Raw genomic sequence first — 72,089 nt, 5'->3', positions numbered from 1 at the left:
TCGTCATAGGGCGTAGCCGCGGGGGCGGCGGCCATTTTGTGCGTTTCACGCACGAAACAGGAAGTGGGTGTAACTTCGAGTGTACGTTGTCCGATTACCTACCGCAAATTTTTCAGGATTCATAAGAGTCCAACCCTGAGGACAAATAAAGGCCGATATTTACTTAAAGTCATACCGCCCCCTAGTGGCAACAGGAAGTAGACCTAAAAGTCAAGGTGCTATACTTTTACGAACTCCTCCTAGAGATTTCATCCGATGGACTTCAAACTTGGTCTGTACCATCCCAACACCTTAACGATGAAAAGTTATTAAAAGAAAAACTTTTCGTCAGACGGTGTGGGCGTGGCGTGGCGGCCATTTTGAGTGTTTAGCGATGACCAAAGAAGTTGTTGTAACTTGAGTGTACGTTGTCGAATCTGCCCGAAATTAGTCACGATGGACAAGGGTCCAGGACTGAGGACACCTACAGGCCAAAATTGACTTTTGGTCATAGCGCCCCCCCCTGTCCACAGGAAATCTGCCTTATATGACAAACATCATCCGATTTACATGAAACTTAGAATGTGTGGTCTACATGTGATACTGAGCCGCCCCCTATAATATGAACACGCCCACTTACTCAGGCCACGCCCCCTTTCATAACATTTGAACCGTTTAAGGTAGAGACTCGTGTGAGGTGTCATTGAACTCAGCAGAGACTTCCTTTTTAATTGGTTATGGTTTGACCCACCCCCTATGCTTAAGCCCCGCCTCCTTTCATAAAATTTGAACTTTTTAAGATAGACCCATGTGTGAGGTATCAATGAACTCAGCAGAGACTTCGTTTTTAATTGGTGATGGTTTGACCCGCCCCCTATGCTTTAGCCACGCCCCTTTTCACAGCTAATGAACCGTATGACGTAGAGTCTTGTGTGAGGTATCGTTGAACTCGGCGGGGAGTTCCCTTTTAATTGGTGCCGATTTGCGGTGTCCGAGTGCCGCGCGAATGCACGGTCGCAAGGAGCGGCGTCCGCCGGTAACCCCGACGCGCGCAGAGGCGCGAGGGCCCGTCCATCGCTGCTCGCAGCTTTAATTATTATTCTTTCTTCTTTCTTCTATTATTATTTTCCCGTCAAATGAATTGGCTTTTTGAGGGGCTTAATATATTCAAAATCTCACCAAATTTGGCGGGCGCATCAAGTCTGGTGAAAATTTACGTATTTTAAGGGTTTCGGGAATAGGCGCACAAAAATGGCTCGCTAGCGCCCCCTACAAAGTTAAGAAAATTGAGCCCCTCCAGTGCGTTTAACGTAGACTCACAAAACTTGGTACACCTATGTAACATGTCAAGATGTACAAAAGACTTCATGAGAGCCATACCCTAAACCCAACCGGAAGTCCGCCATTTTGATTTCAAAGTTCGAAATTAGTGCGATTTTGGCTATTTCCACATGTCGTACTTTAACGAACTCCTCCTAGAGATTTCTTCCGATCAACTTCAAACTCGGTCTTTGCCATCTTAAGATGTTAAAGATGAAAAGTTGTTAAAAGAAAAACTTTTCGTCATAGGGCGTGACCGTGGCGGGGCGGCCATTTTGTCGCGTCCGCGAAACAGGAAGTGGGTGTAACTCGAGTATGCGTTGTCCGATTACTACCGAAACTTTTCAGGATTCATAAGAGTCCAACCATGAGGACAAATAAAGGCCGATATTTACTTAAAGTCATAGCGCCCCTAGTGGCAACAGGAAGTAGGCCTAAAAGTCAAGGTGCTATACTTTAACGAACTCCTCCTAGAGATTTCATTCGATGGACTTCAAACTTGGTCTGTACCATCCCAACACCTTATCGATGAAAAGTTATTAAAAGAAAAACTTTTCGTCAGACGGTGTGGGCGTGGCGTGGCAGCCATTTTGAGTGTTTAGCGATGAACAAAGAAGTTGTTGTAACATGAGTGTACGTTGTCGTATCTGCCCGTAATTTCTCACTATGGACAAGGGTCCAGGCCTGAGGACACCTACAGGCCAAAATTGACTTTTGGTCATAGCGCCCTCCCCCTGGCCACAGGAAATGCGCCTTATATGACAAACATCATCCGATTTACATGAAACTTAGAATGTGTGGTGTACATGTGATACTGAGCCGCCTCCTATAATATGACCACGCCAACTTACTCAGGCCACGCCCCCTTTCATAACATTTGAACCATTTAAGGTAGAGTCTTGTGTGAGGTGTCATTGAACTCAGCAGAGACTTCTTTCTTCATTGGTGACGGTTTGACCCGCCACTTATGCTTAAGCCCCGCCCCCTTTCTTAAAATTTGAACCATTTAAGATAGACCCTTGTGTGAGGTATCAATGAACTCAGCAGAGACTTCCTTATTCATTGGTGATGGTTTGGCCCGTCCCCTATGCATTAGCCACGCCCCTTTTCACAGCTAATGAACCATATGATGTAGAGTCTTGTGTGAGGTATCGTTGAACTCGGCGGGGAGTTCCCTTTTCATTGGTGACGATTTGCGTGCCGCGCGAATGCACGGTCGCAAGGAGCGGAGTCCGCCGGTAACCCCGAGGCGCGCCGAGGCGCGAGGGCCCGTCCATCGCTGCTCGCAGCTTTAATGTATCTTGTTGTTCTTTTTCGTTTTATATGTTTATCTCTGTGAAGCACTTTGGTAACATTGTTGTTTGTTTAAATTGTGCTATTTAAATAAAGTGGATTGGATTGGATTAGGAATTGTTTTTCTGCGCATTTCCGCACTAACTCAAAACGTGCGTACATGTACACCACCTCCGGAGCTGGCGTAGGACTCGTGTGTGCCGTACGCCAACGTCCATATTGATAAATCTCAAAGTCACCGGGGTTTTGGGTGTACGCCAGGTGTACGCTGGAAATTTGGTGTATGCACTTTTGATAAATGAGGGCCATTGTGAGCTAAAGCTGGTATCCCTGTCACTGTGTTACGAGCCAAAGCATTAAGAAATTGTTGTAGCAACCAACGTAATAATAACTTAGATTAATATGGGGAATTGAAAACCACCTGCTTCCTTTTACCTGGCTCAAAATGCTGGATACGCTAACACAGGCTTTTCAGCTGTTATGATGAAATCTGTGACACGTCAGAATGTGTTACTGTAGTGCTGGGTAACGGCAAATCATTCTGTGACTTCGCAGGAAAAATCAAACCCGTCCAGAGGCCTATTTATAAAATGGCGATCTTTTCAGTATTAGTTTCGTTTGCTGTTACAGGTCCTGGAAGACCATTGTTTGAAAAATGACAGCACCAGAATCTTTAAAAGGTTACATATAGCCATCCACACATTCTTCACCCATCTATTTAGCACACTCAAAACTGATTCCATTAGTCACCACACCTCATGATTCTGTAAATAGTTGTCTTCTTTGTTTCAGCAATAAAACCTTCATTGGTACTTTAAGCTGAATAGTCCCTCCTCATTGTTACATTCTTTGGGCCGGTTTGTGACAATCCCGGATGAGCCCCCACTTGTCACAATCAAAATCAAAAAAAACTTTTGTAATACCCTCCTTAAGTTTTTTGATTACATCATACAAAGCTGGTCTGTGTTCTCTAGTGTGCCCTTAATGCTATGTTTACACGTGGCCGGCTATTTTCATTAACAGACCTTTCAACCAATCCATTTTCAAAAATAACATTGTGCACAGCTGTCAGTTTTCAGAAAAGTGTTTGTTTACATGTACCTGTGTATATATGCCATCAATGCAGTCAAGAGCATGCAACAACAGCAACGAATCACTTCCTCTTTCTCTCTCTCAGCTGCTTAAACCTCTGTTTGTCTCAGTTTACATGCAAACGTGCAAACGAAGATTTCAAAAATCTCCACTCTGGCCGGAGTTTTTAGAAAGACTCGGTTTCAGAGGAGAATAATGTAAACGAAGGGTACAAACGAAAGGAAATGTCTCCGTTTGTAAAAATAACCATGTACATGTAAACAGGGTCTAAGTGAAATCCTCCAGTAACGACCGTAGTAAATGTGCAAGTATGTGAACAATTCCTTTCATGATGCATGATGATCCTTGAAAGTCTGGGCTTGGGTATACTGATGCATCACAACATAGAAATATTTTATCAGTGTGTGACACGCCGTACCTCATTTTGGACCCTATGTGTACAGGCGGCAGCTCTCAGTGTGACAGCAAAACAAGATAAAAGTTCAGCAGTTGCCTTAGTCTGCTGTACATCAGGGGAGGGTGCTGTGTATTTTTCTGAGACCTATATTTACATGCACTAATGTAACGACTGTTTTCTGAATGTCTTTATCCACAACTTATATAAATACTAAATACTAAATATTGCGTTGACTGATATACAGTATTTTCTGATTATCTCAGCTCAATATAGGATATCAAAGTGGACAACTTCCATGACCTGTAAAAATGTATTTGCAATTGCAAAGTTTTCACTCGTGGAAACCTTTTGAAACTCTATCATCTGTGAGCCTTGTTAATCTGGACATAACTCTTCATTCATTCATTAAACTGAAATATTGTTCAATGACAAATGAGAGGTTGCTACCAAAACATGGCTGTGCCATGATGAATATGTTAGTCTAAATGCATCCTCTCCTTCCTGTCATATTAATACAAATTTTCCTCTAGGCTTCTTTGACTCAAGCCTGTTAGTTAGTCCTAAACCTACACTAAATTATAACTCATTTGAAATCCTTGTTCTTAATCTTTCACATCCAACTTCAAAAACATTACAGCTAATTATATGTGTTGTTGTTGTTCACCGTGCTCCAAATCCGTATTCTAAATTTGTATCTGAATTCTCTGAAATATTACATCAAATTAATTATTGTAGGTGGCTTAAATATCCATGTGCACGTTGATAATGGCAGCCTTAGCATTGCTTTTATCTCACTACTAGATTCAATTGGTTTCAGTTAGTGTGCATGAGGCCACTCACTGTTCTAACCACACCCTCGACCTTGTGCTGGCATATGTTATTAAAATTGAAGATTTGATTCTGTGGGATTTAGTATCCCACAGAATACAATGTTTCGAATTGTTTGGCTACAGATCTTCTGCAGATTGTAAACACGTCTCTTCTTTCAGGTATCTTCCAACAGGCCCTAAAAACTGCTGTCATCAAGCCACTCTTAAAAAAGAACAATCTAGACACGTCACTAATGAGCAACTATAGGCCGATATCAAACCTTCCATTTTTAAGTAAAATCATTGAAAAAACGGTTTCTCTACAACTCAACCTTTTCTTGTCACTAAACAAAAGTTTTGATGCCTTCCAGTCAGGTTTTCGACCACATCACAGCACTGAGACAGCTCTTGTTAAAGTCTTTAATGACATCCACTTAAAGACAGATAGTGGCAAAATTTCAGTCTTAGTATTACTTCTTCCCAGTGCTGCATTTGATACGGTCGACCATGACATATTACTAGACCGATTGGAAAACTGGGTTGGCATTTCTGTCTCTGTACTAAAGTGGTTTGAGTCTTATTTAAAGAATAGGGACTACTTTGTGTCTATAGGGAATTATACATCTGAGCATACAAATATGACGTGCGGAGTTCCCCAAGGCTCAGTTCTGGGGCCTATCCTGTTTAATATCTACATGCTTCCACTGGCTCAAATTATGGAAAACAATAAAATAAGCTACCATAGTTATGCGGATGACACACAAATTTATATAACCTTATTGCCAGGGGACTATAGTCCAATACAACAACTGACTAAGTGCATTGAACAAATTAACAACAGGATGTGCCAGAATTTTCTTAAATTAAATGACGAAAAAACTGAGGTGGTTGTTTTTGGAGCAAAAGCGGAACGATTAAAAGTCAGCAATCAGCTTCAAACGACAATGTTAAAAACAACATACAAAGCCATAAATCATAGTGTAGTCATGGACTCAGACCTGAATTTTAACAGCCACAGTAAGACAATTACAAAGTCAGCCTATTACCACCTTAAAATATATCAAGGGTTAAAGGACTTATGTTTCAGCAGGATTTGGAAAAACTTGTCCATGCTTTTATCTTCAGAAGACTTGACTACTGCAAAGGTGTCTTTACAGGTCTCCCTAAAAAATCAATCAGACAGCTGCAGCTGATTCAGAACGCTTCTGCCCGAGTTCTCACTAAGACCAAGAAAGTGGATCACATCACTCCTGTACTGAAGTCTCTACACTGGCTTCCAGTGCCTCAAATAATTGATTTCAAAATACTTTTGCTGGTTTATGAATCACTAAATGGTTTAGGGCCAAAATACATTTCTGATCTGCTCCTACACTATGACCCACCCAGACCTCTCAGGTCGTCTGGGACAGGTCTACTTGTTGTCCCCAGAGTCAGAAGTAAACAGGGGGAAGCAACATTCAGTTTTTATGCTCCACATATCTGGAACAAACTCCCAGAAAACTGCAGGTCCGCAGCAACTCTGTTCTTTCAAATCAAAGCGGAAGACCTTTCTTTTTGATGTTGCCTTTCTTTAAATATCTGTTCATTTGTTATACTGAAGTGGCATTGATGACACTGTATGACATTCTATAACTGCTCTTTAATGTTTAATTTGTTACACTGTAACTTTTATTCATGTATTTTATCTCTCAGTTCTTATACTGCACTGTCAATTTTATTCTTGTCTTTTATCTAGTGGTATTTAAGAGACGGTCTGCGAGTCCTATATTAAGAGGCGGTCTGCGAGTCTGCTATTAAGAGACGGTCTGCGAGTCCGTTATTAAGAGATGGTCTGCGAGTCTGTTCCGGGTTTTTGACAAGGTTTGCCGAAGAAAATAACTTAGCCTTGTGGTGACGATCACATTGAAAAATAAATAACAGTAATCTCTTATACTGTACTGTAACTTTTATTCGCGTATTTTATCTCTGTTCTTTAAATTATTATACTGCAATGTAATTTTTATTCTTGTTTTTAATGTTTTTAAATTGTTTTAAATTGTTTTCTAACTGCTCTTTAATTTTTTATGTAAATCAATTTCAATTGCCCTGTTGCTGAAATGTGCTATACAAATAAAGCTGCATTGCCTTGTCTTGCCTATATTATCAGACCATTCTTTATAACTTTTGAATTCTTAATTCCCGAATATACACCATTAGGTAAAAGTTTCTACACTAGTTGTCTATCTGATAGTGCTTTAGCTAAATGTATGGAAGTAATTCTAACGGCATTTAATTCAGTGCCATGCCTTAATATAACAGAGGATTCCATTGTTAATATCAATGTTTTAGTACAGGTTGATAGCATCTTTTCATATACCCTTAAAAAGAATGTGATAGCAAACAAAACCTATGGACAGCTACATTTTCAGAAGCATATTTTGTGACTAAAAGCTTCACTCAGTCGTGCTGAGTCTTAAACTTTCACAGCAGGAGTCTTCTTCAAAAATATAAGTATCACTCCTTTGATTTGAGGCAGATTCATATATATGAATATATATATGTATATGTTAATGTGCTGGAGTAGTTTCCTTTCCCTCCAGCAGGAGGTGTTGTAATATGAGTAGTTTCCTTTCCCTCCAGCATGAGGCGTTGTAGTTGTTACTAGTGTTATGTTTAACCTTTATTAGCATGAGAGTTAGAAACAAAGCAAATGTTGAAATATGGCTGACAGCAGAATCCACTTCTGACGCTATCTACATCCAACCCTTCTTTGTTGTCTTACAGAAAGCATTGCTTGTGAGTATTTTATGTTTAATATGAGTCTTGAAGACAATATTCGTGAACATTTATGTTAAACAAGATTATATTTGATAGTTTTAGTTTTGATGAATGTTAGCCAGAGTTTGCATAGATACATGTGAACATACATTAAAATACGTTCTACATGCTGTATATTTGTTTCTTTTTGTAGTTTCACTCTGTCGGTAATTCAAGGATATGTCAATAAAAGGACATCACACCTGTCAATTGTCGAGGAGTTTATCTATCTGCATAGCTGTGTCTGAGCCTAGTATAGTGACATTTCACTGTCACTGTGGACATTTGGTCTGATCGAAAGATGAGGGGATTCCTTGGTGTCACTGTGCACTGGATGGAGAGAGATGCAGAGAGGGTACAGCTAAAGACTAATCTCTTGGCCTGCAACCACTTCAAAGGCTCTCACACAGCGGAGCGCATCTGTGACCAATTTGAGGCAATATGTAATGAATACAACATCAAATCTAAATTGGACTATATCATTAGTGACAATGCTGCTAACATGCGCAAGGCACTGCTTCCCCAGCGAACAGGAGGAAAATGAAGATGCTGGAGATAATCTTGATGATCCTGAGCTATGGCATGACTTAACCCTAGAAGAACAGCAAACCATTGATGCTCTTATGGCAAAGAAACAGCGCCTGCAGTGTTTTGCACACACATTGCAGCTGGTTGTGGGAGACGGTTTGAAAGAAACAAAAGCGGCATGTCCTTCTCTCTCCAAGTTATCAAAACTTAACTCCCTGCTCCACACAAGCACAACGTTTAAAGACATCTTCGATGGTGAATTTGGGGAGCACAGAGGCATCCCTGCTGCAGTGAGCACGAGGTGGAATTCCACAATGCGGCAGGTGAAAGCAGTCCTTCATTGTGATCAGCAAAAGCTCTGCACAGTTCTTGAGAAGGCCGGGCATAAAGAACTGTCATTCACACCATGGGAGTGGAATCTGCTGAAGGAGTTGGTGGACATCTTGAAACTGTTTGGAGAAGCAACTGATTTGACACAGGGGGAGAAAGTCATTACAATCAGTGCAGTTGTTCCATCCGTCTTGTCCCTCAATCACCATCTTGAAAAGCTGAAGCCTCAAGTTTGTTTCCTGAGCGGCCTGGTCAGAGGTCTGCAGGCATCCCTGAAAAACAGATTTCTTGGGATCTTCATTAATGTGAAAATGGCCCAGTCTGAAGAAGGGATCACTGCCCCATTTTCAGACACAGTCTACCTGAAAGCAGCTGCCTTGGATCCAGCCTTTTGTCTGCTGTGGATTGAGCCCCATGTGCTGGTCAACCGTGACATCAAGGCAGAGGTGGCACAACGAGTTAAAGGTAAATATTATTGACTTGCAATGCAACTTAAATGCAACGTAAAATAATTTGATCTTAATCTGATCTAGGATCTAATGTGATATTAATCTGACTTTAACAATAATAACAATTTTCAGTCTTGCACAGTATCATCAACATCAGTAATGGTAATGAGGGCTCTTTTGTTTCTGCTGTTGTGACACGTTTTTTTTAGAATTGATCCTGCAAGATGCTGCAGAGACAGAGCAACCTGTGCCTGTGCCAGTGCCTGCTGAAGAAGAACTAGAGGACATGGAAGGAGAAGGGCTGTTTGCTGCATACCTTAAGAGGCAGAAAAGGGATGTTGGGACCCCACTAGCAGTACAGCTAAGTCACTACATTGACATGGCAGAAGGACAGAATGCCCTTTTGTTCTGGGCACTGAACAGTAAGACTCTTCCTTCACTCTTTTAAGTAGCCATCCGAGTCTTAGCAGTGCCTGCTTCTAGTGCTCCAGTGGAGCGAGTTTTCAGCCATGGTGGCATCATTCTGCGTCCCCATCGTGCACAAATGACTGACAGACTTTTGGCCAATTTGATCTTTTGCAAATGCAATTCAGTATAGGGGCCTCCCTCCACCTGTCCACAGCACACATGCGCACACACACTCACTCTCTGCTCATCACCTGTCCACACAGCACTCTCTCTCTCACTCACTCACTCACTCACTCACTCATTCATACACACCAGTCTCTATGGAGTCATTCCAATTATATTATCAGGTTGATCCGTTTTTCAGAAGTGATAATTTTGAGGAGTGAGGATTTTAATGATGACATGTTTAAAAAAGTTTAGGCTAAAAGGACCCATGTCTATTTGAAAGTTAAACTGTTTTGCAATATGGGGTCAATACAATACAGGACTGAAGCTGCTGTGCATTGTTCTAGTGCAATATGCTGTTGAAATACAAGCATTTTTTGTGACAATTACATTTTCTGTTTTTTACTGTATTTGGTTAATGTCATTGTATAAAAAGAGGTTTAAATAAATACAAATCTTACAGACATACATGATTTGTATACATTTTATTTCTGTGGTAAGAGGACTTGAAATGACTCGAAACTAAAATGGTAAGACTTTGGACTCGACTTGAGACTTGTTGGCTTTGACTTTTGACTCGACTCGGGACTTCCCTCATCTTTGACTCGACTTGACTTGGGACTCGAGGGCAAAGACTTGAGACTTACTTGTGACTTGCATAACAATGACTTTGTCCCACCTCTGCAAGTCACGCCTAAAGCTCCAAACACTTATTGAATGTGACATGCTGCCGGACAACCACAATGAGATTCCTAGACCTGAAGCTGCTCCTAACCATTCCCACCTCCAAGACATTGCATCCGACATTCCAGATGTTGATCCTGACACTAAGTTCCTGCTTCTCATTGGTAGGGACGTTATTCAAGCACAAAAAGTTCTTAACCAACGCAATGGACCTCCAAATGCACCCTTTGCTCAGAAGCTAGCTCTAGGATGGTTGATTATTGGAAACATTTGCTTGGGTGGAGCTCACAAACCCGTACAGGCAAGCGTTTTCAAGACGAACATTTTGGACAATGGTCACCCGAGTCACTTCCTTCCATCCAAGAACTTCGTCCAAGTAAAGGAACGCATCATCCCACAAAGCCACAACAAGGTCAGTCTCCCAAACCATACCAAGAACACGTCCATCGGAGAAACCTGGTTACTCTCAAGAAGAAACGGCTTTCCTGTAGATAATGATTAAGGAAGTCTATCAGGACAATACAAATAGTTGTGTTGCTCCTCTGACCTTTTGTTCACCTAGGCCACGCCTTTCCAACAACAAGCAGCAAGCCGTCCAGCGCCTAGCTTCAGTTTGTCACATGTTGAACAAACATCCTCTCATGAAAAGTCACTTACAGGAATTCATGCAAACCCTTCTTGACAACGGCCATGCGGAAATAGCGCCACCCCTCACTGGACAAGAAGAGTGTTGGTACCTCCCCTTCTTCGCAGTGTATCACCCCCACAAGCTGGACCAAATAAGGGTTGTTTTTGACTCGCACGCGATATGAAGGAGTGTCCCACAATGACGTCCTTCTTCCCGGTTCGAATCTCAACAACAGCATGCTGGGAGTGCTCATACGGCTCCGTGAAGAGAAGGTAGCTGTAACAGTTGATATTAAGCAAATGTTCTAAATTGCTTTGAGGTCAGGGAGGACCATCGGAACTTTTTGCATTTTCTCTGGTACCAGAACAACGTTATGGAACAACCAATCGTGGAGTACCGAATGACGGTACACGTCTTCGGCAACAGCCCATTGCCTGCAGTAGCAACTTATGGACTCAGGAGGACATCGGAAGATCAAGAGAAAGGAGACAGTACAACAAAACATCTTGTGGACGGGCTTGTCTCCCTGCCATCAAGTACCGAGGCCATCTCTGTCATTCAAAAGGCTCAAGAAACCTTGGCTTCCTCTAACTTGAGGCTGCATAAGATCACCTCTAATGACATCATAGTAATGAAAGCATTCCCCAAGGAGGATCTTGGAAAGGGTCTGAAAGATCTCGACTTAGGAGCAGACAGTCCACCAATGCAAAGGAGTCTTGGAATAAGCTGGGACATTGCAACAAACGAGTTCACCTTTCAGGTGTTGTGGCATCACAAGGGGACGTGTGGTAGAGGGACGCTATTTTCCTCTACAGGAGTGGCTACCCAGTGACAAAATGGCCGCCACCCACACTACAAGTCCCAGAATGCACTGCACAGGGAGGTGCAAATACCTCAGCCTGTTGATTACTGCTGGTGCTCATGCACTGGAAGAAGACAAAGAGAGCAGAGGCAAAGAGAAGAAAGGAAGAGGTCATGGGGAAAGAACCTAAGCTACCAGGACTTTGCTAAACCAAGTAGTTGTACTCCCAGTACGTTTTTGAGTTTGAGTTACTGTTTTTCGTTGGACTATTTTCTGAGAAGACTGCTTAAAATAAAACCTCTGTTTGCCTGCAACCAATTTTTGGCTTGTCTCTGCCCTACACCCCACCTGCTACAAAGAAAAACTTCTCATGACATCACAGTGTCTACCGCTGAGAAGCCCTATACTCGTGGAGGGGTACTTTCCATCATTAACAGTTTGTATGACCCTCTAGGTTTTGCAGCTCCGGTTAGGATCAAAGGCAGGGCCCTTTTGAGAGAGCTTTCAACGGATGCAGGTGAATGGGACGACCCACTTCCAGAACAAATGCGAGAAGAATGGAGTACATGGAAGGAATCCCTGAAGCATCTTGAACAAGTGTGAATACCAAGAATGTACACATCCATATCCTTCTGTGGTGCAGCCAAAAGGGAGCTCTGTATATTCTGTGACGCGTCCACCAAAGCTATTGCTGGTGTAGCATATGTGAAGGTCACAGATACAGAAGGCAAGAGCGAACTTGGATTTGTGTTTGGCAAAGCTAAACTTGCCCCACAAAAAGAGATAACAATCCCGAGGCTGGAACTATTTGCAGCTGTTGTTGCCATCGAGATTGCAGACTTGATTTCAGAGGAGATCGATGTTCAATTCCATTGTACAAGGTTCTTCACAGACAGCAAGGTAGTACTTGGATACATACAAAATGAATCCAGAAGATTCTATGTCTACGTGTGTAACCGAGTTCAAAGGATCAGAAAATCATCCAGCCCAGAACAATGGAACTATGTGCAGACAGATTTAAACCCAAACGATGTAGCTTCCAGGCCCATCCCAGCAAATACTCTGATGTCCAGCACGTGGCTTAAAGGACCAGATTTCCTGCTATGAGCGCACGCAAAAGAGACCAAGTGCTGTTTTGAGTTACTCAGTCCCGACTCTGACCCCGAGATTCGCCCTTCAGTGACGACCTTTGGTACTCGTCTCACAGACTCTTTCCTAGATCCAAGTCGCTTCGAGTCCTTCTCGACCTGGACCTCACTGCTTAGAGCAATAGCAAGACTCGTTCATATCACCAGATGCTACAAGGGAAATGCTTATGGAAGCAAGTGTCAAGGTTGGCATATTTGCAAAGGTATCACCCCAGAGGACTACGGGAAAGCAAAAGGTGTTATTCTGAGCTGTCTTCAACACAAGACTTATCCTGAAGTCTTTGCATGCAACGGAGCTCAGAAAGAGATACCAAAGCAAAATCCACTCAGGAACCTGTCGCCCTTCAAAGATTATGCTGACTGCCTTAGAGTTGGAGGTCGCCTTTCACACGCCGACCTGCAAAATGATGAAGCACATCCTTTCATCATCCCAGGAAAGCACTACGTGAGTACACTATTGGTGCAGCATTATCACCAACGAGTACAGCATCAGGGACGCCATTTCACAGAGGGTGCTGTAAGAACAGCCGAATTATGGATTGTTGGCGGAAAACATTGCATCAGCTCCATCACTCACCACTGTGTCAAATGTCTCAAACTGAGATGGAACACAGAAACCCAAAAGATGTCAGACCTACCTGTTGATCGCGTAACTGTCTGCCCACCATTTACTTATGTTAGCGTCAATGTCTTTGGCCCTGGACTATCAGTTTTCGTCGAACACGTGGTAAGTGCTGGGCCGTCACTTTTACCTGCTTAGGTACCAGGGCCATCCATATCGAGGTAATCGAGTCAATGGAATCATCCAGTTTCATCAACGCCTTACGACGGTTCATTTCCATTCGTGGACCAGTAAAGCAACTCAGGTCGGATTGCGGAACCAACTTCATGGGTGAATGCAAGGAGCTTGGTATAATCTCAAAGCAGTGTGGTAACTAGGAGATACAAGATTTCTTGGACAAGAATGAATGCACATGGGTCTTTAACCCACCTCATGCCCCTTACATGGGACGAAGTTGGGAGCGCATGATTGGGATTGTGAAGCGTATTCTCGACTCAATGTTGACTACCAACTCAGTTCAGCTGCTGACCCACGAAGGTCTCATTACCCTTCTTGCAGAAATAACCGCCATCTCGACCTCTCATTCCCGTCTCATCTGATCCCGACTGTCCCTTCATTCTTATGCCTGTTACACTCCTCACCCAGAAGACCGGATCGCCACCTATTCCTCCTGGAAGCTTTGGCAAGTCAGACTTGTACGGACGCCAGTGGAGACAGGTGCAGCATCTTTCTAATATCTTTTGGCACCGCTGGAGAACTCAATACTTGCCAACATTGCAAGATCGAAGAAAATGGCAGACGAACAGGCCAAATCTGCAAGTAGGAGATCTTGTACTTCTAAAAGACAACCAAGCCAGAAGATGCCAATGGCCCATGGGAGTTGTGATCAATAACTTCCCCAGTCAAGATGGAAAAGTCAGGAAGGTAGAGACAAAAGTTGCCTCTGGGGATACGTGCAAAACTTTCTTGAGACCAATTACGGAGACTGTACTTCTGCTGCGCAACTCCAATGAATGTAGCCAATGGTCCTAAGAATTAAGGGTGACATCCTATGGACGTCAGGTGGGGAGTGTGCTGGAGTGGTTTCCTTTCCCTCCAGCAGGAGGCGTTGTAATATGCTGGAGTAGTTTCCTTTCCCTCCAGCAGGAGGCGTTGCATTTGTAACTATTGTTATGTTTAACCTTTATTAGCATGAGAGTTAGAAACACAGCACATGTTGAAATATGGCTGACAGCAGAATCCACTTCTGACGCTATCTACATCCATCCTTATTTGTTGTCTTACAGAAAGCATTGCTTGTGAGTATTTTATGTTTAATATGAGTCTTGAAGACAATATTCGTGAACATTTATGTTAAACAAGATTATATTTGATAGTTTTAGTTTTGATGAATGTTAGCTAGACTTTGCATAGATACATGTGAACATACATTAAAATACGGTCTACATGCTGTTTCTTTTTGTAGTTTCACTCTGTCGGTAATTGAAGGATACGTCAATAAAAGGACATCACACCTGTCAATTGTCGAGGAGTTTATCTATCTGCATAGCTGTGTCTGAGCCTAACAGTGAGGGCAGAATAGTTAAGGTTTGGGAAAAGTTGTGGAAAGGTTGTGGTTGTGGGTTGACAGACACAACCTTCAGTTAGGCCGGTTACACACTGCCTGCATGGCGTGAGCGTGGCGTTTCTGTTGCATGTCAGCTGCATGTCTTTACACACTAGAAATGTGTCTGACGCGGTGCTGCTGCTGCTAGACTTGTCTGGACACATGTATGTTTCCCATTGATAAAATGAAATACCATGTTAAACATAAATATATACTGACTGGATTACAGCAAAGACAACGTCGGCACTATTGACAAAATAGGCTACAGAATATTTAGTTTATATTTTCTTTTTAAAATTACATTTATATCTGCATTTATGTCAAAACCTAGAGACTTTCAAACATCAACATGTCATTTATTAATATGTATTCGTTTCTAAAAGACATATAAACATCTTTTCCTATTCTATTTTGCCTGGAAACGCTTCCAACATGCTTGCGTGTCGTGTGAAAAATAGGCGTTGATTCTATTTCTAGCATGCACATGTTTTCGGAGTGGCTCGAGCCGCACGTGTCACGCAGGCAGTGTGTAAGCGCTAACCTGTTAACATGGCAACCGAAATATAAACTGACACGCCATGCAGCTGACACGCTCACGAGATGCATCCAGTGTGTAACCGGCCTTAGTGCCTGTAGCAATTTGATTTAAGCCAGAGCAATCCCCAGCTCTGTACTTTCCCTTGACTTTTGAGATACAATTGTTTTGCTTGAGTTTGTCTTATTAAAGTTTTATTTATGTTTGATACTTAAGATGTTTTCTTTGATCATATTGACACAAATATGATGCCATACTCATGGCTGTAGACTGTCTTGTTTATTCAATATGCTGTCATTATAATATTGTGTTATAACAAAAGGCAAATGATTCACAACAAATCACAAAATATTAAAACAATAAACACAGTTTAACATACAATGTTAAAATATTGAGACCAAATTCTCACCAAACACATATGTAATCCTATCAATTCTAGTTTGTTCTAGATCAGTGTTTCCCTAAGTGGGGGTTCCATGGGTCCCCAGCAAAAGGGAGAATAATTATTGTCAGTATAATTACATCCATAAGTAAAACAAAAACAAATGTCGGACTATCTAGATCATGGATTTCATACACTTTCTATAATAAAACATCCAAAAGGAAACAACCTGTCAGGTGGACGGCCCTGGAACAAAATATTTTCAAATGGGGGTCTTTGGCCCAATTTGTGTCAGATTAGAGGTCCTTTAAGTAAAAAAAATCAGGAACCACTTTTCAAGGTTATAATATTAAAGGCACAATATTTATTGACAGTTCAATCTGTGTGAAAAAGCAGCACATATTATATTTCCTAACATGTGCTTTAACAGTTATTTGTGAGAAATAGACAAAAGAATATTCTATTAATATTGTAGAAACCCACAATGTGGGTTTCAAACATATAATTTAACCTGTGAGTTGAACCATGCATATAGAACTTGTGCAATGTTAATATCAATGTTGTAGTTCAGGTTGATGACATTGTTTTATTGATTCCCTTAAAAAAAATTTGGATAGCAAACAAAATCGATGGACAGATACATTAAACATTTTCAGAAGCATATGTTTTGACTTAGAGCTTCATCATTGCCAATCGTTCAATGCTTAGTCTTAAACTTTCACAGCACGACCCTTCTTCAAAAATCTAAAAATAACTATTTTGATTTGAGGCAGACTCAGGCCGTAAACTAGAGGGTTATTAATGGGGGGGATCATCAAATACTCTAAAGATAAAACAACTGTGATGATCGGATTCATTTTATCAGCCTCAAATCGAGTCAATGACAGCTCACAGAAGACGGAGAAAGAATAGGTCATGAAGGTCACGATGTGAGGCAGGCAGGTCTGTAACGCCTTTCCTCTGAATTCAGACGAGCTTCTCCTGCAGACAAGCAGAATACGTAGATAGGTGTACAGGACAAAGAACAGGGGGATGAAGACGGTTGTTATCGTGACAAACTGACCTGCTATGTTGTTCAGAGTTGTGTCCACACAGGAGAGCAGAACCACAGGCCAGTTGGAACAGAAAAGCCTATTCAGTTTATTGCCACACAACGGTAATCGGACAGAAAGATACAGCATGAAACCCATAGCAAATGCAGGATAGAGCACGGCAAAAGTCACAAGATGTGTTACCATCTTAAAAGTCATTTTACTGTGATAGTGTAAAGGCTGGCAAATAGCAACAAACCTATCATAGGCCATTATGCTCAGAATAGTCACCTCACATGATGCATAGGTGTAAATAACATACATCTGAATGAAACATAATAGACGTGAGATCAAATGAGTGTCAGACAGAATGTCTATCAGAAACCTGGGGAAGAAGCCGGCTGAGCCATACAGAGAGTTAAAAGACAGACAGCAGATAAAAATATACATGGGCTGATGCAGAGACTTCTCCAGGCAGACTGTCAGAATAATGACAATGTTAGCAGAGACAACAGTCATGTAAAACAACAGACACAGACTAAAGAACAGATATCTGAGGGGCCCAAAGTCTGCAAACAGAGTGAACTGAAAATACAAAGGATTCAGGCTGTTGTTGCTCTTCATGTCTGCACAACAGCAGAGCCGGAAGAAGAGAAGTGAGTGATGAAAGGAAAGGAGGGTTAAACAGATCAATGTACAGTAAATTAGATTAAAATGTTCTCAGCAAAGTGTCCTATTTTAACAGTTTAGCGAGACACAAAATGTACAATAAACCTGCATGCATGTAAGTTGCATAAACTGCACGTCTCTAACAATTCTGCTTGAAAATATTCAGCACACCTAACACATTTCATTTAGTTAAAAAGATTTGTCTAAAAAATAGACATGGGCGGAAAAAGGTCAGTGTCACATGAACTAAATCAACAACCAACTTAACATTTGTCATTGAAAAAAATATCAGTTGAATGAAGAAGAGATGTATCCATGTTAACAAGGCTCACAGAGGATAGAGAATCAAATGTCCTTTTCCAGAAGTATACAAATGCAATGAACCTGTCTCAAAAGCTTTCACAATTTATGGAAGTTGTTGTGACCTATAATAGCTATGAATATCAGTACACATATGAGCCAACAGAATAAACAGTGCTATATAATGTGACTGTAAGTCTTGTTGTCTGTCTAGTTAATACAGTCATAAAAATATTCACAAAAGAGTCTTAGCATTAGTGTATGTAAATTTAGGAGTTAGAATAATACACAGCACCCTCCCCCCCCCTGACCTACAGCAGACTGAGGCAGCAGCTGAACTTTTATCCTGTTTTGCTGTCACACTGAGAGCAGCAACCTGTACACACAGGGTCCAAAGGGAGCTACGCTGTGTCACAAACTGACTACTCAGTGTGTGACACTAACACTGTGTGTTTTCTATAACCGAGCCCAGACTGCTAAGGCTGAGGAGATATTCTTTTTTTTTTTTAAGATTATTTTTGGGCATTTCCACCTTTAATCACCAGGACAGCATGAAAGGGGAGAGAGCCGGAAGACATGCAGGAAACCAGATTTGAACTCTGGGCCTCTGCGTCAAGGAATAAAGCTCTTCATATGGGCGCACGCTCTACCAAGTGAGCTACCTGGGCGCCCCCAAGGAGATATACTTGCTTTTTAACCACACATTCGCGCCACACATAGTCAACCTGCTGCATTGTGAAAGGAATTGTTCACATACTTGCCCATGTACTACGCTTGTGACTAAAGGATTCCACTAGAGGGCACATCTGTGAACTTAGACCAGAGTTGCACGATGTAAACAAAAAACAGGGTGGCAAATTGAAGGAGGTGGGGGCTTGTCTGGGATTATCATAAACCAGCCCAAGCCATGTGACAAAGAGAAGAAACCAGTCAAATATATATATATATATATATATGTGTGTGTATATGTATGTATATATATATATATATATATATATATATATATGGTGTATATGTATGTGTATATATATATATATATATATATATATATATATATATATATATATATATATATATATATATATACATACAGTACTGTGCAATAAGTTTTAGGTAGGTATGAAAAAATGCTGTAAACTAAGAATGCTTTCAAAAATGGAAGTGTTAATAGTTTATTTTCATGAATTAACAAAATGCAGTGAATGAACAGAAGAGAAATCTAAATCAAATTGGAGGATACCAGTAGGGTACAGATTTGATCATTGGCAAATTATCAAATATGTTTTATCAATATTAATAAAGTTATGAATATGGTTATTAATAACTTTATCAAATCGACAAACAATCAAAACGGGGCACGACCCTGCAAGTCAGGGACCAATAATCAAACTGTGGAACAGTCTCATTTCTGTAAAAATCCTTTAAAAGGAATTAAAGGAAGGGGTGATTTCGAGCGCGACCCGTTCGACCAGCATTTATCACAACAAATACACAAATAATCACCAGCAACTGCTAATTAAGTATAATCGAATTTATTAACGTCACAATTATCAGTAGCCAATCAATAATCCTTCAATAATAAAACGTATATACCTTTTACAATATCACAACTAAACAAAGCAAAAACAAAAGCAGCTTGTCTTGTGGACACGTGTGTGTGTGTGTGTGTGTGTGTGTGTGTGTGTGTGTGTGTGTGTGTGTGTGTGTGTGTGTGTGTGTGTGTGAGAGAGTGTGTGTGAGAGAGAGTGAGTGAAAGAGGAGGGGCGGTGTCGAAGTGTAGTTCTAATACAAAAACAACTCCAAAAATGGCTACTCTTGTGAGCTGCACAAAACCATTTAGCCTCAAGAGGGCGGTAGTGGTGCTGGGTGCACGGAGAGGGGCTGAAGAAGACGAGGTGGGGGTTGCTAGGCAACGCGCACGTTTATACCATATGCTAGATCACCTATTAGCTCTATACAAACTCCACGTGGTTAAGTTAGCAGCGTTAGCTCGGGAGCTACATGGCTAGCTTATATGCCCTTGTGTGTGTTAGTAAAAGGAACAGAATAAAGGAGGAAAAGAAACACTCTGATCTTAGATATTGATAACGGCCAGCTCAGTGGCTAACAGCTGATTTCCGCGATTGTCTCGCAGACAGTAACTAAACTCCTTCAAACGAGTGGTTTAGCAGGTAGCGCTTACGGTTTTAACCCAGCTACTTAACACAACAAAATCAAACAGTATAGTGATCAATTTATACATTCACAGAAACAGATTAATAACCAGATATGGCCATAACTGGATTACAATCACAGATCACCTTAATGGCACAAGCGGTAGCGAACCCTTTGCTCATTAATAACAAACCAAAACGCACTAGTTGTAACATCTGCCCAGAACTGTGTAAAGTCTTACTGTGCGTCGTTTGTCAGTTAATCTCCTGCCAGAGTTTAACGATCCGTTTCGTCCAGAGCAGTGGACGAGCCGTAATCCAGGTCGACAAGGGAGAAACAGAACGCTGTCCTTTTCTTGAATCCAGGCTGATTAAACCCGCTGCAGATAGAGGGAATACTCGGACAGTATTTCCTTGGATCCCCTTTGTATATCAGACAGATATAAAATTGTCCCAGCTCAACTCGACCAGCGAGGTGATGCTGGCTAGCTAGTCCATACTAGTGTGCCTCCTGTAGTAACCTGGGTCACCGTGGAAAAGCGACGATCTTGGGGTTAACAGGCTATTTATAGTTTGAGACCCCATGCTGTGTTTATGGTCCCGCTGAACCAATAGGAAGACTCAAAACTCTTGAAAGTTTGAAGACTACAATCTTGTAGTTCTTTGACTTCCTGCCAGCTGTGAGGCTTGTCCCTTCTGGCTGGGACTTTTGCATAGAGGTGTGAATTAACCAGGCTTTGGGTTTTACATACAGGCCACGATTCCTTTGTCTCTCTGGTCAGCTCAATCTGAGGCCTTTTGGTTAAATCAGGTTTAACCAGCTACTTGGTCCCCAACAAAATCAATATTTGGTGTGACCACCCTTTGCTTTCAAGACAGCATCAATTCTTCTAGGTACACTTACACAAAGTTTTTGAAGGAACTCGGCTGGTAGGTTGTTCCAAACATCTTGGAGAACTAACCACAGATCTTCTGTGGATGTAGGCTTCCTAAAATCCTTCTGTCTCTTCATGTAATCCCAGACAGACTGGATGATGCTGAGATCAGGGCTCTGTGGGGGCCATGCCTTCACTTCCAGGATTTCTTGTGCTTCTTCACGCTGAAGATAGTTCTTAATGACCTTGGCTGTATGTTTGGGGTCGTTGTCCTGCTACCGAATAAATTTATTCGGCTGATGGATAAGTATCTGTTCTCTGACCTTTTGCAAGTGTAACTATAAGAATTGATGCTGGTTTGAAGGCAGAGGGTAGTAACACCAAATATTGATGTGATTTAGATGGTTTTTTGGTTGCTCACTTTGCATTTTGTAAACAGATAAAAATAAACAATCATTTATATTTTTGAAAGCATTCTTAGTTTACAGCATTCTTTCCACACCTGCCTAAGACTTTTGCACAGTACTGTATATACTACCGGTCAAAAGTTTTAGAACACTCCAATTGTTTTAGTTTTTTATCGACATTTTAGCAGTTCAAGTCCAATGAATAGCTTGAAATGTTACAAAGGTAAGTGGTGAAAGAAGAAAGAGGTTAAAAAAAAGTAAAGTTACCCAAAACTGAAAAATAATTTTACAAAAAGGCCTTTATCAGGGAACAAGAAATGAGTTAACAACATAAAGCTGTTCTGCGGCAATGGAGGTTGATCAAGATTTGAAGGTTGGTGCTACCAATTCCCACAGGTGTTCCAACTTCTCTGGATTACTTACAACCCCCTCTGTTTGTATAAAAGTATTGTTGGAACACACTGTGGTACCATCCCCTCGTGAGCATTATTTGTACTTGTAAAAGTATTGTATTGCAGAATGTAGTGTGTTGCCATAAAAATGGCAGGAAAAAGGCAATTAACAATGGAAGAGAGACAGACCATCATAACACTTAAGAATGTTGGTCTTTCCTACAGAGAAATTGCGAAGAAAGTCAAGGTGTCAGTGAGTACAGTATTCTTCACCATCAAAAGGCACTTAGAAACTGGGGGAAACTCTGACAGGAAGAGGTCTGGCAGACCCAAAGCCACAACAGAATCAAGACAAGTTTCTGAGAGTCAACAGCTTGTGTGATAGGCGACTCACAGGACAACAGCTTCAAGCACAGCTTAATTGTGGTCGTAATAAGCAAGTCTCAGTTTCAACTGCAAAGAGAAGACTTCAAGCTGCAGGTTGGATAGGTCGAGTTGCAGCAAGAAAGCCATTGCTAAGATGTCAGAATGAGAAAAAAAGGCTTGCCTGGGCCAAGAAACACTGCCAATGGACTACTGAAGACTGGAAGAAGGTGTTATGGACAGATGAATCAAAATGAAATCTTCGGTTCATTACGCAGGATTTTTATACGCCGTCAAGTAGGCGAAAGGATGGTTCCTCAGTGTGTGACATCAACTGTCAAACATGGAGGAGGAAGCATGATGGTCTGGGGCTGTTTTGCTGGATCCAGGGTCGGTGATTTGTACAGAGTGAAAGGCACCCTGAACCAAAACGGCTACCACAGCATTTTGCAGCGCCATGCAGTACCCTCTGGTATGCTCCTAGTTGGTCAGGGGTTCATCCTACAGCAAGATAATGACCCAAAACATAAGTCCAAGCTATGCCAGAACTACCTTAGAAAAAAGAACAAGATGGTAAGCTTAAAAACATGGAGTGACCAGCACAGTCACCAGACTTAAACCCCATTGAGCTGGTTTGGGATGAACTGGACAGAAAAGTGAAAGCAAAGCAATCTACAAGTGCCACACATTTATGGGAACTTCTGCAACAGAGTTGGGAAGAACTTTCTGAAGAATATTTGATTTCCATTGTAGAAAGAATGCCAGGAGTGTGTTCAGCTGTTATATCTGCCAAAGGGGGCTACTTTGATGAATCAAAAATTAAGAATACATTTTGGTTTATAAATTGATTCCATGATTTCTTTTTTAACTTAAATTGTTCATTTGTTCTGTTCTTTCATTTCAGAGTACAATAGGACATTTAACTGCATGAATTTCAATAAATATCTGGAAAAATTGGGGTGTTCTAAAACTTTTGACCGGTAGTGTATCTTAGTCAAGTTCTGGTCAAAACATTTTAGTCTTTTTTTAAATAACATTATTTCTGAGATTATTTCTGATAACCATTTCAGTCAAGTAGTTATATAAAAATAAATTATATAATGTTATATCAATATCGAGCCTCTTCCTTATTTCACCAGTAAATTCCTGTTAAACGACAAAAACAACCATTGAATAGGAAAATGGTATTTTACAATAACATTGAACACAGCATGAGGCTGGCGAGGCGAGTTTGAAGTGAACGTACACAGACTCTTTGGGCCCTATTTTAACGATCTGAAACGCAAGTATGAAACGCAAAACGCAAGTAGCTTTGTGGGCGGATCTCGGGCGCTGTTGCTATTATACCGGCGGGATAAATGACTCTTGCGCCCGACGCAAATCTAAAATGGGTTGGTCTGAAGTAGCTAGGTGTGGTTTGGGCGTAACGTGCAATAAACCAATCAGAGGTCATCTCACATTCCCTTTAAGAGCAGGGCGCTTGTTCCATGGCGGATTGCTATTATGACGGCGGATTTGCCTGGCGCATGCCAGCGGGAGCTGCTGATGCAAGATGCGACAAAGTAATAAATGCCCGTCTTGGCCGGGTGGCGATGTTGCTGCGGCCACTCGGGCGCATCTCCTCAAGTCTGGAGAGGATTGCTGCAGCAATGGAGCGTGGGCCTCCAAACGCACCACCTGCACCTGTTGTGCCCCTTCCTCTTCCCCCCACTCCATCTCCGTCCACCTGCTCCACCAGGAGCGCATCGCGCATTACTCCCGGACCAGATTCCGCCGGAGTGTCCAATCCCACCGTAGTTCAACATCACGTCTCCTTAAGTCCTCTAATATTTCCTCATTTATGTCATCAACACATCCATGATTCATGGAAATGTGTAAAACACAACAAGCCACAAAGAATGCTGAGACTTTTTGAGGACTGTAAGTGCCTCCTGATCTATCCAAACACAAAGCGCATTTTCAGTAATATTTTCCTTTGTAATTATGTATGGTTTTCAAAAATGGGAACTGCTGTAGATGAGAGAAGTGTATGCGCGTTGTGCACACGCTACATTATGGCCAAGCATGCGCCCCTAAAATAGCATCTGAATAACGCGCTACTGACTTTAGACCAGGTTTTTTTCTGGTCAGTGGCGGAATTGTTTTCTGAAACTGCAGAATAGCACAAAGTAACGTTTGCGCCGGAACACGCCTCCTCTTTTTGCTGAACCGCCCCCAGGAGCGCAAATACATTCCCTAATTTACCGACGTGCGTCTGTGGAGGAAAAAGTCCGCTGTGCGTCGGGTGCAAAATAGGAATGATACATGCGTCGGTGTACAAAGGCAATTGCGCTGAGTGCAAGATAGGGCCCTTTTAGTCAAAGACAAATCGAGCACAGCTAAATGATTTGCTAAAAAGCTGAATTCATAATGCACAGAGTGAGGCAAAATTACAATTTTAATGGTTGTAAACCAAGCAAATTGCTAGCTCTGAAATTAAAACAAAGCGAGTCCAGAGCTACTATCAACAGCATCCTTACGGACCGAGGTATCTCAACGAATCCTAAAGATATCATCACCACTTTCCAATCCTTTTATTCAAAATTGTATGAATCCTCCTGCAATCAGGATCCGACACAGTGCCAAAAGTTCCTGAAAGAGCTAAACCTGGCTCTTCTCGACCCAGAGGAGGCAGAAGAACTGGGTCAACCTATTACGTTAGAGGAACTTAAATCAGCATTTAAAATAGCTAAGAAAGGAAAAACACTGGGGTTGGATGGAATTCCATCAGAACTTTTACTACAGTACTTTGGCACACTAGGACCTAGCATTTTACTCCCAATGATCTTTACAATGATTCCCTTACCCACACCAATGCATTTCTGGAAGAAACTTGATACCGTAATTCAGCAGTATATTTGGAATAATAAACAACCCAGGCTAAAATACTCTACCCTGCAATGTACCGCAAACACGCGAGGCCCTCCCTAACCTTAAAGTGTACCACAGAGCCTTTCATCTACGGGCCCTCAGAGTGTGGATGGACCCCATATCTACAGTCCCATGGAGAGAAATTGAGAAAAACCTCAGTGGAAGTCTAAGACTGCAAGACCTTGCCTTCACAGGTGTGTGTCAAAAAAAATTCATGCTAGCCTATGGCCCTATTATCACCAACACATTGACCAACTTTAAACAGGTGGAGGAGCAACTACGCTACACCAATAAGTGGCATTTGAACACCCCAATTTGACAAAACATACACTTAATGTCTGGTAACAAACCTTTTGTTTATAATAAGTGAAGTGACAGAGGTATTTATACTCTAGACCAGTTATTCAATGATGAAGGTATGTTAAGTTTTGAAGACCTGAGAGCTAGCTTTGAGGTCCCTAGGACATCCTTCTTCTTCTTGGCATGGTTTTATTTCAGTTAGCCTAATAGCTGGTTTAATTGGCATTGAGAGATGATTTTATGGACAGTACCCCAAGCAAATCTCTAGGTATGGTGAAGGGTATGTGATGATGTGGGGCTATTTTAATTCCAAGGGCCAAGGGAAGTTTATCAGGATGCATAGTATCCTGGATCCATGAAATAACTGGCCTTTAAAAATAAAAATCTACCTGCCTCTATGGGAATTTAACATAGGGGTGTACTGACTTATGCCCCCTGTATTTTAAGGAAGAACATTTATTTACGATACATTATTCATTCACAAAGAAAATTGGTGAAAGGTTGCATTTTTCCTCATTTTTAAATTAAGGCATTAAGATCAATTTCCAAAAGATGATTTTTTTATTCCTCTTTTTAGTCAACTTTAGCACTGGTTCATAAACGTATGAGTACCACTGTATATAACAAACAAGATAATAATTTACAAAAACATGAAGTGTGGTAAGTAATGGAATCAGTAACTGGGGTATAGTCTTACCCGGGTTATTACACAGACTGGCCACTAAATTAGTAAAATGTACTAACTTAATGTTTCATTCACACTCTTGTCACTGCGTAGGAAAGCACAGTGCTCTCGCCAGATGACTGACAACTTGTTCGGCTCCTTATATCTGTAACCAGTGTCGGATAGAATTAGCAAGCTAACTTCGTTTACGTTAACGTTCGTTAACGTTTACAGCCCCGGAGATGGACAATCTGTTTAGCCATCTCCCGGTGTCTGCTGTCTGACATGTAATTTTAGCACAGAGGCTAGCTAGAAAGTGCATTATGCCGCTATTTTAAAATGTTAGCACTTGAAAAGGTACAACAATCCACTTGTAACTCTTATTATTAATATGGTCATAAATCACAGTGAACATATATGGATATAAATACACAATATTTGTACTCTGTGCTGCACTCGGCAACTCACCTTAGGCACATCTCTGATAACGGGCAATGAATACACAACAGCCAGTGGCATTTAACTAGTGAAGAGAGAGGGCGCCCTTGAGCCAATAAATCTACATTGATAGTAAAAAACAATAATGGCAAGTGGAAAGGCATAATATATAAACCCTGTTACATTCCCCTCGGCTAAATTCCACTTGCTCCACAAAAAAGAAAGAAACCAGAGAAACCGTAAGAGCAAAAAAAAAATTGCTTGACCAGTACAACAGATCAGGCACAACATCTCAACCATTAACAAATTGTCAAAACATGTAGAAAGAACCCACACATCGATACACATCGGCCAGCTTAGCATTTCGTTTAAGTGTGACAGACTTGGCAGAGGGTTATACCACTTCTAGCGGCAGCCACCCATCATCTCTCAGCAATGCCACAGTTCTTCCGACTAGGACTGATCTAGGCCTTGTTCTTGCGCTTGTAGGCTCCAAGATAACTGTGCTGCCTGCTGCCTTGCCACTGACTTGCTGCACCTTGCCCCAGACAAATTGCTTAGTCAGAGGCTCCAGAGTGACAGCTCTCTTTATTTTTATTCGCTACTGGGTGTGGTGGGCCGGTAGTCCAGTAAACCCCTTTCCAGCTTCAGGTGATGGACCAGATATCTCAACAGCTTGCTCCCAATGATAATGTTGTCACTCTGACCATCAACCACTAGTGTTGGCACCATGACCTTACAACCACAGACCTCCACTTCCAGGTCACACAGACCTAATGATATCGTCTTTCAGTCACCACATTCTATGAAAATGACATCAGTGGGTTTCAAGGTGGGATTCCTTAACACTAATTGATGTAACAACTGTGGCATGACACTCAAACTCAGCGTGCAGGCCATTGACCCGCTGTCAAGCATAGCTTTGACTGACACTTTCACTGCCAAGAGCAAATTTTCATAGAACAGTTCATCATGTGGTTTTAATCTATGGAGGTTGGGTCTATGTCCCAGTTGTCTCTCCTCACACACACTCTGGTAGATAGACTCCAAGTCATCGTTATCATCAGTTGCACGGGGCTCACACACAGGCCTTGCATTTGCCCCCACAACATGCACGCCATCTAGTAATGCGTAGTGTGTCCGACATCCCCACAAATGCCAAAGGGTACAGAAGGCTTGACTTTGCCCATCTGATTCTGGCGAGCACGCACATCACCCCTGCTGAGAAACCCTGTCTGTTGCGGCCGCTGTTTCAGAACACGCTCCAGCATAGCTATTATGTGTTTGAGGTAGATCAGCGTAGCGCTTAGCCTGATGCCATGGAGATGGTGTGGAAACTGGAGCTGGTGATGCTACGACAAACTGCCCGTCAGGTGTCACATTATGCACAGGGGAATCCACACCTTGTTGCTGTGAAGTTACGGCAGTGGTCAATCTCAACCTTGATGCATGTTTTTTTTTTATCTCTGCTGTGTTCAATAAGTTTCTCATGCACATCAGTGACTGTCCATTGTTGTTGTGGCTTGCACTTGAATATGAGGGACAACTCTGAGTCGGGGCAGTGACATATGAACATGGCAGTCAGGTCATGTGACAGATTATCAAATGCCTTATTTTGCCTCCTAAGACAGTCCTCAGTCACCTCTGTAGTTCTGTCTAACCTCAGCCAGTAGTCAAATGGGTGTTCACCTGAGCTGGACATTGTGGCATAGAAGTCAACTGGTGGCATAGCAGAAGAGACTAAAAGTGTTGCTTTAATATTTCAAAGATGGGTATACTAGATGCTAGGTATGCCCACCCTAACTACCTCACGTGCCCTCCCCCCAAGCTTACTTAGCAGCTCATCAGCTTGTTCTTCTACAGGAATTCCCCTCTTTCTCATACATGACGCCATTACAGACTCCCACTCCTGAAGTGTATGTGTGTCGTGACCATCCCCTTTTAATCTAATTTACTGTATCTCAATCTGTTTTCACTTTTCTTCTTCCAGCTCTGCTGTTGTTCAGGCATGAAGAGCAACAACAGCCTGAATTCTTTGTATTTTCAGTTCACTCTGTTTGCAGACTATGGGCCCCTCAGATATCTATTCTTCAGTCTGTGTCTGTTGATCTATATGATTATTGTCTCTGCTAACATCTACCTGGAGAAGTCGCTGCATAAAATATTAAATGAAATTAACTGTTTGCACAATACAGTAATGTGAGCTATTTAAATTAGCTGGATAAATGGTAACCATCATTGGCTCCTACCAGTGTATCTCTGTGTGTACTTAGTCCACAGCAATCCCACCAGTCGGTCCCAAAATGTCCCAGTTAGAGAGGAAATGTTGTAAGCATAATCTTTGTAGAGCTTTACAATCGTTCACCAAAAGACCCAAGCAGGCCTGCCTTATTTCACAATCCAAATCTTTTTTTAAACTCACCAATTTCAGCATGTAGCTTTCTAGCTTAAAGGTTGTTGTTGTTTTCTGTAGCAATTGGATTTTAAGAACACTAACCGTTTCCACCCCTCCCTTTCTGCCTGCTGTGGCTTAGCGTTAACGTGTTCCAAGTTATCCCAGTTTCCAGAGATTTAATACTGGGAACATATTCTTTAAAAATGTTGAGAATCATTCACCAAAACAACCAAGCAGGCCTAATTATTTCTTCGTTCAAATGTTCTTCAAAACCTGCCATTTTCAGCGTGTAGCTTGTCAGCTTGAAGGTTTATTGTTTCCCATAGAGATTTTGAAACCACAACTGTTTCTGCCTGCTGTGGCTTCATTGGCCTCTTCCTGCAGGAGCTTGTAGTCTGGCAGGGTCAATCAGGTAATAGGCTGACACCTGTGCAGGCCTCAATCTAAGCCTCAACCTATAGTCAATATCTACCAGACCTGTCTCATTTTTGCCATTTTTGTTGCAGTCAACATTAATCCACACGTTTGTTACTAATCCATACACTCCACTCACCACTCAGTGGATTATATTTGGGTTAAGGCAATACCCTGATATCTCCGACGTCATGTTATAACCTTACCGTGGTTAAAATTGGAGTTCTCATAAGCTGGATAACAGACCTAGAAAACCCCTTCAGTAAATGGGGTATCCCTGCATGTATACACCTTAACCGGAGTATAGACTTGTTAATGCTCCAACTGCCCCTCCCCTCTCACACATATCTTCCCTCTCTCTCCCCTTTCATGATGGCATGGTGATTAAAGGCAGAAATGCCCAAATAAATCTTACAAAAAAAAAAAGTATATCTCCTTGGCATTTGCAGTCTGGGCGCGGTTATAGCAACACACAACACACACCATTCCTCCCTTTGGACCCTGTGTTTACAGGTTGCTGCTCTCAATGTGACAGCAAAACAGGATAAAAGTTCAGCTGCTGCCTCAGTCTACTGTAGGTCAGGGGAGGGTGCTGTGTATTACTCTATAAATTTACATACACTGATGCAAAGACTGTTTTTTCTAAATATCTTCATGAATGTATTAACTGAAAAGACCACATGAATAACATAAGCACTATATACAGTATATTGTATTGGCTGATAACTACTGATTTCTCAGCTATTAGAGGACACAAAACTTCCATTAACTGTGAAAGTTTTTTAGATTGCAATTCACTTGTGGAAAAGGACTATATTGTTAAGTTGTTTGTGCATTTAGTTAATGTAACACTGACCTTTTTTCACCCATGTGTAATTTTGAACATATTTTTGAACTATTTGAAATGGGTTAATTATGCTGAATATTATCAGGCACAATTGTTAGAAATGTGCAAATTAAGCAACTTAGATGAATGCAGGTTTATTGTATGTTTTGTGTCTAGTGTTAAAATAGGACATTTTGATGCACACATTTTAATCTCATTTACTGTAACTCAATCTGTTTTCATGTCTCTTCTTCCAGCTCTGCTGTTGTGCAGACATGAACAGCAACAACAGCCTGAATCCTTTGTATTTTCAGTTCACTCTGTTTGCAGACTTTGGGCCCCTCAGATATCTGTTCTTCAGTCTGTGTCTGTTGCTCTACATGACTGTTGTCTCTGCTAACATTGTCATTATTCTGACAGTCTGTCTGGAGAAGTCTCTGCATCAGCCCATGTATATTTTTATCTGCTGTCTGTCTTTTAACTCTCTGTACGGCTCAGCCGGCTTCTTCCCCAGGTTTCTGATGGACATTCTGTCTGACACTCATGTGATCTCACGTCCATTATGTTTCATTCAGATGTATCTTATTTACACCTATGCATCATGTGAACAGACTATTCTGAGCATCATGGCCTATGATAGATTTGTTGCTATTTGCCAGCCTTTACACTATCACAGTAAAATGACATTTACGATGGTAACACATCTTGTGATTTTTGCCGTGCTCTACCCTGCATTTGCTATGGGTTTCTGTCTCTATCTTACTGTTCGATTACCACTGTGTGGCAATAAACTGAACAGGGTTTTCTGTTCCAACTGGCCTGTGGTTCAGCTCTCCTGTGTGGACACAACTCTGAACAACATAGTAGGTCGGTTTGTCACAATAACAACCGTCTTCATCCCCCTGTTCTTTGTCCTGTACACCTATCTACGTATTCTGCTTGTTTGCAGGAGAAGCTCGTCTGAATTCAGAGGAAAGGCGTTACAGACCTGCCTGCCTCACATTGTGACATTCATGACCTATTCTTTCTCTGTCTTCTGTGAGCTGTTATTGACTCGATTTGAGGCTGATCAAATTAATCCTATCATCACAGTTGTTTTATCTTTAGAATATTTGATCATTCCACCCATTAATAACCCTCTAGTTTACGGCCTGAGTCTGCCTCAAATAAAAGAAGTTATTTTTAGATTTTTTAAGAAGATTCCTGTTGCAAAAATGTAAAACTTAAAATGCACATTTAGCAAACCATTATATTGCTAAGCTACAAAATGTGCTTCTAGAATACATTAAATGTAAATGTACATAGATCTCTTTTGCTATACATTAATTTTAAGGGGGGCTTTGAAACTCACATTGTGGTTTTGAATTAGTCACAACTGTTCAATAAAAAATCTGTTTCTCACACAAAAAATTTTAAAGCACACGTTAGAAAGAATATTATACGTTGCTTTTTTTAGGCCGATTGAAGGCCAATAAAACTTGGGCCGTTGATATAATAACCTAGAACAGTGGTTTCCAAACTTTTTCACATACAGTAAAGGACACCTAAACTGACACAAATTAGGCCAGGGGACCCCATTTGAAAAGATTTTTGCTTTTGGATATTTTAATACAATAAGTGTATTAAATCAATGATTAATTAATTGTCATGGTGTAACTAATGGAGATACATATAGTGAAAATAATCATTCTCCCTTTTGCTGGGGAACCCATGGAACCCCCTCATGGACCCCTGTGGATCCCCAGACCCTACGTTGGGAACCACTGACCTAGATCAAACTAGAATTGATAGGATTTTGGGTGTGTTTGATGGAAATTCTGTCTCACTTTTTTACACTGTTCATTCCCTTTTAACATTATTTTGTGGTTTGTTGTGAATGATTGCCTTTTTTTTAATCATGATAACATTGTAATGATGTAGGATATTGACTAAACAAGATGACCTATGAGTATGGAATCAGATTTGTGTCAATAAAATCAAACAGAAATTAGTAAATATCAAACAAAAGTAAGAAATTTTAGAAAGAGTAAAACAAACTCAAGCATAAAATGTCATCTGAAAATAAAGCAAAACTAAATAACTGGGGTTTGTCCTGGCTGAAATCAATTTGCATCAGCTGCTAACTGAAGGTCCTAGATTCAATTGGTTTCAGTCTGTTTGGTTGGACTGTTTTAACCACTCCCTCGACCTTGTGCTGGCATATGGCATTGCAATTGAAGATTTAATAGTATTTCCACAGAATCCTATATTATCAGACCAGTCTTTATAACTTTTGAATTCTTAATACCCGACTATACGCCATTAGGTAAAACTTTCTACACTAGATGTCTATCTGATAGTGCTATAGCTACATTTATGGAAGTAATTCCAACGGCATTTAATTCAGTGCCATGCCTTAATATAACAGATAATTCCATTGTTAATATCAATGTTGTAGTACAGGTTGATAACATCTTTTCACATCCCCTTAAAAAGAATGTGATAACAAACAATCTATTGACAGATACATTTTCAGAAGCACATTTTGTGACTAAGAGCTTCATTGTTGCCAGTCGTGCTGAGTCTTACATTTTCACAGCATGACTCAAAAATCTTAAAGGAATATTTCACCGCTGGAAAGCTGAATATATCTTTAAATTGGGTCACTTTTGTAGTAGAAATGTGAAATAAAAATTGAAATTGGTGCCTTCTAGGCCGAGAAAAGCCAGAAAATGTGTTTTGGTCTTATATGGATGAAAAACACAAAATCCCAGAATGCACCTGCTTCGTTGCTTTGAGTCCACTCCCAAGCCACGCCTACCGCTTGACAGACCGACAGAGGCATTCAACTCAACTCAAGCATGTTTTATTGTCATTTCAACCATATACACGAAACAACGTTTCATCGTGATTCAAGTGGTGTTACACATTTAATATAAAAACGACATTATATAAAAACGACATACGAAACGGGCTACATTTAGTACACACACTTTATAGGCTCCGTGAAGTTCAGCTAACACATACTAGCATTAGCGCTTGGTGGGCTGTAAACACCGAGCATAAACACAGCAGTGAATTAGCGTGCAATGTAGAATGGTCGGCATTTAACAGTCACAAACTCCACCAGCAGTTAGCAGTTAAATGGATACAAATCACCACATTTCTGCGCCACTCGGTGTTAACACAGCCCACCTCTTTTACCTGGCGACAGAGCATCTCTAGCTCAGAGGGCTAGCAGGCCTGGCAGCTGGACAGTCCGGTACACTATTCAGGCACGTTTTCACAACAACAAAAACACAGCAGTCTCTGAACTCAAGTTGGGAGTTTCGTTGAAGTAGGATGTAGTCCAGTTTGTGGTCTAAATGAGCGGACACTTGCAAGCAGGATCCGTAAAGTTCAGCTAACGCATAGCATTGGTGTAGCTAAACACAGAGTATAAACACAGCCGTGAATTAGTGTGGAATGTCGAATGGTCGGCATTTAACAGTCACAAGCTCCACCAGCAGCTAGCAGTAGCTAGTTGGATTTTATTTCTACACCAGTCCGTTTAACACAGCCCACCTCCACGGGCCGGCGAGAGCAGCCTGGTAGCTGGATAGTCCCGGTTCCGGTACACTGTTGTTCAGGCATGTTTCCACAACAACAAAAACACAGCAGTCACTGAACTCACGTTGGGATTTTCGTTGAAGGAGGATGTAGTCCAGCTTGTTGTTTAATGAGCAGACACTTGCAAGCAGGATGGCTGGGACAGGTGGACAGCTAGCGTTAGCTTTCCACCTAGCCGACGAGGATGTCCCCTAGCCGGCTAGCGGCATTGAGCGACACCGCTGGTCTCCGTGCAGGCGAAGCTCACGTAGTGTGCCGAGTATTGCGTCTGTAATAACCAGAATACCCCAGAATCACGTTTCCTACATATTCTCCAATCTGTACCGATGTATCCCGGTGGTACACACGTCCGGTAGTTTGAATGCAGATAATTGTTGTAAAAGTTTTCTGCTGAAAACTGAAAGCCTTCCGATGACGCAAAAATCGTCATTTTACGTCATCGGAAGATTTTTTCCAGGCCCCAAATGCAGAGATCTCTCGTCTCAGGGGGACATGAGGGAGGGAAGCACGGTCATTCAGAAATAATATCGGGTTTCTACTGATACAAAGCTGAATGCTAAATCGGTGAAGTATCCCTTTAAATACAAGAAAAAAATTATAAATTATGGACGGTTATGGAAGAGCTTTGGTCACATCTAACTATTCAGTTCTATATCCTCGGGTGATCTCTCTTCAAAATAAACAATCTTTGCTTGGTCTCTCGGATGACGTATTGCCAGCCTTATATGGGCCTAATGTGTTGACGGACCAGCCTTCCATTGGTTGACAAGTCTTCAACAAGCGTCTCCCAGAGCATCATGGGAAACAAAATGGTGGCGATAAACAAGCAAAAAGTCAAATTGAAAAAGTCTTCTTGGATGTAACAGTTTGGAATTATTGTTCAAAGACCCCAAAAAACTCTGGACTTCCAGGCTCGATACAATATGATCAATAAGATGCCGTTTTTTGTAATATACGACAACTCGGCCACAGATGGTTAACATTGCATACACATGGTTCAACTAACAGGTTAAAATATGTTTGAAACTCACATTGTGGATTTTTCTAATGTTTGTTTTGTATGATTTATTTGTGGGATTTTGAGCATAACAGATACATATTACACCTCAACAATGAAGTGAAACTAATAAAAAGAGTCATTCTGTGAAACAAGGTACTAACAGGGACAGCAGATGTAAACTAGCTATTAGCTAACTCTGGTGCAATTACTCTTAATTGTGCATTGTGCCTGTAAGAATAAAACAATGAAATGAAATGAAACAAGGAGACGGTTTATTTAATTTTCTCCAATTGTCACAAACCTGCCCAAAGAATGTGACAATGAGGAGAGACTATTCAGCTTAAAGTACTAAAGAAGGTTTTATTGCGGAAATAAAGAAGATAACTATTTACAGAATCATGAGGTGTAATAGCTGAGAAAATAAATACATATATCAGCCCACAGAAAATACGGTGTTCTATAAGTCCTGTGGGCTGTCCAGCTAATACAGTCAGAAAGATATTCAGAAGTCTTTGCATCAGTGTATGTAAACTTGTATGTTAACTTAACAGCCGCCCCTGACCTACAGCCGACTAAGGCTGAATCCCATTTCTCTGTCTTACCCCTAGCCCTTGTCCCTCAAAACTGAGTGGTAAGGGCTGGGGGTGAAAACATACCCCTCTGAAATTAGACACCACTTGGTTACCGTTACGTCACCATACGGTATTGATCATAAACTTCCAAGATGGCGTCTGCAAGTGTGTGTATGTTGATTGCGTGGGTTTTGACAAAAGCGTCGTATGCATGTATATAATTTATAGTTCTTTTATTTTCACTTTGGTGGTGGTGGTGCAGATGTTCTTAACTGTGTACTACTTAGGTCTGTTTGCAATACATAGTTTTATACACACTGCATGGTGTGTTGTATATCTGTTTCAGTTATCACTGTTTTGAATGTCATTGATGTTCAGAAACACTTTCTTTGTTAACAAAAATCTGTCTTTATTGCTCAAAAAAGTACATAACAGGCAAAAACATTATATAAAATACATTATATTACAAAACCATTATCAACTAACCATAGCTTCCATGTCATACACATAAAAAGGCACTCAATTGTATAAAACAAAAAAAAGACACAAACAAACAAAAAACTACAGCTATTCTGAAATTCCAGACCCCAGTCTGATGCCTGTTGGCCAGAAGGCTTTCCCTTCAACCCCATTTATTTCATTAGTGTCCTGTATCATAACCAACAACAATGTACAGCTGCATGAACAGGGATGAATTACAAATGATTACAATAATACAGTACCAAAACAATAATGAATGGCTACATGGCTAACATGAACGCAGAAACTTCTGCTCGTTTTCAGCCCGAAAGTGGATCAGCTGCTGGGTTTCGTCCTGCATCCCTCTGTGATACAGGACGGTATATGTCAAGCATGTAGCGATATATTCAAAGCAAGCAAGTAGTGTTATGCACTGATATCAAACGAAATTCACTACTAATGGAGTTTAGTTAAAACTGTAGACATGCATGGAGTCCATTCAAGGCAGAGAAATGCCCACACATAGACTATTGTGTGGCTATAGTCTGTGTCACTATCAACACCAGCCGCTGCACATTGCGTTTCGTTATAATAATTTTTTTTTAAAGGCTATTTAAAATTCGTTATGCATTTCCTTTCCCTGCTCTTCTCCGTCTCTCTGTCACTTGTGTCTCGCCAACACACACACACACAGCTCCTCCCACCGTGCGGTATTGGGATTTTTTAAGCCCCCAAACGTAACCTTCCAGGCACCGCGGCAATAGTTACGGTATGTTTAAGGTTACGGTGAGGGTTAGTGCCTGTAAGGCAAAGTTGGAGGCTTAAAACACCATCGATCCCACTGTGCACACAGCGTCTGTCTTCATCAAGGAGAGAAGACGGCTGGCGAAATTCACAAGTTCACGAAAGGTTGGTATCTATCTCGTGAAAACCTTTACACAATCGCACACAGGGCTCGAGAGTGCGACCAATTTGTAAGGGTGCGACTAAGATTTTTCCTAGGTCGCACCGGTGCACCTAACGTCCCCGCATCCGCTGCCTCTCCACTAACAAAGCAATGTCGTTTATATCGATATGGTTTAATGTTGAGTTACATGACCCATTCCTTCTGGAAAGCCGTGCCTGTGTTTGGATCTCTCGTCCGCGCAGCCCCGCCCCCATTCACTCACACACCGGCCGGCTCACCTGCAACATGGAGAGACACAGCGCCGCTGGTCCAAACTCCCGACATTTGTCTACAGATTTAATTGTTATTAACACAGCTGTATATTGTTAAGTATGAGAGGGAAACCTGTATTGGTACCAGTGTTTCCGCTGGTAACTCTCTGTTATTGCGGCCGCCACGGCGAAAAACACATCAGAAGTTATTAAATGCAACTAACTTCAGTTGGTTGAGTAATAGCATGTAAGATGGAGCCTGCTGGATCATAGTTCATAAAAATAAAGCGCAAGTGACGAACAACATTTAATAGACATTATACACAAAGACAGGTTTAAAAACAGACTAAACCGTACTCCCCCTTTTGATACCGTTTCGAAAACTGATATATTGGGGGTGATAAGAGAGGGATGACATGTAGGAAAGGTATGGGCTGAAATATGTGCCACCAGAAACTGAATTTGAATCATTTATATTTGAATTTGAATTGCTAAACTTGAATAATTGCATTGAAAAACTGAATTTGAATCACATAATTTGAAATTGTATTGTTTAATTTGAATCATTGCATTGAAAAACTGAATCTGAATAGTATAATTTGAAGTTGAATTTATTCGTTTGTAGCTGAATTCCAATAAAATTTGATCTTCACTGAAACTTCAACTCTCTATATATCCTCACATTCAGTTCTCACTATTCAGATTCAGATCAGCAAATTCAATTTCAAGTTACTGAGACAGACATCCGGGTACTTGGAGGATGAAGGAAGAGCAATCGAGCGCAGATCGATAGGTAGAGTTCAGTGGCGCAGATACACAGGACTCCTCTTCGGCCAGCACATACGTTTTGGAGCACAGCCTCGCCTTGACCCAGAGACTCCTAGATAATATAATCTACCTGTTCACAATGTTCAAAATGTAATGCCTGGTGTTAGTAGGCCTAGGTTTATTAGTCACATTCTTCCACTTAAGTAAACTTAAAATGAACTATCGCTACTTAGGCTACCTTAGCCTAGCCTACTGCATGCAAAGTAGTGTGACTATCCATATTTGAAAATACATGTTAATTAATTTAAACATTTGAATTGCATTGGTTTACTTTGTACATAAGCAAGCCTGCAATACAATGTGATGTAAGAGTCAGTCCCCTGAGTTTATACAAGATGTTTCCACATTAAAACGCAAAATAGTAAATTATTATTTGAGTCTATTTTTAATCAACTCTAATATCTGATCGTTTGTCTCCTTCCTTAGGAGCCGTTTATATACATATTAAAGTTAGTTTTGTTTGTGATTTAAAAGTGTAGCTTTATCATCATGTGCAGTAACAAACAAAACAAAGAGACTAATTCATGTGTTTATAAAAGAATATTTATTATAATCAGTTCACAGATCTGAGTCCAAACAGAAACTTCACCCTTCTGAACTAAGAGGTTCTGCTTCAAAGTGAAGTTTAAACAGACTGAAATGTCCAGGCTCACTGCTCCACTATTCATTCATTTAGTTCTGCATGTAGTTATTTATTTAACGAGACTTAAAGTCATGTTTCGTCGTCCACAGTCCGAGTCCCGCCAGACTCCCTTTAGGAAACCTGTGATTTAAACTTCAGCAGGCTGTGACAGTCCGCTCCGCTGAGTCCTGGTTCTAGTTCTCCGGGCTTCCCTTCCATCCAGCCGTCCCAGCAGTACGGCCCGGGGCCTCAGCAGCGTGGTGTCGGTTTTGGCTTCCAGGAAGCGGGCAGTGAGCTCCAGATCCTGCAGCGCACACGGACTCTGCTGCCCCGCTTTAGCTTCTCTCCGTCTGCCGGCCGCCGCACACGCAAGTGGAACTTCCAGCCGAAATCTACATACAGGTCGTCCTGGACTACGTGATAGATCCTGCCGTTCACCACTCTGTCTTTGGCCGGTCCGATCTGGATCAGCGGGGACCCGCGCAGCAGCGAGACGGCGGTGTTCCTGCCGGGGAAAGAGGCGCACGCCCGTCGCCGGAACTCTCTACCTCCCGCTGCCGCGAAGCTCAGATTGCAGGTCCAAGGCGGCATATATATCATAAAACACATTCTCACCTGTGAACTGTTATCCCTTGCTGTTTTTTTGGTCATTTCTTTCGTTCCAACATCCAAAAACAGTTTGGTATCTTTAGTGCTAATCCTGCGCCACTGAACTCTACCTATCGATCTGCGCTCGATTGCTCTTCCTTCATCCTCCAAGTACCCGGATGTCTGTCTCAGTAACTTGAAATTGAATTTTCTGATCTGAATCTGAATAGTGAGAACTGAATGTGAGGATATATAGAGAGTTGAATTTTCAGTGAAGATCAAATTGTATTAGACTTCAGTTACAAATGAATAAATTCAATTTCAAATTATACTATTCAGATTCAGTTTTTCAATGGAATGATTCAAATTTAACAATACAATTTCAAATTATGTGATTCAAATTCAGTTTTTCAATGCAATTATTCAAGTTTAGCAATTCAAATTCAAATATAAATGATTCAAATTCAGTTTCTGGTGGCACATATTTCAGCCCATAAAAGGGCCCCAAGTCAGTCAATGGCTCAAAAAAAAATATATATCTATACTCATATATTTTATATATATATATATATATATATATATATATATATATATCTCCTAGGCTATTTATTTTAGATAACTTTCATTTACATTGAATATTTTCAAACTGGTAAAGGAAACCCTGTCTTTGCATTTTATTTTAATCACAATCTGTTTTAATAAGAGCTTGTGAAAAGTGGCTTTGACTTAAAACTGACATTTAGCCCACTTTGTAAAGAAATACAGAGCTACATATCGTGTATAGCCATTCAGCGTTACGGCGATGCGAGGAAAAATTTGGGTGCACCTAAATTTTGTGCTGGTGCACCTAAATAAAAAAAGTTAGGCGCACCAGTGCAACCAAGGCAAAAAGTTAGTGTGGAGCCCTGGCATATGCACCATCACCGACCCGACTCTTAGCTAACAAGCCATTGCGGCCGCTTTAGAAAGTTAACTAGTCGCAAGTTTGCGGTAAAATGCAGTTGGGTTGTCGAGGTCAAAACACTATATAGGAGCTGTGAATCAAATAAACTTATTATAAATAATGTTATGTAATTTTTTACTCTTACACTGAATGTTTGCTACTTCAATCCAGATGAGTATTGAAAAGTATTTTCCACGACTGAAAAAGACCCGCGTTGAGGATGACGACCAGCCTGAACCAGAGGTATCAGTCTGAAACAGAGCTGAACAGCCCGACTAGTGGAATTAGTTATGTTATTAATTTGTTTTACAGTATTTTCAGGTTTCAACCAGTGAAAGACAGGGGAGACAAAGAGATAGATTCGTTAGGCATTGAAGTAGGAGATGAGGACAGCATCCAACTGCGTGCGACTCTCTCTCTTGCTCTCTCTCTCTCGCGCTCCCCCCCACCCCCCACAGGGCGACACCCACCCACCGCCACAAGTTGCGTCCTAATCTGTGGGAAACACTGGTTGTGCAAATAAGCAATGTAACGTTAGCGTTTTAGCATTAGTGTTAGCATAGCAAGCTAGCGATATTTAAAAACTTCAGTTTAGAACATGGTTGCAAATATATATGTATAGGACTGTGTAGAGCACAAAACAAGACCATTGTAATTTTTAAATCAATTCTTTAAGCCGAAAATACTTACATTTATGGGTCTCTCTGGTTGATCTGGCAGCCAGTGTTGCTGGTTGTGCAATGTATCTGGATACCTCTTGCTTTCAAGTAAGCTTGCGTCCTTGCTTGGTTTTAAGGGGTATCTAGTCCTTCCCCTTAGCCCTACCTCTCGATCAAAATGAGTATTGGGACAGCCCTTACTCTCACATGAACGCGCAAAACTAAGGGGAAGGGGTAAGGGGTAAGACAGAAATGAGACGCAGCCTAAGGCAGCAGCTGAACTTTTATCCTGTTTTGTTGTCTCACTGAGAGCAGCTACCTGTACGCACAGGGTCCAAAGGGAGCTACGCTGTGTCAAACACTGACTGCGTGTGTGTATGTGCGTGTGTGTTGTGTTGCATTTCTATACCCGAGCCCAGACTGCCAAGGCAGAGGAGATATACTTGCTTTTTAACCACACATTTGCATAGACAACCTGCTGCACCGTGAATGAAATTGTTCTTGCCCTATGTACTAAGCTTGTTACTGCAGGATTCCGCAGACCAGATTTGCATGATTTAAATAAAAAAAACGCTGACAACTTTAATGAGGGTATTATATTTGTGACAAGTGGGGGCTCGCCCGGGACTGTCACAAACAAGCTTTGTATCAGTAGAAACCCGGTAGTATTTTTGAATGAATTTGAATTCCCTCTCTCATGTCCCCCTGATACGAGATATAGCTGTATTGTGCTAATTACGCATGTTTTCAACCTGCCCATAGGGGGTGGGACTGTCACTACCCGATGTGAGTTGAGTGTCAGCCATCTTGAAGCTAAGCTAACAGGCTCTCTTTTCAGCAGCAACCTTGCAATCATGTGCATTCAAACTGCCACACAAGTGTACCAGCGTGATACATTGGTACGGATCGGAGAATATGCAGGAAACTTTATTTCAGACAGAATTCTCGACACTCTGCACCTCAGCCTGCGGTGTCGCTTGATGCCGCTAGCTGGGGAAGGGGACATCAAATGCAATGTCCACTCATTAGACAACAAACTGGACTACATCCAACTTCAACGAAACTCCGAACGCAAGTTCAGAGACTGCTGTGTTTTTGTTTTTGTGGAAACATGGCTGAACAACAGTACCGGACTCCGCTATCCAGCTACCTGAGGGGTATTGCACAAAACCAGGATAAGGGATTAAGCCGGGATATTCAGGTTATCCTGGATGAATTTAGCTTTGACTTGGTTGCACAAAAGCAGGCTGAATTAAACCCAGCCAAGTAACCATGGCGATTTATTCTTTGCAGCTAGCCTGGTCCAGAGCAGGCTAACAGGCAGGCTAAGATTAATCCTGGAGTCTGATGTGTTAAATCAGCTGCTGCTCTGATCCGAAATAAACGTGTTTAACAGTCATTGCATTGTCTTCTGAATGTGTTCTGCTTCATTTTATTAACATGCATTACTTGTCACTATTGCTGTCATGAGTTTGATTTAAATCCTACTACTGCAGTTGTTGAGATGGTAATGGTAAAAAGTGGGACGATACGGAGGAAATGGGCTTTTCCTCCGCTGCTGTCCCCATGAAGTGTGCCCCGCCCGTTACGCGGGAGGTGGGGGAGGCAGCGGGATCCTCCCACACCGTGCAGCGGACTCTAAAAGCGGACTTTTGCATCAATAACCACGCGATAGGCACCTGATCAAACGTCCTTTTTTACCAAATGGGAGTAAAAATGTGTTGGAATGCCACAAAGCTTCTTAATCATTTTATTTTGGTGCTGTCACTTGTCATCTTGGCGCTTGGGAGTGAGAATAAAAAAACATGAATAATAACAGGCTATATGCTTACAGTGTGTATTGAAGTCACTTTTTTCTAGTTTTTGTCCAGTCATGCATTTTTTTATTTTTATAGTGCTTTACAGGCTAGGCTACTCAAAGACACTTTACACTAAAACCAGCACATTTAGCGCATACAAACATATACAGCAATAAAACCAACACATAAAACATGCATATTAAAACAATTAAAACGTGGAGTGACTAAGTCGATTTTTTTTAAATCCATACGTAGCCTATTCAGTCGGTCCGCTATAGTCTGTCGGGCTTTTTTTCCGTTTGATAACAGCCGTATTACCCTTTTTGCATATTATATGTTTCACCTCCTCATAAATTTCCATTAGAAGCGGCTGTTCAGCGGGTGAAACATATGCTGCTCACCTCTTTTCCATTTCTGCATCAGTAAATCTGTGATCGATACCGTGGTCTATTTAAGAAAGCCGTGAACGTGCACTTATCCCAGCTATGTACACCTGGTTTGACATAGCTTCACCTACTTATCCTGGTTTGGCAAACGTGCAACCGATTAAGCCGCGATGAGTGGATCACACTAAGTCAAGCTGCGCTTTTTCAGTTATCCTGGATTTCTTTATTCTACTTTTGTGCAATAGGCCCCTGGCCTGCTAGCCCTCCGAGCAGATAGAGATGCTGCTCTGTCAGGTAAGACTGGTGGAAGTGGGCTGTGCATATATGTTAACACGGACTGGTGCAGAAATGCGGTGCTTGTATCAAACTACTGCTCGCCGCTGGTGGAGTTTGTGATTGTTAAATGCAGACGATTCTACATTCCATGCAAATTCACGGCTGTGTTTATACTCTGTGTTTACATCCCACCAGGCTATGCGTTAGCTGAATTTTACGAAGCTCCAAAGTGCACATCCGGATGGACTATTTATTGTTGTTGTTGATTTCAACCACGCAAATCTCAAGAAAGTTCTTATATTCTACCTTCACCTAAAGGGGAACCTAACTTATAACAATCAGTGCTCTGTTACAAGTCTACTTATGCCCTGTTTTTTGTTGTTTGTCCTGTCCCTTGTCTGTCTTAAATGCTCTACGTTAAGTAGTAATTGCACTTTATGTATAGTCTATAATGTGTGTGCACTAAATGTAGCCGGTTTCGTATGTTGTTTTTATATAATGTCATTTTTATATGTTTTTATGAATTGTAATTTTTATATATTTTAAATGTGTAACACCACTTGAGCCACGGTGAAACATTTCGTTTCACTATATACAGTGTATATGGTTGAAATGACAATAAAACACACTTGACTGCCCTCTGTAACTGGTAGGCGTGGCTTGGGAGTGGCCTGTAGGGAAGCGAAGCAAGTGCATTCTGGGAGTTGCTGTCTTTCATCCACATGAGCCAAAAATACATTTTCTGGCTTTTCTAGAAGGCACCAACTTCTAAAATTATTTCACATTTCTACTACATAAATGACCCAATTTAAATACATATTCATCTTTCCAGCGGTGAAATATCCCTTTAAGTACCAAAGAAGGTTTTATTGCATAACAAAGAAGATTACTATTTACCGAATCACATGTTTGGATTAATGTTGACTGCAACAAAAAGAACAAAACAATCCCAAATCAGAGAGACAGACAATGTGACAGGTCTGGCAGATATAGATTAGGTTGAGGCCTAATTTGAGGCTTACCACAGGTGTTAGCCTATTACCTGATTGACCCTCCCAGACTGACAGCTGCTGCGGGAGGAGGCAAATGAAGCCACAGCAGGGAAGGGGTTGTAATAGTTGCTGTTCTGAAAATCCTGTTGCTACGGGAAACGAACAACAATTCTTTGAGCTAGCAAGCTACCCGCTGAAAATTGCAGGTTATTAAGAAAATTTGGTTGGTGCAATAAAGCAGGCCTGCCTGGTTATTTCCGGGAATGATTGTCAGGATTTACAAAGAATATGTAAACGATATTTTCTATCTGCCTGGTTATTTTCTGGTTATTTTTAAGAAGATTTGGTTGGTGCAATAAAGCAGGCCTGCCTGGTTATTTCCGGGAATGATTGTCAGGATTTACAAAGAATATGTAAACGATATTTTCTATCTAACTGGGACGTTATGGGACCGATTGGTGGGGATTGCTTTGGACGAAATACACACGGTGATACAAATGTTCTTACAATTTGCAGATCAATATAATAAGAATTTAAAAGGTTTCCATAAGAGACCAAATGTGTTTTGGTTAAGATTAGGGAAAGATTGTGGTTGTGGGTTGGCAGACACAACCTTCAGTTAGTGGCTGTAGCAACTAGATTTAAGCCAGAGCAATCCCCAGCTCTGTATGTAGGAGCCACATACTGTATGTTGTTTATGGCCTCATTTATATTATTTATTGATTATTATATTGTAGGTGGTTCATTGTGGCTTGAGCGGAAGTGATAACATTATATATGTTTGCTTCACCTGTTCACCTGTTCTTTTTGGGCTTTGACAGAGAGGGGTGAGCCTAGGAGCGAACACTTTCTGTTGACCGCCGTACTAACGCACTTATTTTGACTCACAAAGTAACTTTAAATTTGGTCACTGCAGTACTAGTTGTATTTTACGTGTGGAGGAATAAAGCATTGCAATACAATCTTGAGCACGTCACAGTGTGTTTATGCATCTCTGTGTTTAGTTCCTCACTGCAGCATTTTGTTGGACTGCTTACAGCCGCAACACTGTACTTTCCCTTCTTTTTTTGAGTTTGTTTTATAATTCTTGAACTGTCTTGTTTATTCCAAATTCTACATCATTATAATATTGTGTAAATATAGTGTAAATATAATTACAAAGGGTAACTGGTTCACCACAAATCACAAAGTAATATTAAAACAGAAAAAACACAGTGGAACATACAGAGCTAAAACACTGTGAGACCAAATTCCCACCAAACACACCTGACCACTTATCAATTCTAATTTGTTCTACATCAGTGTTCATTATTTCCACTAACACAATAACAGAATGTATGACTATTGTTTATCATGGGTTTTATACACTTTCTCTAGTAAAACATCCAAAAGGAAACATCCAGTCAGGTGGGTGGCCCTGGGACAAATCTTGTCAACTGGGGGTCCCTGGCCTAATTTGTGTCAGTTTAGGTGTCCTTGACGTGAAACATTTGGGAACATGATATCAAAGGCCTCAATCTGCCTGGAAAAACAGCACATGATATATATTTCTAATATGTGATTTTACATTTATTGTGTGAGAAATGGACAAAAAAATCTATTAACATTTGAGACTAATTCAAACCCACAACATGAGTGTAAAAGATTTATTTTAGCCTGTGGAGCTGTTAGTTGAACCATGCATCTGCAATGTTAATATCATTCTTTTGGTTCAGGTTGAACACATCTTGCTTTTCATAGTCCACCTTACAATGAATGTAATAACAAACAAGATCTATGGAAAAAACATTTAACATATTCTAGAAGCATATTTTATGGCTTAGAGATATATGGTTTGCTAAATGTGCACGTTAAGTTTCACATTTTCACAGCAGGAATCTTCTTCAAAAATCTAAATATCACTCCTTTGATTTGAGGCAGACTCAGGCCGTAAACTAGAGGGTTATTAATGGGGGGGATCATCAGATACTCTAAAGATAAAACAACTGTGATGATAGGATTAATTTTATCAGCCTCAAATCGAGTCAATGTCAGCTCACAGAAGATGGAGAAAGAATAGGTCATGAATGTCACAATGTGAGGCAGGCAGGTCTGTAACGCCTTTCCTCTGAATTCAGACGAGCTTCTCCTGCAAACAAGCAGAATACGTAGATAGGTGTACAGGACGAAGAACAGGGGGATTAAGATGGTTGTCATCGTGACAAACTGAGTTATTATGTTGTTCAGAGTTGTGTCCACACAGGAGAGCAGAACCACAGGCCAGTTGGAACAGAAAAGCCGGTGAAGTTTATTGCCACACAACGGTAATCGAACAGTAAGGAGGAGACCGAAACCAATAGCAAATGCAGGGTAGATCACGGCAAAAATCACAAGATGTGTTACCATCTTAAATGTCATTTTACTGTGATAGTGTAAAGGCTGGCAAATAGCAACAAATCTATCGTAGGCCATGATGCTAAGGATAGTCATCTCACATGATGCATAGGTGTAAATAACATATATCTGAATGAAACATAATGGATGTGAGATTAAATGAGTGTCAGACAGAATGTCCATCAGAAACCTGGGGAAGAAGCCGGCTGAGCCGTACAGAGAGTTAAAAGACAGACAGCAGATAAAAATATACATGGGCTGATGCAGAGACTTCTCCAGACAGACTGTCAGAATAATGACAATGTTAGCAGAGACAACAGTCATGTAGAGCAACAGACACAGACTGAAGAACAGATATCTGAGGGGCCCAAAGTCTGCAAACAGAGTGAACTGAAAATACAAAGGATTCAGGCTATTGTTGCTATTCATGTCTGCACAACAGCAGAGCTGGAAGAAGAAAAGTGAAAACAGACTGAGGTACAGTAAATGAGATTAAAATGTGTGCATCAAAATGTCCTATTTTAACAGTAGACACAAAACATACAATAAACCTGCATTCATGTAAGTTGCATAAACTGCACATTTCTAACAATTGTCCCTGATAATATTCTGCATAAGTAACACATTTCAGATAGTTCAGAAAGACATCCTAAAAAAATAGACATGGAAGGAAAAAGGTCAGTGTCACATGAACTAAATGCACAAGCAACCTCACATTTTTCATTGAACAATATTACAGTTGAACGATTGAATGAAAAAGAGATGTATCCAGGTTAACAAGGCTCATATATGACAGATATTCAAAAGGTTCTTTTCCACAAGTGAAATATTTGCAATTACATTCAACCTTTCTGAAAAGCTTTTAGCGTAGTGAAGTTGTCCACTTTTGTGTCTTATAACAGCTGATATAATCAGCTGAAACAATATACTGTATATAGTGTTCATATGTGTCCTTTGGTCTGTCCAGCAGTCAAATAGATATTCAGAAAACAGTCTTTGCATCAGTGTATGTAAACATAAGTTTTAGAATAATACACAGCACCCTCCCCTACAGCACCCCCCCCTGACCTACAGCAGACTGAGGCAGCAGCTGAACTTTTATCCTGTTTTGCTGTCACACTGAGAGCAGCAACCTGTACACACAGGGTCCAAAGGGAGCTACGCTGTGTCACACACTGACTACGCTTGTTACTGGAGGATTCCACTAGAGGGCTCACCAGAGAACTCAGACCAGATTTGGGAACCACTTTTCTAGGTCATGATATAAAAGGCACAATATTAATTGACCTTCAATCTGTGTGAATAAGCATCACATAGTATATTTTCTAACATGTGCTTTAACATTTATTTCTGAGAAATAGACAAAAGAATATTCTATTAACATTGGAGAAACCCACAATGTGAGTTTCAATCATATATTTTAACCTGTTAGTTGAACCATGTGCATGCAATGTTAACCGTCTGCGCCTGAGTTGTCGTATGCGAGAAAAAACTGCATCTTCTTGATCATATTGTATCCAGCCTTTAAGTCCAAACTTTTTCGGGGTCTTTGAACAATAAATCCAAACTGTTACATCCAAGATTGATACACTTTATGTCCATAATTTGACTTTTTTCTTGGTTATCGCCACCAATCGCCGCTAGCTCTGATGCTAACCACCCATTTTGTTTCCCATGATGCTCTGGGAGACGCTTGTTGATGTCTTGTCAACCAATGGAAGGCTGGTCCGTCAACACATTAGGCCCATATAAGGCCGGCAATATGTCATCCCAGAGACCAAGCAAAGATTGTTTATTTTGAAGAGAGATCACCCAAGGATATAGAACAGAATATAGAACAGAATATAGAACAGAATAGTTAGATGTTATATAGACCCCCAAAGATCATCTATAATTGTTCTAAACCGTTCTACAGAGAAGAATAGCATTCCTGTTTTGAGTTTTGGCATACATTGGGCCTTATTTGAAGAAATGTAAATAGTTTGTCCTTTATATGAGTTATAATGTTGATTATGTTTATTTTTGTCTCCAAATACATAGATCTGTTTTAGACAACACATATGCTTGTGTAGAGTTGCTGTGTGTGTGATATCAATAAATATGACATTATTATTTTGAGTATTGGCATAAGTGAATGTCATGAGGGCAAAAGCGTCTGGACTTTCTTTGAAGAAATGTAGATATTTGGTCCACTGTATAAGTTTTAATGTTTATTTCTTCACTATTTGACTCCTAATACATATGAGAACTGTTTTAGACAGGAGATTGGCTTAGCTTTTATTGCTTTGTGTGTGATATCAATACATATCTGTGAGATTCTATTTACGTTTTGTTTTTTATTTGTCTTTGTGGTCCCACAACCTTTTTTTTACATTCAAGTGACATAACTGCAGCACACATATTCTAATAGCCCAGTTTGTCCTGAAAAAAAATTGTGTTAATAGATTGACTGTGCACAACAGTTTGATGTTTTACAAGCTGTTTTACAAAGTAAAACCAGATGGACCAGAGGTTGTCGAAAATAATTCATGTCTCAGAGGGTTGTGTGGCAATAAACTACACAGGTTTTTCTATTCCAACTGGCCTGTGGTTCAGCTCTCCTGTGTGGACACAACTCTGAACAACATAGTAGGTCAGTTTATCACAATGACAACCTTCTTCATCCCCCTGTTCTTTGTCCTGTACACCTATCTACATATTCTGCTTGTCTGAATTCAGAGGAAAGGCGTTACAGACCTGCCTGCTTCACATCATGACATTCATGACCTATTCTTTCTCTCTCTTCTGTGAGCTGTCATTGACTCAATTTGAAACTGATAAAATTTATCCAATCATCACAGTTGTTATATCTTTAGAGTATTTGATGATCCCCCCATTAATAACCCTCTAGTTTATGGCCTGAATCTTCCTCAATTCAAAGGAGTGATATTTATATTTTTGAAGAAGAGTCCTGCTGTGAAGATATTCAAATCACCTACAATAATGACTTTGATTTAAGATTTCAGAGAATTCAGATACAAATTCAGAATACAGATTTGGAGCGCAGTCAACAACAACAAATATAATTGGCTGTAATGTTTTCGAAGTTGGTAGTGAAAGATTAAGAACAAGGCTTTCAAACAAGTTATAATTTAGTGTAGGTTTAGGACTAACTAACAGGCTTGAGTCAAAGATGGCTGCAACTCCCCCTCCTCAGCCAGAGCCTCGAGGAAAATGAGGATCACTATGACTGGGAGGAGAGGATTCATTTACACTAACATATGCTTCATGGCACAGCCATGTTTCGGTAGCAACCTCTCATTTGTCATTGAACAATACATCAGTTTCATGAATGAATAAAGAGTTGTGTCCGGATTAACAAGGCTCACAGATGATAGAGTTTCAAAATGTTTCCACAAGTGAAAACTTTGCAATTGCAAATAACCACCTATTACAGTTCATGGATGTTTTCCACTTTGATATCCTATATTGAGCTGAGATAATTAGTACATATATCAGTCAACACAACATTCTGTATATAGTATTTATATAAGTCCTGTGGATAAAGACATTCAGAAAACAGTCATTGCATTAGTGTATGTAAGGCTATGTTTAGACGGAAACGATCTGAATAGAAAACGCAAAAGTGGCGTTGCGTTCTCACTTTTTATTCCGCGTTTAGACAAGAGTTTTGGAGGGGGCAATCTGCGTGCATATGGTGACGCAAAAGTGTGTGAAATTCGATGTAGTATGTACGCCAGGCGGCTAGGTGGCACTGACACACAACACCACCAAGTAGAACCTTTGTTCTACTTCTCCCGTTAGTAGCGCGAAACCAAAACATGTCGAAGCGAACAACAAAAGCGTGTCTGGAAAGACGAGGAGGTGGAGTTGCATGTTTGTCTGATGATGACCGGCACAGTTGACCGTGATAAGCCACAACACAGCACCCACGGGAGCACTGCCAGTATCCTGAGCATCGCAGCCCTTCAGCCGCTGCTTGAGAGCAAGAGGCAGCGGGCAGAGGAGGCTGAAGCAGACCCTACATTACATTGAAATTCTTTTAGATAACAAGAGCCTATAATTTCTGTAGCTTACTCTGTAACAACAGACTACCTGGACGACTTTTTCTCCTCTCTCTCCACACCTCTGTCTTCAGACTTTTGCGTTTTTACCCTTTAGACGGTAACGTGACGGTGGAGTGTTTTTAAGATTTCCACTCTGGAGGGTGGTTTCACTTTTTTGCGTTTTTAAGCCCCAAAAACGCCGTCGGCGTATAAACGAAAGGCACATCCGATAAAATAGTTTTTTGTTTTCACCCGCGAGCGTCATTGTGTAAACAGGGCCTAAATCTAGCTCTCAGAAAAATACACAGCACCCTCTCCTGACCTACAGCAGATATGGCAACTACTGAACTTTTAATAAGTTTATAATAATAATAATCTCTATCCTCTAGTTTTTATGCGGGTGCGTGGGACAACCAGTAACCCCTGGTTAGAAGACCTGAGGGGCCTGTTCGTAGTGTACGAATGGAGCAGGTCCGAGATATACACAGGAGGCTGACCATGCAAAGCTTTATAAGTCAGAACCAATTTGATCCTGAAGTTAATTGGAAGCCAATGTAATGAGTATAAAATTGGAATGATGTGCAACATCCTGCTAGACCTGGTCAGCAGCCTTGCAGCAGAATTCTGGACTAGTTGTAGACGGTCCTGGGACGATTTGCTGAGACAGGTGAAAATAGAGTTGCAAGCCAAGATGAAATAAAAGCATGAATGATCATCTCAAGCTCAGAATGTGAAACAGCTCCTCTAAGTTTGGCAATGTTTCTTAATTGAAAGAAACATGTGTAGGTCAGAGATTTAATACGTTGATCCAAGTACATGTTTTCATCAAATATTACACCAAGATTTTTCAGTTTGGACTGAACAGCTGAGGACAAGGAGCCCAGCAGCTGACTAATCTTGGAAGGTAAAGTGTCCAGAGCAACAATAAGGACTTCGGTCTTATTTTTATTGAGCTGTAGGAAGTTGTTTGCTAGCCAATCCTTGATCGAATTGAAACATTTAAGCAATTTTATCAGTGTCTTCTGGCTCAAAAGAGACATACAGCTGGATGTCATCTGCATAGAAGTGATAAGAAATATCTCCAACTTGGCTAATTATATGTCCCAGGGGGAGCATGTACAATGAAAATAAAAGCGGACCTAACACAGAACCCTGTGGCACCCCACAGGAAAGGGCCGCAGTTTCTGAGGAATAGGGACCAAGAGACACAGAAAAACTTCTATCTGATAGATAGGAGGTGAACCAATCCAGGGCGCTTCCTGAGATACCAACCCAATGCTTAAATCTTTCAAGCAAGATGTTATGATCCACTGTATCGTAAGCAGCACTAAGATCCAGCAGCACCAAAACAGAGCATTGACCCTTGTCAGAGGACATTAATAAATCATTGGACACTCTAAGAAGAGCGGTTTCAGTTGAGTGTTTCTGACGGAAACCAGATTGAAATTTGTCTAAAATGTTGTTTGCATTCAGGACAGCAGTGAGCTGTTTGAAGTTGGTATAATATCTCCTGGGCTTGAGGAATATTTCATACTGCTAACCAGATCAGTGAGTTCTTGTAGCGAGATTGGAGCAAAATGGTTCATGATTGATGGGCGGATTGAGTAAGCCGAAAGTGGAGTAGTCAAAGGGATAATGCTATTTCTGACATCACTGATTTTCTTTACAAAGAACTTGAGAAAGTCACTGCAGTCCTTATTTGAAAAAATTGGCACTTCAGGGGGAACAGGATTGACAATATTGTTGATGGTTTCAAAAAGGACTTTAGGGTTTTGTTTACTGGAAGAAATAAGATTAGCAAAATAAGTTGTTCTCGCCTCCTTGACCATGTTGTTGTATTCAGTTAATAGGTTCTTGTAATATAGCTGGTGAACATGAAGCTTGGAGGATTTCCACTGTCGTTCAGCCCTCCGACATGTATGCCTGAAACAGCGTATGGAGTCACTAAGCCATGGGGATGAGTTGACGGGGGAAACACGACGCATTTGACATGGAGCCACTTTATCCAACACTGATATGCAATATGTGTTGAATGAATGGACCAAATCATTAATGTCAGCATGAGAGGACAGTACTGCGCTTTGGACAAAAGCTGCAGTAAACTTCTCAGCTGAGGAATGATTTAACGTGCGAGAACATCTCACATTTTTACTGGGCAATACATCTGGATTAAAAGACAATTTAAACAAAACACAATTATGGTCAGTAATATGCAGTTCCTCAGAGCAAACAGAGTCAATATTAAGACCAAGAGTAAAAACAAGGTCCAAAGTGTGACCCCCAATGTGTGTAGGACCAGAAACATGCTGGATAAAATTAAAAGCCTCAGTGACATTAAGAAAATCAGCAGCTAAAGTGCAAGACAAGTCGTCAACATGAATATTAAAATCTCCAACCATAATAACTTTATCCAACATAATAACGGATGATAAAAAAATCACAAAATTCAGACAAAAAAGAACTCTTAGAACGATTTAGCGGTCAATAAATTAAAATACAATAAAATGGATTAGAACTACCAACTTTGGTAACCTGCAGTTCAAATGAGGAAAAAACTCTAATGGGTACTATCCGACTTTGAAAGCAGCCTTTATATACCACCGCGAGCCCTCCACCACGACCTGAGGTCCTGGTAGTACTGATAAAACAACAGTCAGGTGGACAAAGTTCAATTAGAGGGCCGTATTCCAAGTTTTTCTGCCAAGATTCCGTCAGGAACAGGAAATCAAGGCACCTATTAATAAACAAATCATTCAGAATAAAAGATTTGTTTGTAGTGGATCGAGCATTTATCAGCGCCATCTTGAGAGGCGCGGACCCACTGCTAGGTACAGCAGGGGCCAGGGGACGCAGATACCTCGTGAAGTGATCCACCAGAGCGTTTCTTCAGGGTGGACGATCTAATTGTTAAAATGGTCTGTATGGGACGATAGAGTGGTAATTGTGTAATTGCCACTGACGGGCTGTATGGGGAGATGTCACTTCTGACAATGTCCTAAGAGAAAGAAGTGGTACTGAGAGAAGAAGAGTCTGCGAAGGGGGTGTGTAGTGTAAACAGTCATTCACGTGCGGCGGACTGTACAGCGTGCTGTATGTTAGCTGCTAAAAACGAGCTGCCCAGCTTGTTTGGGTGGACACCATCGTTCCTGAAATAGGAGGAGCTATTCCAAAACAAGTCAAAATTGTTGATAAATCCAAAATTATGGGCACAGCAGGTGTACTGGAGCCAGGTGTTAAGACTCAGAAGCCGTCTGAATAGCTCTGAACTGCGGGACACCGTTGGCAAGAGGCCACTGATTTGCCACAGAGCTCTAAAAGGCTAAAAATGTCGTTAAAATCCTTCCTCGTCTTCACCGATTCCCGACGTGCCATATCATTATGGCCCACATAGATAATCACCCGAGTTATGGAGGGTGAGAGAGACTGCAGTAGACCGGGCAGTTTCTCCAGAAGGACTGGGACTGTTGCTCCCGGAAAACAGTGAGTTATGGCTTTAAAAAAGCGTCTGTTTCTGGTAATGCTGTGACCCACTATCAGAGTTGTCAGGGCAAAAAGAGGATGAGGAATCTGAAGGCTGGGCTGCTCATGGCAGCAAGGAGTAAGGACTACACTGCATGACAGGACAGGAGAATTTTGTGAGCCCGCTGAAACGGTACTGAGTGGAGGATTACCTACCAGGTCCGGTCAAGGAAGCCCACTAGAGTGACAAAGCACAGCCTCTTTGAGGATCCTGCGCCGAGCAGAGGCGGTCAAGGTCAGGGAGGAGGGAGGCCACCAAGCTGACTTTCTGTTGGATTTTTCCGGAACCTGGGCAGCGTTGACTTTTTCCGCTATCAGCGGCGGTTGGCCTACGGGGTTGACAGGCGTTGTGGAGGCGACCCGGTTTGGTCGTAAGCGGAGCTGCAGAGGCACCAACTGTGAGGACCTGATTTTCCACAGCTAAAGCAGCATATCGGTTGGAGAGTGACAGGAGAGGTGGAGAGACGGTCCCGTCAGAGCCCCTCTTGCGGCTGCGGACCACCACGTCAACCCAAGTTGACTATGGGTGGAGTAGAGCACGAAGAGGGCCGCTGACATGCGGCTGGGTCCCATGCCACAGTGTCTTGCAGGGCTGAGTCAAGAGAAGCCAACTTCTGAGACTGTCCACAGGCCAGATCTACATAACTGGACAATAAGGAGTCCTTCCTCCAAAGTTCTTCCGACAGCCTTAGGATGTCTTCTTTGACGTTTGTTATTTGTTTATTTGCATTGATTAAAAGTGCACTGCCCTCATTAAAACTGACGCAGCTATCACAGGCCATCATGGATAGCGTGTTTGCGGTATCAGCAGTAGTGGTAGCAGTGGTAGCAGTATCCATTGTAGCATCCATTTTAGCAGCAGCAATTTGAGAACGCTTTTCTTTCCTGGCCTTTGAAAAGCGTCCCCGGCCTGGTGGCAGCAAGCTGCCGCCGGATCACGGGCCCAGTGTTAGTTTTCTGTCGTTGGATCCCGGGCCTGGTGGCAGTTGGCTACCGCTGGATCATGGGCCAAGAGGCCGCTGGCCAGTCCTGAAAACCTGCGCCATGCTGCTTGCTGTGCGCCGTGCTTGCTTGCTGTGCATGTACTGGTGAAATAGATTTTTTATCCTGTTTTGCTATCACACTGAGAGCAGCTACCTGTAAACACAGGGTCCAAAGGGAGGTACGGTGTGTCACACTGATAACATCTTTCTATGTTGTGATGCATCAGTATACCCGAGCGCAGACTTTCAAGACCGGTGATATACTTGCTTTTCTACTCGCAGAGACTACCTGCTGCATCGTGAAAGGAATTGTTCACACACTTGCCCATGTACTATGCTTGTTACTGGAAGATTTCACTTAAGGGCACACTAGAGAACTCAGAACAGATTTGTATGATGTAATCAAAAAACTTCAGGAGGGTATTACTAAAGTTTTTTTGATTTTGATTGTGACAAAATCAACTATTAATTGATTGTCAATATGGATTTAGAGAAAAAAGATCAACATCGATGGCTTTGATGGAACTTATCGAAAATCTAACAGGTGCAGTTGATGATAAGAAGTTTGCGGTGGGAGTGTTCATAGACCTCAGGAAAGCATTTGATACTATAGACCATGATATTATGTTGGAAAAAATGGAAAGGTTTGGAATCAGAGGTGTAGGTCTGGAATGACTGAAGAGTTACATCAAAAATAGGAGACAGTATGTACAAGTGGGAAATGCCATGTCTAACTTAGTTAACATCACGTGTGGCGTGCCACAAGGTTCGATAATTGGACCAAAATTATTCATTATGTATATCAATGATATTTGTAATGTGTCCAATATATTGAAATTTGTCATTTTTGCAGATGATACTAACATTTTTTGTACAGACCACTGTTTACAAAAGCTAATGGACAAAGTGACAGTAGAATTAGGTAAATTGAAAATGTGGTTTGATGTAAATAAGTTATCTTTAAATTTGAAAAAAACAAAGTTTATGATTTTTGGAAATCGCAAAACACATTTAACAACTCATGTAAGCTTAAGGATAGACACAGAAGAGTTAGAGAGAGTTTATGAACACTGATAATTACCTTTTGGGGGTTTTTATTACCCATAAAATCAGTTGGAAATCACAAGTAAATCATGTAAGATCCAAAATCTCCAGAAGCATTGGGGTGTTGAGTAAAGTCAGACACTTCCTAAATTATAGATCTATGAACACTCTCTACAGCGCGCTGATACTACCATATTTAACATACTGTGTTGAGATTTGGGGAAATGCCTGTAAAACCACTCTACAGACAGTGTGCACAGTTCAGAAAAGAGCTATACGAATTGTGAATAATGTTGGCTTCCACTATCATACTAATTCTTTATTTCTCAAGTCAAATACACTGAAATTCATGGACCTGGTAAACCTAAATACTACGTTAGTTTTGTATAAACCCGGAAATAATCTACTTCCTCCTAATATTCAAACTATGTTTAGAGAAAGAGAAGGGGTTCGCCCTCAGAGGCGATCTAAATTGGAACACAACCTACCTGTAATACAGTAATGAAAAGCAGGTGCATTTCTGTCTGTGGCGTGAAGTTATGGAATGCATTACCAAGGGAATTAAAACATATTGGGAATGTTTTTAAATTTAAAAAAGGTTTTAAAGACATGATACTAGATATGTATAGACATTGAGTATTATTGTGTGTGAAGGTGGATAATCATGTTGATGATGACAAAAAAACCATTACCATTATAGTTGTCATCATTAATTATGATATTATTTACCTTAAGATGGCAGTTGTAATATATATATATATATATATAAAGCACTGACCCTTAATGGGTGTATGTATGTGTGTATGTATGTTTGTGGGTATGTATGTAGGTATGTATGTATATATGTATGTAGGTAGATGTAGGTATGTTTTTAACTTGTTTTAAAAATGTGACAAGGGGGGGGGGGGGCGTTATATAAGCTGAAGCTTCTAACCCTACCCTTTGGTTATAACTAATGACCAAATAAATTCATTCATTCATTCATTCATTCAAGTGGGGGCTCGTCCGGGATTGTCACAAACCGGCCCAAAGAATGTGACAATGAGTAGACTATTCAGCTTAAAGTACCAAAGAAGGTTTCATTGCTGAAACAAAGAAGATAACTATTTCCAGAATCATGAGGTGTGGTGACTACTGGAATCAGTTTTGAGTGTGGTAAATAGATGAATGAATTTGAATTTTGACAAAAACAAAACAAAATTGGCAAAACAAACCCAAATCAGGAGAGACAGACAATGAGACAGGTCTGGCAGATATACACTTGGTTAAAGTGACTATATGTATCTTTTAATATTTCTAATGCTGTCATTTTTCAGACAATGGTCTTCAATGACCTGTAACAGCAAACAAGACTAACAGTGAAAAGAATGCCATTTTTATATAGATTTTAGTAAGGCCTCTGCCCAGGTTAGATTTTTCCTGCAAAGTGACAGAATGATTTGCAGCAGGTAGACAGCGCTACAGTAACAGTAATTCTGACTGGTCATAGATTTCATCATAACAACTGAAAAGCCTGTGGCCTTTTGAGGCATGTAAAAGGAAGCAGGAGATGTCTTTGTATAGGCCTAATTGTATTTTAATGTTATTTTAGAAGTCATCTGCTGTAGTTATGGCTGATACTGGGGCAGAGCCATCACAGAAAAGAAGGAAATTAAATGAAGAACTAAAAGCTAAAAGGGAAAGTGAACGACAATGCACTGCATGAAAAGTGGGATTTTCTTCAGTATGCGGCACTGTAGATTGTCGTGGAACTTCAGGTTTACGGCTGTACACGGCAATTTACAGGCAACACCGAAAACTGCCGAAAATTGTCGGAAATTGACGTGGGCCTTGCTTGGCAGTTGTCCCCCCATGACCCCCCTCCCTCTAATTCTAGGGGAGGCTTTCACATGTAAATGAAAATGCTGTGAGCTATACAAATGCAAATCAGGGTAGCAGCAGGGGGAGTTTTACCCCAGGTGACATTTTTCTAAAAGGTATTAACTTAATTTTAAGAAAATCTCTTAAAATAGATCAGACTCAGTATAGCCTAATTGTAGACTCTTCAATTTTAGCTTGAATTGATTTATTTAATGGAAGTATGCTAGATTAATTACTTTGTATGTCATTAGCAATGACCAATGTTATGTAAAAAAGATACACAAAATAATTTATTTCAACAATTAGTTTTATCAGGCTTTGCCACAAAGGTAAAATGTGCATTCCATGATTCATTCACAGTCTCCTAGCTCAACCACTGAGCATAGTGACATGACTAGTCTTTGGTCTTGCTCATCCAACATTGTCTGGTGGAATGGAGACAGAGGCTCCACTGTACAGTTTTCTAAGAGAAGTCTTTCTGCTGACACCAAAACACTGTGCTTCACATAAAGCATATCAGCTTTGTCATTGTCATTGAGTTGTTTTATAAAAGTGTATTTTTTTTATCTCGTAATTTACAGGAAGCAGTCCGCCGTCTTCACAACTCTGAGATAAACTGTAGCAGGCACTACGAACCGGAGCAAGGGTAATATTTGAAGAATATGCTTTCATTGAATGAATTTCATTAATTCTTCTGTATAAGGACATAGATACGTTAATAGATACCAATCTTAACCATAGTTGGGTTTTTTTCAGACTAACCTCGCCTCATAACGAGGCCGTGACCTATATTTGCTCGGAGCTGTCTGCAAGTCCAGATTTACATGACGCTGATAATGACGCCATTGTGTGTAAGTAATTTTTACTTTTTCATCTTTCCTTGTTTAATTTTACTGTGACTTATGTTTTTTATTCATACCACTCTCATTTAATTGTTTTCCAGCTGCCTGTAAACTACAAGACAGCACGCAGGAGCTTCAGCTGGAAACAATCAGATGTGGCATCGCGGGCAGAAGCTGTGAAGAGTTCAGCTCGGAGTCGGTCGAGAAGAAAAGAGGGTACGATTAGATCCGTTTGGTTAATGTGAATATTTTTCAGGTGCATTCATAGATGTGTTGTGTCCATACGCAGTGCAGACCACAGACGTCTGCTAAATGGACAGAATGCTGCCGGTTACCTACAGCTCCGAGCCGGCCGTGGGTTAGGTGTGGACGGTGCTGCTTCTCGTGAGCGTGGGATATTTGTTGTGTGTGCTGTGTGTCTCCGATGCTTTGTACGCAGTTTTTTTCTGTCTGTGTTTTGTGTCAATAAAGCTCTATCTTTGAATAAACAGCACGTTCCTGGCAAATCATTTTAACTATGATAATCATGACATGAATATACAACATAGCATATATGAAATAAATATATATATACATAAATAAATAAATATATATATATAATACATAAATAAATATATATATATATATATATATACAAAATTTTATTATTATAATAATGATGGCCAAGGTTGCCCAATAGCCTAACACCCGTGACAGACCTGTGAACCAATCACGGAGATTTTTCTTGTTTAAAAGTAGTGGTTTCATCCAATAGTGAGTGAGAAATTCCAGCCAGGCCAGACGTTCTCTGGCCAGCGCCTTTTCTTTCTAATTAGATCCATTAACACCTCCGCGGAGGCTCTCCACATACGTCATGGTTCGTTTCCGACAATATGTGGCACAGACGAACGTGACGTTCACAGCCTGTAAATTGTCGATAACTGCCGAAAATTAGGGGATTTCCGGGCGCTTACAGGCATTTACGGGGACGGAAATCCCACTTTTATGCAGTGATGGGCGATAACACAAGTAAACTTTGGTCGGGCTATCAACAGATGGAGACGATTATGGGATTGTAAATAATTCAAAAATGTCCCTGAATTGGCCCTCAGGTATGTAATGTCTATTTCATTTAGAAAATAACTTTATAATGCGCAATGTGGTTGTACGTCAGAAGCTGACATTAAATTACGTCCTTCCATTTAGCGTGGAGGTTTTATTCCTTTTAGTCTGTGTTTGTGTCGGCCTACTTTTTCCGTTTCCCTTGTACCCTCTGTAATGCTTCGACAGTGATACCCGGTTTGGCTCACGAGACATCCAAAGTAGGCTAAGTTACCGTATGCAACACTTAAAATGCAACAATGCATCTGTTAAGTATTCTTTTATTGTAAATGAATGATTTTCTGTCAGAGCAAAATTCATCTCAACTATATGACCTGCCTGTAATGATAACTCAATAATCTAAATTGGGTAATACAGCACCGTAAAGAAAAGATCTTTTACCAAAGCGGACGCTAGAATCAACACCAACTGAAATTTACATATAGCCACTGTAAGGCCTAGATAGTCTTACACAGGTGCCAGCCAAATACCTTATTGACCCTCCGAGACTGCCAGCTCTTGTAGGAGGAGGTCAATGAAGCCACAGCAGGCAGAAAGGGAGGGTTTTGTACATTTGCTGTTATCAAAATCCCATCGCCGAGGGAAATGAATGACAACCTTTGAGCTTGCAAGTTACATGCTGGTAGTGGCAAGTTTCTAAGAAAATTTCGATGGTGCAATAAGACAGGCTTGCCCGGCTATTTCGCAGAATGATTGCAAAGATTTACAAAAAATATGTAAACGGCATTTACTATCTAACTGGGATGTTATCGGACCGATTGGCGGTGATTGCCATGGACAAAGTACACTCAGCAATACACTGGTAAGAGAAAATAACGTTTAACCATGTATCCAGCTAATTTAAATAGCTCACATTTCTGTATTTTGAGAACACTTAACTTCTTTTAATAATTAATGTGGCCATTAATTTTTGAGGGATCCAAATGTTCCACCAAAACAACTTCCTTCCCCAAACTATTTCGCAGAGCCAGCGTTGCTGCGTCCAAAGCTTAGCCCCTCCCATGACAATTGTAATTGGTTTAAAAAAATGCAAATAACCCAGTGCGTTTTTTTCCGTGTCCTAGAATTTTTATTGGCCTTCAATCGGCCTAAAGAAAGCAGCGTATAATATTCTGAACAGTTGAAACCAAATCAAAACCACAATGTGAGTTTCAAAGCCCCCTTAAGATTTATGTAATAGCAAACAAGATCTATAGATGAATACATTTAACATATTCCAGAAGCACATTTTGTACCTTAGCAATATATGGTTTGCTAAATGTGGATTTTAAGTTTTACATTTTGCAGCAGGAATCTTCTTAAAAAAACTAAAAATCACTCCTTTGATTTGAGGCAGACTCAGGCCATAAACTAGAGGGTTATTAATGGGAGGGATCATCAAATACTCTAATGATAAAACAACTGTGATTATAGGATTCATTTTATCAGCCTCAAATCGAGTCAATGACAGCTCACAGAAGAGAGAGAAAGAATAGGTCATGAATGTCACGATGTGAGGCAGGCAGGTCTGTAACGCCTTTCCTCTGAATTCAGACGAGCTTCTCCTGCAAACAAGCAGAATACGTAGATAGGTGTACAGGACAAAGAACAGGGGGATGAAGATGGTTGTCATCGTGAGAAACTGACCTGCTATGTTGTTCAGAGTTGTGTCCACACAGGAGAGCAGAACCACAGGCCAGTTGGAACAGAAAAGCCTATTCAGTTTATTGCCACACAGCGGTAATCGGTCAGTAAGATACCACATGAAACCCATAGCAAATGCAGGGTAGAGCATGGCAAAAATCACAAGATGTGTTACCATCTTAAAAGTCATTTTACTGTGATAGTGTAAAGGCTGGCAAATAGCAACAAATCTATCGTAGGCCATGATGCCGAGGAGAGTCAGTTCACATGATGCATAGGTGTAAATAACATATATCTGAATGAAACATAATTGACGTGAGATCAAATGAGTGTCAGACAGAATGTCCATCAGAAACCTGGGGAAGAACGCGGCTGAGCCGTACAGAGAGTTAAAAGACAGACAGCAGATAAAAATATACATGGGCTGATGCAGAGACTTCTCCAGACAGACTGTCAGAATAATGACAATGTTAGCAGAGACAACAGTCATGTAGAGCAACAGACACAGACTGAAGAACAGATATCTGAGGGGCCCAAAGTCTGCAAACAGAGTGAACTGAAAATACAAAGGATTCAGGCTGTTGTTGCTGTTCATGTCTGCACAACAGCAGAGCTGGAAGAAGAGAAGTGAAAACAGATTGAGGTACAGTAAATTAGATTAAAATGTGTGCATCAAAACATCCTATTTTAACAGTAGACACAACACTTACAATAAACCTGCATTCATGTAAGTTGCATAAACTGCACATTTCTAACAATTGTGCCTGATAATATTCTGCATAAGTAACACATTTCAGATAGTTCAGAAAGACATGTTCAAAAAATAGACATGGAAGGAAAAAGGTCAGTGTCACATGAACTAAATGAACAAGCAACCTCACATTTTTCATTGAACAATATTACAGTTGAATGAATGAAAAAGAGATGTATCCAGGTTAATAAGGCTCATACAGTGCCTTGCGAATGAATTCGGCCCCCTTGAACTTTTCGACCTTTTGCCACATTTCAGGCCTCAAACATAAAGATATAAAACTGTAATTTTTTGTGAAGAATCAACAACAAGTGGGACACAATCATGAAGTGGAACGAAATTTATTGGATATTTCAAACCTTTTAAACAAAAAAAAAAACTGAAATATAGGGCGTGCAAAATTATTCAGCCCCCTTAAGTTAATACTTTGTAGCGCCACCTTTTGCGCGATTACAGCTGTAAGTCGCTTGGGGTATGTCTCTATCAGTTTTGCACATCGAGGACTGACATTTTGTGCCCATTCCTCCTTGCAAAACAGCTCGAGCTCAGTGAGGTTGGATGGAGAGCGTTTGTGAACAGCAGTTTTCAGTTCTTTCCACAGATTCTCGATTGGATTCAGGTCTGGACTTTGACTTGGCCATTCTAACACCTGGATATGTTTATTTGTGAACCATTCCATTGTAGATTTTGCTTTATGTTTTGGATCATTGTCTTGTTGGAAGACAAATCTCCTCAGGTCTTTTGCAGACTCCATCAGGTTTTCTTCCAGAATGGTCCTGTATTTGGCTCCATCCATCTTCCCATAAATTTTAACCATCTTCCCTGTCCCTGCTGAAGAAAAGCTGGCCCAAACCATGATGCTGCCACCACCATGTTTGACAGTGGGGATGGTGTGTTCAGGGTGATGAGCTGTGTTGCTTTTACGCCAAACATAACGTTTTGCATTGTTGCCAAAAAGTTCGATTTTGGTTTCATCTGACCAAAGCACCTTCTTCCACATGTTTGGTGTCTCCCAGGTGGCTTTTGGCAAACTTTAAACGACACTTTTATGGATATCTTTAAGAAATGGCTTTCTTCTTGCCACTCTTCCATAAAGGCCAGATTTGTGCAGTATACCGACTGATTGTTGTCCTATGGACAGAGTCTCCCACCTCAGCTGTAGATCTCTGCAGTTCATCCAGAGTGATCATGGGCCTCTTGGCTGCATCTCTGATCAGTCTTCTCATTGTATGAGCTGAAAGTTTAGAGGGACGGCCGGGTCTTCGTAGATTTGTAGTGGTCTGATACTCCTTCCATTTCAATATTATCGCTTGCACAGTGCTCCTTGGGATGTTTAAAGCTTGGGAAATCTTTTTGTATCCAAATCCAGCTTTAAACTTCTCCACAACAGTATCTCGGACCTGCCTGGTGTGTTCCTTGTTCTTCATGATGCTCCCTGCGCTTTACACGGACCTCTGAGACTATCACAGAGCAGGTGCATTTATACGGAGACTTGATTACACACAGGTGGATTCTATTTATCATCATTAGTCATTTAGGTCAACATTGGATCATTCAGAGATCCTCACTGAACTTCTGGAGAGAGTTTGCTGCACTGAAAGTAAAGGGGCTGAATAATTTTGCACGCCCACTTTTTCAGTTTTTTATTTGTTAAAAAAGTTTGAAATAGCCAATGAATTTCGTTCCACTTCATAATTGGGACCCACTTGTTGTTGATTCTTCACAAAAAATTACAGTTTTATATCTTTATGTTTGAGGCCTGAAATGTGGCAAAAGGTCGAAACGTTCAAGGGGGCCGAATACTTTCGCAAGGCACTGTATATGACAGACATTCAAAAGGTTCTTTTCCGCAAGTGAAATGTTTGCAATTACATTCAACCTTTCTGAAAAGCTTTTAGCGTAGTGAAGTTGTCCACTTTGTGTCTAATAACAGCTGACAAAATCAGCTGAAACAATATACTGTATATAGTGTTCATATGTATCCTGTGGTCTGTCCAGCAGTCAAAAAGATATTCAGAAAACAGTCTTTGCATCAGTATATGTAAACATAGTTTTTAGAATAATACACAGCACCCTCCCCTACAGCACCCCCCCCTGACCTACAGCAGACTGAGGCAGCAGCTGAACTTTTATCCTGTTTTGCTGTCACACTGAGAGCAGCAACCTGTACACACAGGGTCCAAAGGGAGCTACGCTGTCTCACACACTGACTACGCTTGTTACTGGAGGATTCCACTAGAGGGCTCACCAGAGAACTCAGACCAGATTTGGGAACCACTTTTCTAGGTTATGATATAAAAGGCACAATATTTATTGACCTTCAATCACGTGAAAAAGCAGCTCATAGTATATTTTCTAACATGTGCTTTAACATTTGTTTTTGAGAAATAGACAAAAGAATATTCTGTTAACATTGTAGAAACCCACAATGTGAGTTTCAAACATATATTTTAGTAAGTGTTGGGACCATCAGTGGTGTTAAACCTGAGTTTAACCAAAAAGGGCTCAGATTGAGCTGACCGCAAAGACAAAAGAAATATGGGGAGAAGACAAAGGAATCTTGGCCTGCATGTGAACCCCAAAGCCTGTTCACGAAACCCCTACAGGTCGCAAAATGGGGAATCTACCTCCAACACGAGGAGAACAAGGCACACTGGTGGTGAGACAAAGAACTGCTTCACACCTGCGACGAAGGCGCATTTTCCCATTGGCCGTTGGGCCTTTGAATGCACCACCCCTCCACTAGGAGGCGGGGGAAAGAATAAAATCTGTCGGCGACCAAAAATCCTCGTTCTTCACGGTGAATTGTTCGCTACAGGAAGACACAGCTGTTCGAACTAGCTAACCAGCGTCACCTCGCTGGTCAAGATTGAACTGGGACATTTAATATCTTTCTGATATAAAAGGGATTCGGAGGGAATACTGACCCTCACATCTGCAGCGGGTCTAATCAGCCCGGATTCAAGGAAAAGACGACAAAAGTTCCCGTTTTCTTGCTTGTCGACTTGGATCGCGTGTCGTCCACTGCCCTGGACGAAACGGATCGGTTAATCTCTGGCGAGAGATTGGTTGGTTAATCTCTGGCGAGAGATTAACCAACAAACAACCCACACAGTAAGGCTTTACACAGTTCTGGGCAGATGTTAGAATGTGTGTGTTTGGTTTGTTTTATTAATAAGCAAAGGTTATCACTGCGACCTTGTTTGCCATTAATGTGATCGGAGTTAAAGTGATGGTTCGGAGTAATTTACCCTAGGGTCCTTTGCACCATGACCTCGAGCCAAACACCCCCCCAGAAGCTTTTTTCACCTGGGTCTAACATTGGGAGAGTTAGCGTAGAGTAGCATTAGCCGCTGAATAGCTTAGCGCAGAGGCTAATGGATCCGAAGTGTCTCTTAACATTACCCCACTAATAATGCCCGAAATGATACCAAAGGTCTACACTAGCATATATAGGTTATGCACTCATAAAACGATGGATTGTAAAGTTTGTAAGTACACCAGAAGGTTATGTAAATAACACTTGCCTGCTGGCTTCTGCTCTCTGCTGTTTTTGTTGCTGCTGTAAGACAAGTGCTTAGGGACATCTACAAATTACAACACCGAAAAGAGATGCAACAAAAATATTTTTTTATTTAACTTATTTTTTAAAGTAAGTGCTGTAGTATAACTAGCAGGAGACAAGTAATAATTGAGGTAAGTTTGGAGACATTACCTTATTTAATCATTAAATTAATAAATATTTTTGTTGCATCTCTTTTCAGTGTTGTAATTTGTAGATGTCCCTAAGCACTCTTACGCCCGGTAGTAACAGCAGCAGCAGCAGAGCAGAAGCCAGCAGGCAAGTGTTATTTACATAAACTTCTGGTGTACTTACAAATTTTACAATCCATCGTTTTATGAGTGCATAACCTATTTGTACCACTGTAGACGTTTGGTATCATTTCGGGCATTATTAGTGGGGTAATGTTAAGAGACACTTCGGATCCATTAGCCTCTGCGCTAAGCTATTCAGCTGATAACGCTACGCTACGCTAACGCTCCCAATGTTCGACCCAGGAGAAAAAAGCTTCTGGGGGGGATGTTTGGCTCGAGATCATGGTGCAAAGGACCCTCGGGTGAAATTACTCCGAACCATCACTTTAATCATGTACTGGTCCATATGTGGTTACGTGGTGCTGGCATAGAAAAAACGCTTTTATGAGTCAAAATGAATTCATCAGCCAACACAGCCGCTTTTGTTACCGTACGATTCTTTTTGTTCATTCAAATAGACAACGATTCGTTCCGGTAAACACTTTTTGAACTCCTCGAGTAAAATAAGCTCTCTGAGTTCCGCCATAGTTTTAACATTACATGCTTGGCACCATTTATCAAATAAAACGCTCTTGTCACGCACAAACTCAACATATGTCTGGTTAGCAGTTTTCTCACTGTTTCTAAATTTTTGTCGATATGCTTCGGGGACTAGCTCATAGGCCTGCAACACAGTCTTTTTCAAGATTTTATAGTCAAGACTATCCTCAATAGATAGACTGGCACATACCTCTTGAGCTTTCCCCACTAACTTACACTGGAGGAGAAGGGACCAGAACCCTTTGGGCCAACTTAGGGCGGCAGCTATCCGCTCGAAAGCGCTAAAATATGAGTCAACCTCGGACTCACGAAATGGAGGGACTAAAGCAATGTGCTTACTGATGTCAAAAGCCAGAGCAGAAACAGCACTGCGGTCAAGAGGAGACATCGGGGTGGAGACTACAGGAGCACCTCTTTCCAGCTCGAGAGCCCTGATGCGCAGATGCATGGCTTGCACCTCTACCTCCCTTATTCTGAGGGTTATGCGGAGGTCCTCAGTGGACATGCCACCCGTGAGAGGTTCCGTGACCGGCTGATGTTCAACACCAGCAGCGAACATGCCAGCAGCCCCTGCTCCTTTCACCTCCGCCATCGGTGCGTCACCAGCCGTGTCACCCGCAGCAGCAACAGCCACGTCAGCAGCTGGGTCAGGTAGGACGCGGTGCTCCACCAACTCTGCACACAGCAACTGTTTGAGCTCCGCTTTATTGGCACTGTAAGACACAGGTACATCATAATACTTCGCCAAAACCAACAGGTCTTTTTTCTTGCATGTTCCAATATCAACCAAAGAAGGACTGGCCACAAAATCATCCAGTGAAAACTCCATAATTCCCCCCACACACCAAAAAACAGCCAACCAGAACAAACAAAAACTCACCAACCGAACGTACCGGAAACAAAGCGCGACAAGAAAACGGAACGAGCCCCCATTCATGTTACGCCCCAGTCTAGGGGTGCCTAGGACGCAACATGTAAAGGCCCCATCTTCCCCGTCTCCCAAGTAGCCACAAACAATTCAGTGATCAGATAAACAAAGGAATTTATTTTACATAGAATAAGATATATATGTAACAAATGTATAAAGCTTCAGGGTGACTACCACCAAAATAACAAACAAAACTATCCTAACTGGGAGATAAGAAACTAACCTAACAAACAACAGGACAAAACAAAAGACAAAAGACTTACCTCCCTAACTAACAAAAACAGGAGAAAACAAAATCAACACACCTGGAGGTCCACCCTTACTAAACAAACCAAAAGCCAAAAACCGATCTAAACCAAATTTAGGCAAAACAAAAGTGTGGCCAGTTGGGAGCTGAGGAGAATGAGGAATGTCTGCTGTCCGCCAGACCCGCCATCTTGGCTCCTTATAACCGGGTTGCTTCCCCAGCTGCAGCCAATCACAGGGTCGGGCCTGAACTTCTCCTCCAATAATCTCCAGGCAATGGCACACACCTATTTGCATACGAAAATGAAAACAGGAAAAAACACAGGGCACACACACACACAGCAGACCAACAAAATATGACCACGGTCATAACAGTATCAGTGATCACGATACTGTTGATATGTTGTGTTGAGTAGTTTGGTATAATTGTAATTGCTACCCGCTTACTCACTCCTTTCACGGAGTTTAGTTACTGTCTGCGAGATAATCGCGTAAAATCAGCTGTTAGCCACTGGAGTGGTTATAGTGACCATTTCCCCTCAGTAAGACAACATTCTCAGAGTCTGCCCTAACTGCACGTTTGTCCAGACCTGAGTTGCTGAGGGGGGGCTGGTCATTATTGATAACTAAGATCAGAGTGTCTATTTCTTTACCCTTTTACTAACTACACATACACACACACACACGCAGGCCACGGTAAACCGCTGTTTCACACAAGCTAGCCACGTAGCTCCCGAGCTAACGCTGCTAGCTTAACCACGTGGAGTCTGCATAGCATTTGTACGGAGCTAGCTAACACAGGGCCTAGCATACAAGCTAAGTGCTAAGCGTGCGCGTTGCTTAGCAAGCCCCTCGGCCTCTCCAACCCCTCCCCAAGAACCGAGCACCACTACCGCCCTCTTGAGGCTAAATAGTTTTGTGCAGCTCACAGGAGTATCCATTTTGGTAGTTTTTTGTGTTAGAACTACATTTCGACCCTGCCCCCTCCTCTTCCACTCACTCACTCACTCACACACACACACACACACACACACACACAGACAGACACACAGTGTCTCACAGACACATACTGTTTTGTTTTTGGTTGTGATATTGTAAAAGGTATAAGTTTATTATTGAAGGATTATTGATTGGCCATTGATGATTTTGAAGTTAATAAATTCTACTATACTTTAAGTAGCAGTTGCCTGTGATTATTTATGTACTTATTGTAATAATTGCTGGTGAATACAGGTCCGTTCTCAAATTCACCCCTTCCTTTGTTTCCTTTTAAAGGATTTTTACAGAAATGAGACTTTTCCACAGTTTGATTATTAGTCCCTGACTTGCATGGTGGTGCCCCGTTTTGATTGTTTGTCGATTTGATAAAGTTATTAATAACCATATTCATAACTTGATTAATATTGATAAAACATATTTGATGATTTGCCAATGGTCAAATCTGTACCCTACGAGTACCCAACATAAGTAAGTAAAATGTATTTATAAAGTGCTTTTCACAGATAAAATCACAATCACAAAGTGCTGTACAAAAGAATAGGTAAAACAAACAATCATTTATTTATTTATTATTTTAACCTGTTAGTTGAACCATGTGTATGCAATGTTAACCGTCTGTGCCCGAGTTGTTGTATACGACAAAAAACGGCATCTTATTGATCATATTTTATCCAGCCTGGAAGTCCAGAGTTTTTCAGGGTCTTTGAACGATAAATAAATATCTGTCCAAGATTGACACTTTATGTCCAAAATTTATGATTTTTTGCTTCTTTATCACCGCTGATCGCTGCTAGCTATGATGCTAACCGTCCATTTTGTTTCTCATGATGCTCTGGGAGACGCTTGTTGATGTCTTGTCAACCAAGGGAAGGCTGGTCCATCAATACATTAGGCCCATATAAGGCCGGTAATATGTCATCTGAGAGATCAAGCAAAGAAATAGAGTTTGTTTGCCCCGCTGGTGCGGGATGTCAGGTCAGGTGAGAACGCGACAATCAAACTCGGGTTGCTTTCACATCTGCCTCGTTTGGTCCATTTAAAACCAACCCTGGAGTGTTTGGTCGGATAGTCCGGTTGGTTTGGGGCGGTGTGAAAGCTCATCCTAACTCTGGAGTGGATCAAACAAACAACCTCTGGTTCATCTGAAAACAGGGGTCTCGGTTCTCTTCCAAGTGAACTAGAGTTCGGTTCACTTCAGGTGAGAACGCGATCTGACCCAAATACAGGAAGTCAACCAACAACAGAGCATTTACTAGCCCGCAGCTTCAACCTTGCACACAATTTACAGACTTATATATGATTTAATGGATGATAACTTTTAGATCCATAAGCTGTTCTGAGCACACATCGCTGGTCGTCTGTGTGACATCATCCTCCTCTCCTACTCTTGTTGTCTGTCAGCTGCTCATTGTTCGCCTTCTTATAAAATATTAAAAACACTAAATCAGAACCAGAAAACCCAAGACGTTATAAATGTGGTGTTGTTCCATTATTTTCTGAGACCAGAAGAGTCGTCGAGTTTCAGATATTTTGTCCAATAAACAAGTGACCGTTACGACTGTGTGACATGTGTTTGGTGTGTTTGACAAAGTTCAGTGTGAACGCAAAGCCAACCAAATGAAAAATCCAACCGAAATGCACCGAGTCCACCGAACTATAGGTGTGAAAGTGCCCTTAGACGCATATCCTGTGATATAACACCAAACAGAGCAGTGAGAGGGGATGGATCAGTTGGCTCCTTTAGTATTTCAGAAAGAGTATTGAAAACTGACTGCTGGGGGGGGGGGCGACGTGTACCTTTAGTTCACCCAGTAGGAGCGTGCTCGCCATGTGACTGAGTCCTTCGTTCGAGTTTGACCTGTGGCCCTTTGCTGTGTCCCCAATCTCTCTCCCACCTTTCCTGTCTGTCCACTGTCACTACAAATAAAGGGAAAAGCCCAAAAAATAATCTTAAAAAAAGAAAAAAAAAAATGACTGCCAGAAATGATGTATTCTTGGACATGTCCAAAACATGTGTAATAGGTTTGCAGGGCTTTGTTTACCTCTGTCGCATGTGGGGGTCTAACTCAAATTCTAGAAAGCCTGTAAATTTAGGTCTTTAATCTCAGAGATTCTGGGGGTTTTCTCCAAATTTTACCCCCCTCCATCTTTTTTGTAATTTCTTTTTAATTTACAATGGTCTTAATAAACCTTTGTAATGTTATAGGAGGTCAAAGAGGTTAAAGTATGGTAACAAAGTCCTCAGAAAGTGAATCTTCAAAGTAAAGTTGGGATTGTTTTTTGTGTGTGTGTGTGTGTTTGTGTGTGTGTGTGTGTGTGTGTGCGTGCGTGCGTGTCTGTCGATAACACAAATATGGCACAATATCCACAGAAGCTGATGTAAGGAGACTGTAATGAGTGTCATTAGCGTGGATGAACAACATACCAGGCCTCGGGGGGGGCTTCAGCCAGATAATTATCACCCAGTGGTCACAGTGTGCCGGCCTCAACAGTTGAAACAACAGTTATCACAAACACACACATACTTTTTCTCCTACGAATGAAAAGTTTAATTTATGAGCAATTAAATTGACACCACTGAGTCATTTTGCTGACTTTAATAATAAACTGTTAAACTACGCCACACAAAAGTAGAGGTGGAAGAAGTACTCAGAACTTTTACTTTAATAAAAGTACCACAGTGTAGAAATACTCTGTTACAAGGAAAAGTCCTGCATTCAAAATAGGGCTGCTCGATTATGGAAAGAATGATTTTGGTCAATATTGAAATCATTATTATTAACTACGGTTACTCGTTGACTTTTGGAAAAGAAGTTGCATATATTGAAAGAGTGAAACAAATCACAAGTGAAAACACCTTGAACTGTGAAATATCCCTTCATACTTTTCCAGTTTGAACTTTTTAATATAAAAAAAGTATAGGGGTGTGACAATAAAGGCCTAAATGACAAAAAAAAAGCGATTTAGCCTTCCGGAGGTCATTCAGACAAAATAAGAGTTTAGTGCAAAACGTAACGTGCAAAATAATAGTAATAATAGTTTTTCTAGATAACATTGTTTTTGTGATCGTTAGTAGCCGGAATCAAAATTTGATTAATTGCACAGCCCTAATTTAAAATGTTACTCAAGTAAAAGTACAAAAGAATCAGCATCAAAATGCACTTAATGTACGAATAGTACTCAGTCTTACGAATGATATATATTATATATTCATATTCTAATTATTGCTGCATTTCAATGCAATATACTGATGGGTAGTTTAGTCTATGAAAATACATCATATTTACTTTTCTTTTTTTAAGTTTATTTTTTCGGCATTTCCGCCTTTAATCCCCAGGACAGATTAGACGTGAAAGCAGAGAGAGAGGGGAACGCCATGCAGGAAACCTGCCGCAGGTCGGATTTGAATCCTGGGCCTCTGCGTCGAGGAATAAACCTCTTCATATGGGCGCCCTCATATTTAGCTTTCTGATTATATTTTGTATAAATATAATGAGA

At 41.0% G+C, this 72,089-nt stretch overlaps 4 protein-coding genes across 4 annotated transcripts; 1 reads left to right on the top strand and 3 right to left on the bottom strand.

Annotated features, from left to right (window-relative positions):
• Positions 1–16,623: 16,623 nt before the first annotated feature.
• Positions 16,624–17,568, bottom strand: LOC120569463 (olfactory receptor 10R2-like). Its single transcript, XM_039817326.1, has one exon. The coding sequence runs from the start codon at positions 17,566–17,568 to the stop codon at positions 16,624–16,626; it is 945 nt and encodes a 314-aa protein (XP_039673260.1).
• A 12,756-nt stretch (positions 17,569–30,324) lies between these two features.
• On the top strand, positions 30,325–31,270 carry LOC120569462 (olfactory receptor 6N1-like). The gene has a single exon (XM_039817325.1). The coding sequence runs from the start codon at positions 30,326–30,328 to the stop codon at positions 31,268–31,270; it is 945 nt and encodes a 314-aa protein (XP_039673259.1). The 5' UTR covers position 30,325.
• Positions 31,271–45,777: 14,507 nt separating this feature from the next.
• On the bottom strand, positions 45,778–46,722 carry LOC120569461 (olfactory receptor 56A4-like). The gene has a single exon (XM_039817324.1). It carries the CDS (start codon positions 46,720–46,722, stop codon positions 45,778–45,780), a length of 945 nt encoding a protein of 314 aa, XP_039673258.1.
• A 14,233-nt stretch (positions 46,723–60,955) lies between these two features.
• LOC120569460 (olfactory receptor 6N1-like) lies at positions 60,956–61,907 on the bottom strand. Its single transcript, XM_039817323.1, has one exon. It carries the CDS (start codon positions 61,904–61,906, stop codon positions 60,956–60,958), a length of 951 nt encoding a protein of 316 aa, XP_039673257.1. The 5' UTR covers position 61,907.
• Between the last annotated feature and the right edge of the window lie 10,182 nt (positions 61,908–72,089).

This window comes from Perca fluviatilis, chromosome 12 (genome assembly GCF_010015445.1).
Source record: "Perca fluviatilis chromosome 12, GENO_Pfluv_1.0, whole genome shotgun sequence".
Taxonomy (NCBI): domain Eukaryota; kingdom Metazoa; phylum Chordata; class Actinopteri; order Perciformes; family Percidae; genus Perca; species Perca fluviatilis.
This window is presented reverse-complemented; position numbering and strand designations above follow the sequence as displayed.

Bases quoted from the DNA above. Each gene is read 5' to 3' on its own strand.
- LOC120569463 (XM_039817326.1), bottom strand. From the start codon at position 17,568: ATGAAGAGCAACAACAGCCTGAATCCTTTGTATTTTCAGTTCACTCTG.
- LOC120569462 (XM_039817325.1), top strand. From the start codon at position 30,326: ATGAACAGCAACAACAGCCTGAATCCTTTGTATTTTCAGTTCACTCTG.
- LOC120569461 (XM_039817324.1), bottom strand. From the start codon at position 46,722: ATGAATAGCAACAATAGCCTGAATCCTTTGTATTTTCAGTTCACTCTG.
- LOC120569460 (XM_039817323.1), bottom strand. From the start codon at position 61,906: ATGAACAGCAACAACAGCCTGAATCCTTTGTATTTTCAGTTCACTCTG.